This window comes from Pongo abelii, chromosome 6 (assembly GCF_028885655.2).
Source record: "Pongo abelii isolate AG06213 chromosome 6, NHGRI_mPonAbe1-v2.0_pri, whole genome shotgun sequence".
NCBI classification, from domain to species: Eukaryota; Metazoa; Chordata; class Mammalia; order Primates; family Hominidae; genus Pongo; species Pongo abelii.
The window spans coordinates 28,048,148-28,120,236 of NC_071991.2; the positions used below are offsets into that span (position 1 = coordinate 28,048,148).

Genomic DNA, 72,089 nt, shown 5'->3' on the forward strand with positions numbered 1-72,089 from the left:
GTAGAATTTAAGATTATAATCTGTGTGTGATATATATCTATATATGTACATATTTCTGCTAGAAGCAATGATTCAGTGTTTACTAAGTAAGCATGTGCAGAAACTTTATAGACCATAAACTATAGGGAATAATGAAAGTTGACTGTACATCTCAACACATGATGTCACATTAAGATTGTTACTTAAAAATTTCTTTTTCTGGCTATTAGGAAGTAAGTTTCTATGATAAAATGTATCTGAGTTATAACAAGGAGGGCCTAAAGCATTCAGATGTATTTGCATAAATTGTAGCTTACTCACTTCAACCCTACTTTAATCCAAATAGGTTTTTGGTTTCAAGTAAATGCATTTCACATTTTCCACATCTGCCATGATCATGTGCATGGCCAATGTCGGGAAGGAAAATTCACAGTCCTGGAATTCTTTATTTTCTGCAAGGATAATATTACAGCCATCCTTTGTCCATCTGCAGATTCTTTTTGTTGTTTTGTTTTAGAGGCTAATATGGTTATTCCCTCCCCCATCTTCTTCTTCTCTTTGTTTGTTTATTCGTTTGTTTGTTTGAGACAGAGTTTAGCTCTGTTACTCAGGCTGGAGTGCAGTGGTGCAATCTAGGCTCACTGCAACCTCAGCCTCCCAGGTTCAAGGAATCCTCCTGCCTCAGCCTCCGAATAGCTGGGATTACAGGTGTCCACCACCATGCCTGGCTAAATTTTGTATTTTTAGGAGAGACAGGGTTTTACTATGTTGGCCAGGCTGGTCTTGAACTCCTGACCTCAAGTGATCTGCCCACCTCAACTTCCCAAAGCACTGGGATTACAGGCATGCACGGCACCCAGGCCACCCCATCTTCTTTGTTGTTAAAACTTTCAAACATACAGAAAGGTTGAATGAATCATACATTAAATGCCTGTACACCCACTGCTTAGACTCAAGAACTGATAGCATTTTATCATATTTGCTTTACTTATATATGTGTATGAATATACATATAGTTGATCCTAAACCACCTGTAAGTTGTAAAGATTATATTTCACCCCCCAATTTTTCCCCTACATATGTCCTAGGAATAAAAACATTCCCCTTCAAATGACACTATCATGATCACACTTCTGACACTTAGGACAATTCTCTGATAAAATCTAATATCCAATCCATATTCAAATTTTTTCCTTAAATATTTTTGTAGTTTTTTTTTGAACCAGGATCGAATCAAGAGGGATGCTTTGACTTTTGTTATTTTTGTCTCTCTGGACTCCTTTAATTCAGAACAGACTCCAACTTTTTGCCCCCATGACATCAACTTTTTAAAGTTAAGAGTCTGTAATTACTTAGACATTACACATCAGAGTTTAATAATAATCTGAATTTGAGTCCTAGCTCTAGCTGACAAATATGGGGTCAAATAACCATTAAAAGCCTGAGTATATGTATCTGTACTAATATATATAAGTTTAAAAAGATAATACATATGAAATTGCTTTGTAAATTGGAAGAGCTACATAGTTTCCGTGATTTTTAATACAATTATTTTAAAAGTTGTTTTAAAAGCCATGGTGTTAAGATTCTATTATATGATAGTTAAAATAAACTAAATATATGTATGTATGTATTTATTTATTTTTGACACAGTTTCGCTCTGTCGCCCAGACTGTAAGTGCAGTGGCGCAATCTCGGCCCACTGCAACCTTCACCTCCCAGATTCAAGCAATTCTCCTGCCTCAGCCTCCTGAGTACCTGGGATTACAGGCATGTGCCACCATGTCTAATTTTGTGTTTTTAGTGAAGATGGGATTTCAGCATGGTAGCCAGGCTGGTCTCGAACTCCTGACCTCAAGTAATCTGCCTGCCTCAGCCTCCCAAAGTACTAGGATTACAGGCATGAGACACTGTGCCTGGCCAAAATAAATTAAATTTACATTGCAATTTTAAAAAATTGGGTCAATAAGCTGTTTTCAATTTTAAAAATTCAACAAACTCTGTATTAAATAAAACTCACTTTGAACTTCTCTTTCCTTTCCCACGTTTAGCCAGTATGAGCACAAAGAGAAGGTATGGTTGTGCATTTCAGACCAGCACTGGGATTAAAAATGATGAATGAGATTGCTGACCGTGGGACCTAGAGAGACAATTTTCCTGCTGGATGCTGTGTGATGAATCCCCAGCTTTGGCCTCTGCTGAGATCTTGTGGCTAGGCTCTGGCCCCAGATTAAGCTCCTATAGGACTTTTGCTTTCATCTAAGATGAAGTGACAGAGACGGGATTTTCCATCCTGCCAGAAACAATAAAAATACTCAGACAAAATGTATAAAACAATCTTTTTTTTGAGATGAGGTCTCCCTCTGCCACCCAGGTTGGAGTGTGGTGGTATGATCACAGCTCACTGCAGCCTCAACCTCCCAGCCTCAAGTGATCCCACCACCTCAGCCTCTCAAGGAGCTGGGACTACAGGTACACACCACCAGGCTAATTTTTGTATTATTATTATTTTTTGTAGAGACGGGGTTGTGCCATGTTGCCTAGGCTGGTCTTGAACTCTTGGACTGAAGCTATCCACCCACCTTGGCCTCCCAAAGTGTTGGGATTATAGGTGTGAGCCACTGCATCTGGCCTTAAAACAATTAAAAAAAAAAAAAAGACAAAGAACAGTGGTCCTTGAGAGACAAGAAAAAAAATGAGGTGAGTCCTAATATAGCCTCAACTTACTGTCTTGAGTTTCTAGGCTGTGGCACAAGGAGAAAGAACCCAAAAAGAGCCCAGCAGACTCCCTTAGTTGAAAAGATGGAGCTGAGAGTCCAGGGAGACCACGGTGAATGGAGTTCATAAGGTCGAGTACTGGAGAGGAGAGAGCTGCAAGGAGAGAGAACTCTGAAGATTTGCAGAGATGCCCCCTCAAGTGTCCAGCAAAATGCTGGTGATTGCATGAATGCAAGGGAACTAAAAGGATTAGAAAACAGTTCCCAGAGCTCACATAGCATCAAGAAAAACACCTGCTTCCACCAGCCAGACTGGAAAAACTTATAATTCATGGGACATTGGGTAGAATACTCAAGAATGTCTTGCCTCAGTATTTGGAGATAATTTGCTCTGGATTGGACAGGGCTTCAAATCTGCCTAACAAATTATAAAAGCAAGACCCCAAAAGATCAAAGTATTTCCAAATAATTTAACCATCCAAGAACTCAAAAATTCTTATGAAAATCCAAATAATATAGTTATCTCAAAAATATCACAGGAATTCAAACAATCCAACATCCAATAAGGTAAAATTTACATAGTCCACTGTCCAGTATAAGATTACCAGGTACCCAAAGAAATAGGACAACATAGTCTATGACGAAGAGAGCAGACAAGGACATCAAAATATATTTTATGAATGTATTCCATATATTCAAAAGGTTAAGCATAGTCATTGAATACATAAACAATTCTAAATCAGAGTTGTAGAGATAAAAACTATAATGTCTGAGATGAAAAATATATGATGTTAACAAAAATTAGACACAGTAGAAACAATGACTCATAAACTTGAAGATGCAACAATAGGAACTATCCAAAATGAAACACACAGACTCTGATTTCTCTACAAATTGTACAAACCTTTTGCCTTTTACTAAAATGAATCATAAAAAGAAAATTAAAGAAAAAAGTGAATGGCACATCAGTGAACTGTGAGACAATTTCAATCAGCCTAATGTACACATGATTTGAGTTCCTAATGGAGAGAGAGGGAGGGGATACAATTATAATAAATAATGACCAAATAAATTTCAAATTTGATGAAAATTATATTCCCACAGACCTAAGAAGTTCGATGAACCCTAAGCACAAGAAACATTAAAAACCCTACACCTTGGCTTCCCAAATTGCTGGGATTACAGGCGTGAGCCACCATGCCCAGCTGGTATTTGGGTTTCTTTCTAAGAAGCTAAAGGTTTCTACTCAGGATTCTGATCTTCTCATAGACCTTCAGGAAGCTCAGAGGTAGGAGCCTCAGGTCCCACGGTGCTTCCCTGATGAAGCAGCCCTGCCCTCCACTCTCATCACTGCACACACTCCATGGATGGTTGCATCTGGGCCTGTCACACAAGCTCCCACTAACTTATTGGGCCTTAAATGGAGCTTCGGACCCACACACAAAACCACGTCCCAGCTCCCTTCCCTGGACAACCCACAGGCACCTCACACACACTGAGTGAAAAGCCAGGCTCACCCTGCACCTTCTTCCCCACCCTCTCTGCTACTCCAGAAGGTCCTGTGTCTCAACAAAAGGCACCACAGTCATCCCCTCTCCCATGTTAAAAGCCCAGGAGTCATCCCCAATGTCTCTCCCTCACTCCACACACGTAGGGAGGTGCAAGTCCTATTGATTTCTTCACATTTCTCTCACCCGCCTCACCTGTTCCTACCTGAAACACTCCATTGTGCATATGAAGGCATCTGCACCTCCACTCACACTGTTTCACCCTTCCAGCAGCACCCCAACCTGCCTCTCCCCGTCCTCACTCCTGAAGCCTCAGCAGGGCCCTGCTCACTCCCGCCTGGATTGGTCTGATGGGCTCCACAACTATTCTCTTTCCCTCCCACCCATATCCTCTGCCCCTGCCAGCTAGTGCTATGCTAGGAGGCCAACTGGATCACATCAATCCCCATTCAGGTCTTTCATTGGCCCTCACAGCTCCTGAGCTAAAGTTTAACTCACAATCATCAATCACATCAATCAGCACACACAGTCCCTTTGGGTCTGGCTCTGGTTCCTGCCTAGATTCACCCTCACTCTCCCCCACCACTGCACTCATGTCTCTATTTATTTACCTCACTCTGTCACTCAGGCTGGGATTGCAGTGGTGCGATAACACCTTGCCGCAGCCTTCAACTCCTGCCAGCCTCAGCCTCCGGAGTGACTGGGACTATAGATGCACACTACCAAACCTGGCTCAATTTATTTTTTATTTTTCAGTAGAGACAGGACCTCACTATGTTAGCCCCGGATGGTCTTAAACTCCTGGCTTCAAGCAATCATACCTCAGCCTCCCAAAGTGTTGAGATGATAGGCATGAGCAACTGCACTCAGCTCCGTGGTTCTTTAATACAGATTTTAGTGCCTATTCTGTAGCAACTACTGCTGAAGAATCCAATACACATTCTTTCTCCCCCCATCTCTAAGTAAATGCATTTCCTAAATACATCAGTGCCATTTCTTACCACTTTACCTACATAAACATGTTCCTTCCTCAACTTCTCCTCCCAATTCTGTGCCTAATTAAAGTCCACTAAACCTACTCTATACAAAAATGCACTGAATTCACTTTACTCACAATCTTGGTTTCTTCTGGAGCCCACAGCTACTAATTTCAGGAAAACAAACAAATGAATGCCCAATTCTGTTCACACTTGGTTCGTTGTAGTTAAATACAGGCAACTCTGAGGCTTCCTAGGAAGTAAGTCTCCCAGCACATGTCACTAGGGCACGAGATCCACTGGGGTAAGGTGAGAAACCATGAGAACCTGTGTTAATGTTTACTTTTGTCTTTAAAGATAGAAAGTACACCTTCTGAATATAGTGTTAATAGCACATACAGACTATGTAAACATACAGGTGCATCAGGGATATGTGCTCCCAAGTTTTTTGAGTGCTAGGAGCTTGAGATAAATGGAATGGAACCCAGTGTTTCTCCTGCCTCTGCTCATTTCCTCCTATTCTCCAGCCAGCTCCCTCCATCTGAGCCACTCTGGCTACTTGACATCCCTGAAACCCAACAAGCTCACGCTCATCTTCACCCCACACAAACTCACACAGCGCATTCTCTGCCTTCATCCAGGGCTCTGCTCCAATGTACGTCCCTAGATAGACACCACCCATCCTGCCCCTCAGTCAGCTCTACCCACTTAAACGCTGCTTCACTGCTCTCCAGAACACTTCTACTTGCCTGATACTGTTATTTGTTTAGTGTCTGACACAAAAAGGACAAAAGCTCTGGGAGCATGGAGACCTTCTGTGTTGTTTTCAAGCATTTTCTGCAGTGCCGCAGAAAGTATGAACTAAATGGATGAAGGCAGATTTGGCTCCTCTTGGGCCCTCCTGGGTAGAGACCACTATATGGCCAGCCTCGTCTAGCTGCCTGGCATGTCTGCCTTCCCTATAGGCCGGCACAGTCCAAGATAACATTTCTCAATCACGAAAGTGTCCCGTATCTGTGCTGTAGTCAAAACTAGCCATTAACCACATATAGCAGCTGATTATTTGAAATGTTGCCAGTGTGACTAAGAAACTGAATTTTTCAATTTATTTAATTTTACTCCTAAATTCACATAGTCACATATAGCCAGTGGCCAATGGACTGGGCAGAGTCACTCCAGATTGCAGGGTTCTTGAGGGCTGTGTTCAACTTTGTTCCCTAGTTCCCAGCATAATACCCGGCATATGCCAGATTCTCATTAAGTTCCCAGTGGGTGCCCAGCCAAAGGTAGGTCTTAGAGACAACAGGGAATTTGTGTTTTAAATGTGAGCCTGTGATGTTTTTCTCTAGTTCACACAATCACCAGAAAGCCCATGTCTTGGCATAACCTGGAGGAATCTTTAAATGGTAAGGTTTGGCTATACCATTAAGATAGAGCACAGACAGGCAGATTGGCTGGAGACCTCTCAGGGTACTGTGACACTGGGGCAGGGGAAACAGAGGCCTCTGCTTTGATCCTGGAAACTAGACTTGTACTAACCAACCTTACAAGAGACTGATAGATTCAACTGTAACTGTCAAGCAAACAAAAATGTTCCTTATGGCCTTACATTGCATCCATTCATTCATCAAACACCCAAATGTTACAAGCACAGGTTCTGGAGTCATCCAGAGTTCAAATCCTGATCCTGTCACTCATGGTGTCACCTTGGGCAGGTTTTTAACCTGAGTCTATTTTTTAAGGTCTTTGTAAGGAAGTAGGAGAAGCACAGGGCTCAGGGACACTAAGACATAAGAGTAGGAGTGAGGCATGGGGCTGAAAACAAACAATGAAAATCCACGAAAAAAAGACTGAACCCCCAGCCCATGTGACTACTGAAACATATACAGCATTTTTACCCTAGGTTTGAAGAGGGATTGTTATTCTCTGAAAAAAGGTTGAATAACTCTAAAGACCCCTCACATAGTGCCATTTGAGGGTCCTTTAAGAAAAAATCCAGGAGGGTTAGCTTTCCAAACCTACCTCCACCCTCTCCTCTTGAACCTCAATCCTGCTGAGTCAGCACCTGCTGCAGAGCTGCAGCCACCGTGGCTCTGCTCAGCCTCTGCAGCCAGTGCCTCACCTCTGCACTGTCACCTGGGCCACAGACTACACAAATGACTTGCAGGGGGCTTGTAAGCAGGAATCTGGCCTCCTGCACCCAAAGATGCTGCACTTCCCTGAGGAGAGGGTGGAAGACATACCTTCTACTCCTCAGTGCTAAGAAGGAAATGTCAAGGGGGAAAAAAGGCAAGAAATCAAATCCTTACAAAAGGCCCAGCAAGTAAGGGAAGTAGTCTAGGAACTGATCATGAAAATGTCATTGAGCCAGACATTGAGGTTCAAAATAAAACAAATAAAACTACAGAGGTAAGTAAAGAAATAATGCAGCAGGCAAACGGAAATAAGTTTGCTGCTACTGAGACCCCAAGTGATGAGTTCCAGAAAGTTAAACTGGCCTTGTTCCAGCTGCCATTAAGGTAGATTGTTAGTTGGCCATTCTGTATATCACAAGAGCCATCATCTTTGTAAAATGCTGAGTCCAGTGCTGCCCACCCAAGTGTGTGTGAGGGCCTGTGACTCAGCTCGGCCTTAAGAGTGGCAGGGACCAGGAGAGGAAGCAGACTGCAATCTTGCCCTTGTTTAAAAACTGGGCTCTGATGAAGATACTAGTGAAATGTAGAAAGCTACTCAAGCAAGGGCTAAGAGGACTTCAGGATACTAGAGAAGAATCAAAACGGGAAGGAAGAGCGGGCTAAGAACAGGCCAGAGTGACAAAGCCTCAGGAGTCACCCAAGTGGCTTCAAGGGGAGGAAGACGCAGATGACATGCAGCAACTTAGTGTGGTGATGTCCTAGCTGGTTTTCATGGAAAAATGCCCGCTACAAGGGAGTGAGGCAGCTTGGTCTGAATTGGAGAAATGCTTTGGCCCAATGGAATGCTAAGCAACAGAGTTCTTACAGCAGTGGAGGATCTAGAAGTTAATAATGACCTGCCTGGAGACAGCCCAGATCCCAACCAGCATGCCAAATCATCAGAGCAACCCAATGGCTACAAATGTCACCTATAAATCATCAGCTACATTTGGAGGGCAAACCTAATGTTCTTTGCCAAATTGCCTCTGTGTCCACTCCCAGTATCCAAATCAGTTACTAAGCATTACAATAATTGTGTATGCTAACTTCTAACTCATTTTTAAAAAGAATCTGGAAAACTCTGATGATAATCCCTCTGGCCCAATGCATTAGGAATATTTTACAGTAATTTATCATTGGTCTTTTTAGTTGCTTTCCTACTTTTTATATATTATAAATCTGAACCATGTCCTAGTCCATTATGTGCCACTATAACAGAAAACCTGAAACTGAGTAATTTATAAAGATAAAAAATGTATTTGGCTCATGGCTCTGGAAGGTGGGAAGACTGAGGGGCCACTGTTGATGAGGGCCTTTTTGCTGCATCATCCCATGGCAGAAAGGGGAAGGGCAAGGCCAGCACTTTGGGAGGTTGGGACATGTGGATCACGTGACCTCAATAGTTCAAGGCCAGCTTAGGCAACGTAGCAAAATGTCATCTCTACAAAACAATATAAAAATTAGCTGGGTATGGTGGTGCATGTCTGTAGTCCCAGAAGCCTGGGGGGCTGAAGTGGAAGGAAGATTTGAGCCTGAGAAGTCAAGGCTGCAGTAAACTGTGTTTGTACCACTACATCCCAGCCCAGGCAACAAAGCAAGACCCTGTCTCAAAATAAATAAATAAATAAAAAAGGAGAAGAAGAAGGGGGAATGGCAAGGAGGAGAAGGGAGAGAGAGCCAAACATCCTTTTATCTGGATAAAGAACCAAAAATCCACAGTTAAGAACCAAATCTCCTGATAACAGCATTAATCCATTCTTAGGGCAAAACCCTCATGACCTAATGACCTGCTCCCACCTGTCAACACTGTTGCACTGCAGATTAAGTTTCCAACATATGAACTCTGAGGAATATATTTAAACCATAGCAAAGTATAACATAAGCACTGCCACATTTTTAGAAACTATAAAATAAAATTAAAAAACAAAAATAAAGTTAATTTCTAAATTTTGAAACTGCTCATTTGTATTGATCATTTTGGCTTTTCCTATGGTTTGGTTGAATAAAAAAGAAACTGTTAAAGATCTCTTATTCCAGAGTGAGGAATAACGCATCTCATCAGAGGAAAACACTGTTCATTATTTAAATACAGTCAGATATATTTTTTCTTTGAATCTTTTCATTTTAATTGTTTGAGAACAACAATCATGGACCCCAATATATAATAGGTCCTGGTTAAGGATGGAAACCCCTAGGGAAAGTTTCAGAAGATTACCCAATATCATATCATAGAATCACACATGTACAAATCCAGAGCGGATTTGTAGGGAGCAATGAAATCCAGCATTGTAATATAAGGAAAAATATTTAAAATGCTACATAAAATCTTGGTTCTGTCACCTAAAATAGAAATAAAATACTGGGCATTGTTTTCATATAGAAAAAGAAGAGGATTATTTTCCTTTTACATGTCTGTGTTTAAAATTACCTTCCCATCAGCAGATGCATACCTTTCCATTTTTTTTTTTTAAGAGATTGGGTCTCTTTCTGTTCTCAAAGCTGGAGTGCAATGGCATCATAACTCACTACAATCTCAAATTCCTGGGCTCAAGTAATCCTTGAGAAATCAAGTGAGCCTCAACCTCCCAAGCAGCTAAAATTATAGGTGCATGTCACAGTGTCAGGCTAATTTTTTTTTTAATTTTCCCGAAGAGGGAATATTCACTATGTTGACCAAGCTGATATTGAACTGCTAGGCTCAAGTGATCATCTTGCCTTGGCCTCCCAAAGTGCTCGAATTACAGGCATGAGCCACTGTGCCCAGCCACATTTTCCTTAAATTCTCTGGTTCTAGCTTTTTAGCTTTTGATTAATTACTGTATAAAGTCTGGACTGGGAAACAGTTCTGAATTTAAACCCTTGTTCTGTGACACTGGCCCTCACATACACTTGGGTCTCTTTTTCTAAGCCTGTTTTTCAATCTGAAAAATGGGAATAACACCTGCTACTCCACAAGTCTTTCAAGAATTAGGGATTGGCTTAAAGTATGTAGCACAGAGCAGGTATGCAATAAACAATGGACATCACTGTCCTATTAGTCTTTCCCAAATGTTATGAACCTTATCTTCTAGTAACTGATGAAGAAAAATCACTGGATGGCCATGGAGACTGACTTATTGCAGGGCTTGCTGAACGGGAGCAAAGACCATACAAGCCATACCTCCCAGCACCATCTTGGGATCTTCACATCACTGGGTGGTGGCAGCAAAATGTCCCTGCACTAGGACTGCATTTTCCTGGACAGTATGTTACTAAGGCATGTGGTGCCATTTCCTTTGCAACTGTCACATGAGTGCAACTTCAGGTCCCAGAGAACAAACATCAGGCTCATGTTCCCTTTCATAACTCTCATTCAACAGTGCATACCACAAGTCAGAACCAGGGCAACTAGGCAAGAGAAAGAAAAGAGAAAAGAAAAAGAAAAAAGAAAAAACAAAACAAAAGAAAAGAAGAAAAGAGAGCATCTACATAACAAAGGAAGAAATCAAATTTGCTTTGTACACAGATGACACAATCTTATGCCTAAACCTAAATACACTAAAAAACTGTTAGAAGTGATCATCATATTTCTGTAAAGTTGCAGGATACAAAATCCACATACAAAAAGCAGTGGCATTTATACTTACAAAGAGAGAACAATCTAAAAATAATCAAGAATGCAATCTTATTTATAATAACTGCAATCAATATAAAAATATCTAGGATTCCATTTAACCAAAGATGTGAAACATCTATACAAAGAAAACTATAAAACATGAAAGAAGTGGAAGAAGACACATGAAAATAGAAAGCTCTTCCATGCTTATGAATTGGAAGAATGAAGATGGTTAAAATGAAAACAGTAGCTCAGGCAATGGACAGAGTCAATGCAATACCTATCAGAATATCAATGACCTTCTTTGCAGAAATAGAAAATACAATCATAAAATTTCCATGGAACTACAAAAGATCTTGAATAGTCAAAGCAGTCCTGAGCCAAAAGAATGAAGCTGGAGATATCACACTACCTAGCTTCCAAATATGCTATAAAGCTACAATAACCAAATCATCATGGCATTGTTATGAAAACAAACACATAGATCAATAAAAAAGTGGACCTAGATATACACGCACACATTTACATCCAGCTCATCTTTCACAAAGGTACCAAAAACATAGTATGGTGAAAGGGCAGTCCTTCCTGTAGTGATGCTGGCAATCCGAATAATTTTACACAGAAGAATGAAACTAGATCCCTATCTCTCACCATACATGAAAATCAAATCAAATGGATTAAACACTTATTGAAGACTAGAAACTATGAAACTACTAGAATAAAACATTGAGGAAATACTTCAGAACACTGGTCTGGGCAAAGGTTTTTGATTTGCGACCTCAAAGCACAGTCAACCAAAGCAAAAATAAACAAATGGGATTCCATCAAGCTAAAAAGCTCTTTGTACGGCATAAGATACAATATAAGAGGAAAGAGAACCCACAGAATGGGACACAAAATTTGCAAACTACTCACCTGACAAGGGATACAAAGCCAGAATGCATAAGGAGCTCAAACCACTCAATACCGAACAAACCCAGATAATCTGATTTAAAAATAAGCAGATCTGAATAGATATTTCTGGAAAGAAGACATATAAATGGCCAACTGGCATATTAAATAATGTTCAGCATCACTAATCACAGTATTGTGAATCAAAACTATAATGATGTATCATCTTACCCGTTAAAACTGCCTTTATCAACAGATATTGAAAATAACAGATACTAGCCAGGATGTGGAAAAAGGGCTACCCTCGTACAGTGTGAGTGAAACTAAAATAGCCACTATGGAAAACAGGATGGAGGGGCCTCAATATATTTGTCTGTTCTCACACTGCTATAAAGAACTATCTGAGACTGGGTAATTTAGAAAGAAAAGAGGTTTAATTGACCCACAGTTCAACAAGCTGTACAGAAAGCACAGCTGGGAGGCTTCAGGTAACTTACAATTATGGTGGAAGGTGAGGGGGAAGCAAGCACATCTTACCATGGGGAGCAGGAAAGAAAAAGAGTGAAGGGGGAAGTGCCACACACCTTTAAACCATCACGTCTCATGAGAACTCATTCACTATCACAAGGACAGCAAGGGGAAAATCAGCCCCCATGACCGAATCACCCCTCATCAGGCTCCTCCCTCCAATTTGACGTAAGATTTGGGGCAGGGATGCAAATCCATACCATGTAATTTCACCCCAGCCCCTATCAAATCTCATGTCCTCCTCACATTGCAAAATACAATTATCCCTTCTCAATAGTCCCCAAGTTTTAACTCGTTTTAGCATTTACTCAAAAGTACGCAAAGTCTTATCTGAGACAAGGTTTATTCTCTTCTGCCTATGGGCGTGTAAAATCAAAAACAAGTTAGTTACTTCCAAGATGATGTAAATGAGGAGGAGGAGGAGGTACAGCCGGTGAAATGGCTTACACCTGTAAGTGAGGAGGACGCGGAGGAGGAGGAAACAGCCAGGTGAGATTGCTCACACCTGTAAATGAGGAGGAGGAGGAGGAGGAAACAGCCAGGTGAGGTAGCTCAGAGAAGGAGGAGGAGGAAACAGCCAGGCGAGATGGCTCACACCTCTAAATGAGGAGGAGGAGGAGGAGGAGGAGGAGGAGGAGGAGGAGGAGGAAACAGCCAGGCGAGGTAGCTCAGAGAAGGAGGAGGAGGAAACAGCCAGGAGAGGTGGCTTACGCCTGTAGAGGAGGAGGAGAAGGAGGAGGAGGAGTTGGAGTAGGAGGAGGAAATAGCCAGGTGAGGTGGCTCACACCTGTGGAGGAGGAGGAGGAGTTGGAGGAGGAGGAGGAAATAGCCAGGTGTGGTGGCTCAGGCCTGTAAATGAGGAGGAGGAGGAGGAAACAGCCAGGCGTGGTGGCTCACGCCTGTAAATGAGGAGGAGGAGGAGGAGGAAACAGCTAGGATTGGTGGCTCATGCCTATAATCCCAGCAATTTGGGAGGAGGAGGAGGAGGACCCGCCAGGAGTCAATTTGGGAGGCAGCAATGGCAGCAAGCAGGAAGGAGAGAGAAGGAAAAAGAAAGAGGAGGAGGAAGGAGGGAGGTGGAAGAAGAAACAGGAGGAGGAAAGGAAGAAGGAAGGAGGAGGAATAAAACAGCCCAGTTGGACAAAGCTCCAGCAACTCGGGAGGGTGAGACAGAAGAATTGCTTGAACCTGGGAGGCAGAGGTTGCAGTGAGCCGAGATCGTGCCACTGCACTCCAGCCTGGGTGACGGAGTGAGACTCTGTCTCAAAAAAAAAGAAAAGAAACAGCCAGGCGCGGTGGCTAACGCCTGTAATCACAGCAATTTGGGAGGCTGAGGCGGGAAGATTGCTGGAAACCCAGGAGTTTGAGGCCAGCCTGACCAACATACTGAGAACCCATGTCTACAAAAAAAAAAAAAAAATTTAAAAATTAGCCAGGAATAGTGGCACAAGCCAGTCTTCCCAGCTACTCAGAAGGCTGAGGCTGGAGAATCACTTGAGCCTAGGAGGTCGAGGCTGCAGTGAGCTATGGTCAAATCACTGCACTTAAGCCTGGGCAATAAAGTAAGACTCCATCTCAAAAAAATAGTAATAAAGTTTGAAATACAATAAGAATTACAGAAATGTGACACAAAGACACCAAGTGAGTACATGCTATAGGAAAAATGGCACCAATCCACTAGCTCAACATAGGGTTGCCACAATCCTCTAATATGATAAGAAATGGGCCAGGCATTGTGAGTCACACTTGTAATTCCAGCACTTTGGGAGGCTGAGATGTGAGGATTGCTTGAGGCCAGGAGTTTGAGACCAGCTTGGTCAACATATCGAGGCCTCATCTCAATTGTTTTAAATATTATTTATATTTTTAAATAAAACAAAAATAAGAAATGCAGTATCTGTGAAACACAATAAAGTGAAGTAAAAGAAAATGAAGCTGGGTACTGTGTCTCATGCCTGTAATCCCAGCACTCTGGGAGGCCAAGGGAGATGGATAGCCTGACGTCAGGAGTTCAAGACCAGCCTGGCCAACATGATGAAACCCCATCTCTACTAAAAATACAAACATTAGCAGGGCATGCTGGTGTATGCCTGTAGTCCCAGCTACTCTGGAGGATGAGGCAGAAGGATCTGTTGAGCCCTGGAGTTTGAGGAAGTGTTAAGAATTCTAGTCAATATACACAATTGACCTACTAAATATAATAAGGGTGAAAGGAAACGACTCTATGAAAAGTATGCAAGGAATATAAGGCATGTTTTTTATAAGAAAAGGTATGAGGTATGAAGGACATGTTTCCATTAATGAAAAAGAGATGGCCGGTCACGGTGGCTCATGCCTGTAATTCCAGCACTTTTGGAGGCCAAGGCGGGTGGTTCACAAGGTCAGAAGTTCAAGACCAGCCTGGCCAAGATGGTAAAACCCCATCTCTACTAAAAATACAAAGATCAGCAAGGCATGGTGGCGGGCACCTGTAATCCCAGCTACTTGGGAGGTTGAGGCAGAGAATTGCTTGAACCCAGGAAGCGGAGGTTGCAGTGGGCTGAGATCATGCCACTGCACTTCAGCCTGGGCAACAGAGTGAGACTCTATCTCAAAAAAAAAAAAAAAGAAAGAGAATCATTTTGTCACAAAGTAGAATGAATTGTTCCAGAATGAGAAAGTGGAAAATGTAGAAGGAAAGAAACCTGTAAAAATATAAAACGTTGCAGAGGCAGGCCCAGTGGCTCATGGCTGTAATCCCAGCACTTTGGGAGGCCGAGGTAGGCGGATTGTTTGAGTCCAGGAGTTCAAGACAACCCGGGCAACACAATGAGACCTTGTCTTTACAAAAAATTTAAAAATTAGCCAGGTGTGTTGGCACATGACTGTAATCCCAGCTACTCGGGAGGCTGAGATGGGAGGATTGCTTGAGCCTGGGAGGTGGAGGTTGCAGTGAACCAAAACTGCGCCACTGCACTCCAGCCTGGGTGACAGAGGGTGACTTTGTTGAAAAAATAAATAAAATTAGCTGGGTGTGGTGTCGCAATCCTGTAGTTTCAGCTACAAAATGCTTCATGACGAAATAGTTTCAATAACTTTGAGATTGTATCAATGGACTGAGTAAGAATTCCCAGTTCTCTAGTGGAGAAGCTGACATTCATGAAACTGGTAACACAAGATCAAGCAGAACAAGAATTAATTACATGGGACTGAATGAACTAATAAAGCATAATTGTGGTTCTTGTTTTGGAACACTGCTGGTTTTTACTATTTTGTTTTCTTTTATTTATTTATTTATTTTTTGAGACGGAATCTTGCTCTGTCGCTCAGGCTGGAGTGCAGTGGTGCAATCTCAGCTCACTGCATGCTCCGCCTCCTGGGTTCACGCCATTCTCCTGCCTCAGCCTCCCAAGTAGTTGGGACTATAGGCGCCTGCCACTACACCTGGCTAGTTTTTTGTATTTTTAGTGGAGAGAGGGTATTTTCTTAATATAAGGAACTCTGCCGCTGGGTGCAGTGGCTCATGCCTGTAATCCCAGCACTGTGGGAGGCCAATATGGGTGGATCACCTGAGGCCAGGAGTTCAAAACCAGCCTGGCCAACATGATGAAACCCTGTCTCTACTAAATATGCAAAAAATTAGCCAAGCATGGTGGCACACACCTGTAGTCCCAGCTATTCGGGAGGCTGAGGCAGGATAATTACTTCAATCAGGGAGGTGGAGGCTGCAGTGAGCTGAGGTCATGCCACTGCACTCCAGCCTGGGTGACAGAGCAAGACTCTGTCTCAAAATAAATAAATAAATAATAAAAAAACTATTTTTTATATATATATATATAAACACAGTGGATGAAAATTGGCAATTCTCTTTTCTCTTTATATATGAGTATATAATAAAACCCATGACTCTGTCAATTCCTTCTTCAGGCATAAATTTGAAAGTCTGAGGCCAGGCATGGTGGCTCATGCCTGTAACCTTAACACTTTGGGAGGCTGAGCTGGGAGGATTGCTTGAGGCCAGCAGTTCAAGGCCAGCCTAGGCAATATAGTGAGACCCTAACTACAAAACGTTTTCTTTTTCTTTCTTTCTTTTTTTTTTTTTTTTGTGATGGAGTTTCACTCTTGTTGCACAGGCTGGAAATGGCACGATCTCGGCTTACCACAACCTCTGCCTCCTGGGTTCAAGCAATTCTCCTTCCTCAGCCTCCCGAGTTGCTGGGATTACAGTCACCTGCCACCACACCTAGCTAATTTTTGTATTGATAGTAGAGACAGGGTTTCACCATGTTGGCCAGCCTGATCTTGAACTCCTGACCTAAGGTGATCTGCCTGCCTCGGCCTCTCAAAGTGCTGGGATTACAAGTGTAAGCCACCACGCCTGGCTTTTTAAAAATTTTTTGAGATGGAGTCTCACTCTGTTGCCCAGGCTAGAGTGCAGTGGTGCGATCTCGGCTCACTGCAACCCCCACCTCCTGGGTTCAAGTGATTCTCCTGCCTCAGCCTCCCGAGCAGCTGGGATTACAGTAGCTGGGATTACAGGTGCCAGCCACCATGCCCAGCTAATTTTTGTATTTTTAGTAGAGACAGAGTTTCACCATGTTGGCCAGGCTGACCTTGAACTCCTGACCTCAAGTGATCCCCCCACCTCGGCCTCCAAAAGCACTGGGATTGCAGGTGTGAGCCACCACACTTGGCCAATTCTCACTTTTAGTTCCTGCAAGAACTGGCCGGGTGCAGGGGCTCACACCTGTAATCCCAGCACTTTGGGAGGCTGAGGCGGACAGATCACCTGAGGTCGGGAGTTCAAGACCAGCCTCGCCAACATGGAGAAACCCTGTCTCTACTAAACATACAAAATTAGCTGGGTGTGGTGGCACATGCCTGTTATCCCAGCTACTTGGGAGGCTGAGGCAGGAGAATCGCTTGAACCGGGGAGGCGAAGTTTGCTGTGAGCCGAGATCGTGCCATTGCACTCCAGCCTGGGCAACAAGAGCAAAACTCCATTAAAAAAAAAAAAAAAGTTAAAAAGTTAAAGAACTAGTTGTTGGAAGAGCTTGGCACCTCCGCTCTGTCACTTCCTCCTTTGCCATGTGATCTGCACATAGCTCCCCTTCACCCTTCTGCTGTGAGTGGAAGTTTCCAAGGCTGCAGCAGAAGCAGATGCCGGGGCCATGCTTCTAGTACAGCCTGTAGAACCGTGAGCCAAAACAAATCTCTTTTTGACAAAAAAGAGACAAATGACAGAGCCTCAGCCTCAGCTGTTCCTTTTAACAAACTAAGAGGACAAGCTACTTTATCGGGTTGTTGTGAGAAGTAGATGAGATAATACATGTAGAGCCCCCAGATGAGGGTCTGTCTGGCACATGGTGTATCAGTCAGGACAGGCTAATTAAGCTGCAGTAACAAACAACTCCAAAACCTCAGTTGTTTGAATCGATAAAGATTTATTTCTCATTCATGCTACACATCCATCACAGGTTGGAAAGGTGGCTTTGATTTCCGTAAGTTGCTCAGGGATCCCGGCTGAGGGATGCTCAATTTCACATGTGCTTTCATGATTACCAAGGCAGGAAAAAGGGATGCAAAAAATCAAGCATTGGCCCTTAAAAATATTGCTGTTTGCTGGGCGCAGTGGCTCATGCCTGTAATCTCAGTACTTTGGGAGACTGAGGTGGGTGGATCACCTGAGGTCAGGAGTTCAAGACCAGCCTGGCCAATGTGGTGAAACCCCATCTCTGCTAAAAATACTGTTAGCAGGATGTGGTGGCACATGCCTGTAGTCCCAGCTACTTGAGAGGCTGAGGCAGGAGAATCACTTGAACCTGGGAGGTGGAGGTTTCAGTGAGCCGAGATCATGCCACTGCACTCCAGCCTGGGCAACCGAGTGAGATTCCACCTCAAAAGAATTTTTTTTTTTTTTTTTTTGCTGTTTAAGGCTGGGCGTGATGGCTCATGTTTGTAATCCCTGCACTTTGAGAGGCCAAGGGGGGCAGATCGCTTGAGCTTAGGAGTTTGAGACCAGCCTGGCCAACACGGCAAAACCTCGTCTCTACAAAAAATTAGCCCCCATGGTGGCATGCACCTGTAGTCCTAGCTATTTGGGAGGCTGAGTTGGGAGAATTGCTTGAGCCTGGGAGGCAGAGGTTGCAGTGAGCTGAGACTGTGCCACTGCACTCCAGCCTGGGTGACAGAGTGAGACCCTCTCTCTCAAAAAAATAAATAAATAAATAAAATTTGCCATTTATATTTCATTGACCAAAAACGTCACATGGTCACCCCTCACATGACAGGGTCAAAGACACCCAATTCCACTTCGTGTCTAAAAAGAGGGAGAAAGAAATATTTGGTGAACTTCTATGGTTAGTTATCATAATTTAAAAAGTGGGCAGAGGGGAACTCACTGAGGATGCGACATTTGAGTTGAGGCTTCAATGACAAAGAAGCAGAAATTATAGGAGCTACATGTGCGAAGTCTCTAAGGCAGGAATGGGCTTTTAAGGAACAGAAAGTAGTAGCTTGACTGTTTGGAGAACGGTGAATGAGAGTAAGAATTGAGCAGGGGCTGGGTCATACAAAGCTTTCTTGGCCATAGTAAGGAGTTTGAATTATATTTCAAGTGCACCAGGAGACCGGGCAGGGTGGCTCACACCTTTAATCCCAGCACTGTGGGAGGTGAGGTGGGAGGATCGTTTGAGCCAAAAAGTTTCAGACAGACCAGCCTGAGCAACATAGACCCTGAAATGTCACCCCAAAATTTAAAAATGAGCAGGGCATGGTGGTACATGCTTGTGGTCCCAGCTACTTGGGAGGCTGAGATGGGAGGATCACTTCAGCCTGGAAGGTCGAGGCTGCAGTGAGATGTGATGGTGCCACTGTACTCCAGCCAGGGCAACAGAGTGAGATCTGTCTCCAAGAAAAAAAAAAAAAAAGAGAGAAATTGGCTGCGTGTGGTGGCTCATGCCTGTAATCCTAGCACTTCGGGAAGCTGAAGTGGGTGGATCACTTGAGGTCAGGAGTTCGAGACCAGCCTGGCTAACATGGTGAAACATGGTCTCTACTAAAAATACAAAAATTAGCCTGGTGTGGCGTTGCGTGCCTGTAATCCCAGCTACTTGGGAGGCTGAGGCAGGAGAATCGCTTGAACCCAGGAGATGGAGGTTGCAGTAAGCCAAGATTGTGCCATTGCACTCCAGCCTGGGAGGCAAAGTGGGACTCCGTCTCAAAAAAAAGTGTGAACTGACACATTGGGCTGTTACTTCATGAAAAGATATTATCATTGTTTATAGTACTGGTACAGGTTTTTACCCTATAAACACAAGAATTGTAATAACTTCTAGTGCACATAATTCTCATAAAAATGTAAACTCTATTTTTAAAAAGTTAGCCAGGTGTGGTGGCATGCACCTGTGTCCAGCCACTCAGGAGACTGTGGCAGGAGGGTTGCTTGAATCCAGGAGTTGGAGGCTGTGGTGTGCTATAATTGCACCACTGCACTCCAGCCTGGGTGCCAGAGCACATCCCTGTCTCTAAAACATGTGAACAAAACAAAACAAAACAAAAACTCTGTGTGTGTGAGATTGCACACACCAAATAATTGAGGCCATTCTTTTAGGAGTGATGATACATTATGACAAGGTATCAACAAGAATGAAATTATATGCTTACAATTGTACTTCTCTGAGGACTTGAAATACTTCACACACTTTAGCTTCTGGGTCCATATATATCAAATGTTATTTCTTTTTTCTCTTTTTCTTTTCATTTTGTTTGTTTATTTGTTTGTTTGTTTTTGAGACAAAGTCTTGCTCTGTCGCCCAGGCAGGAGTGTAGTGTCACAATCTTGGTTCACTGAAACCTCTGCCTCTGGGGTTCAAGCAATTTCCCTGCCCCAGCCTCCCGAGTAGCTGGGATTACAGGTGTGTGCCACCACACCAGGCTAATTTTTTGTATTTTAGTAGAGACGGGATTTCACCATGTTGGCCAGGCTGATCTCGAACTCCTGACCTCAGGTGACCTGCCCGCCTTAGCCTCCCAAAATGCTGGTATTGCAGGCATGAGCCACTGCACCCAGCCTTCTAATGTTATTTCTTCTCTACTACCCACATTTTTTTTTTTTTAGACAGGGTCTTGCTCTGTCCCCCGGCTGCAGTACAGTGGTGTGATGACAGCTCACTGCAGCCTCAACCTCTCATGCTCAAGCGATGCTCCCACATCAGCCTCCTGAGTAGCTGGGACTACAGGTATGTGCCACCATGCCTGGCTAATCTTTGTAATTTTTTTAGAGATGGGGTTTTGCTATGTTACCTAGGCTGGTTTCAAACTCCTGAGCTCAAGCAATCCGCCCACCTCAGCCTCCCAAAGTGCTGAGATTACAGGCATGAGCCACTATGCCTAGCCAAAAAAAAAAAAAAAGAAAAAAGATAATTAAAAAAAAAAAAAAAGGAAAGTACTCTGCTTACCATGATCATGGGAACTGGGACATCTAAGTCCAAGATCCTAATGTTATAAAGACTGGAAACACATTACAAAAGTTAGCCAGGTGCGGTGGTGCATGCCTGGAGTCCCAGCTACTTGGGAGACTGAGGTGGAAAGATCTTTTGAGGGCTGGGTGTGGTGGCTCACACCACGTGGTGGCAGATCATGAGGTCAGGAGTTCGAGACCAGCCTGACTAATATGGCAAAACCCCATCTCTACTAAAAATACAGAAATTAGCCAGCCATGGTGATAGGTGCCTGTAATCCCAGCTACTCGGGAGGCTGAGGCAGGAAAATTGCTTGACCCAGAGGTGGAGGTTGCAGTGAGCTAAGATCATGCTATTGCACTCCAGCCTGGGTGACAGAGCAAGACTCCATCTCAAAAAAAAAAAAAATCGTTTGAGACCAGATTGAGCAACATAGTGAGACCCCATTTCTAAAATAAATGTTTTTAAAAATTTGCCTGGGCGGGGTGCTATGGCTCAAGCCTGTAATCCCAGTACTTTGGGAGGCCAAGGTGAGCAGATCACATGAGGTTGGGAGTTCAAGACCAGGTCGCCCAACATGGTGAAACCCCATCTCTACTAAAACTACAAAATTAGCTGGTCATGGTGGCACATGCCTGTAATCCCAGCTACTTGGGAGGCTGAGGGAGAAGAATTGCTTGAACCCGGGAAGCAGAGGTTGCAGTTAGCCGAGATCACACCACTGCACTCCAGCCTGGGTGACAGAGTGAGACTCCATCTCAAAAAAGAAAAACAAAAAGCTTTTTTTTTTTAAAGATATAGGGTCTCACTACATTGCCCAGGCTGGTCTCAAACTCCTGACCTCAAACCATCCTCCCATGCTGACCTCCCAAAGTGCTGATTACAAGCATGAGCCACCCAGACACCTATCTGGCCAGAGCGGCATGTGCTGCACAGATCTGGGCCCTGAGATCGTGAGGAGGGGAGAATTTAGACGTCCTGAGGTCAGCTCTGCCGAGGCAGGAAGGTCCCTTGGTTTTCAAGGTTCAGATAGAGGACAGGATGTGACATCAGGCCAAGGATGCCACCCCTGTTTCCCTCCTGACTTGGATGTGGTCAGCAGAGAAATGGCACCAAGGGAGGTCTGGGCCGCTTTTGCCTGGTCTACATCCCCTTTTTCTGACTTTGCGGCATTCAGTACAGGAGGAAGAGAGGAGAGGGCTGGGTGCCAGCGTGCGTCCCACTCACAGTGTCCTAAGCAAAGCTCCCCCCCGCCATTCCCCCAACCAGCCTTCCTCCCTGTGACAGGCAGTGGGTCATCTGCCTCTTAGTCATGGGTCTGAATCCTCTTAGCTCGGGCTGGGATGAGGTCCTGGGCTCTTCCCTGTCTCAGGAGATATTGGGCCCCATCCACTCCAAGGAGGAAGTCCTGGCCCCGCTGGCCCAGGTGCACAAACCGCCCTGGGAGTTCACCTGTCATCAGCAAGTTATCTGTCCTTTCCACCAAGAGTCCCAGCTATGTGTCAGGGCTTACACTAGGCCTGGGGACACAGCTGTGCAGCATGCTTGTCTGGATTCCTTTGGGAGCCTAGGAGCTGAGCCTGGCTCTTCTCTCTGCAGTTGGGCCCCACCCTGGACATGTCGGTTCCCTCCAGCTTCAACGACATCAACCAGGACTGGCAGTTGTGGCATTTTTTCAGCTAGGTGTGGTACGAACAGGAGGTGACCCTGCTGGAGCGATGGACCCAGGACCTGCGCACAAGAGTGGTGCTGATGATTGGCAGTGCCCACTCCTATGCCATCGTGGTCAGTGCAGCCAGGAGCAGGCAGGGTGGGTTGAGTGGGCATTGCTGCTGAACTGCATGGGATCCCCAGCTGCCACCCACAGCCTGCCTGCTGGGGTGGGATGGTGGGGGTACCTGCCCTGCCCTGCCCTAGGGGCTGTGCCCTGTGTAGGGGAATAGGTGGCCTGATCTACCCCATTGGGATGTCATTCTTCCTGTCTGGCTGGCAGGCCCCTGAGCCCCCATGCTGCAGGTTATGTGAGGGAGTGCCCAATAGCAGGGCCCCACCTCTTGCCCTGACCTGCTGCCCCCTCGCCATATCTCCTGTGTCTGCAGTGGGTGAATGGGATCAACGCGCTAGAGCATGAGGGGCCAACATCAGCAGCCTGGTCTATCTAGGCTGGGCCCCTGCCCTTCTGCCTCTGCATCACTATCACCATCAACAACATCCTCACTCCCTCCAGCCTGCCACCAGGGACCATCCGCTATGTGACCAACACCTCCAAGTGGGTACCATCCTCTTTCCACCACATGCACCCACCTTCCCGCCCCACCCCGTGGTCCTCCTGCTAGGGACAGGGTGGCCTTCGCAGGGTGGAGGCCCTGGATCTGAGGAGGCCTGTGAGCTGAAGTCAAGGGACTCAGGGCAAGGGCCCATTGAACCACAGTCCTCCCACCCTAGGTATACCAAGGGTTACTTTGTCCAGAACACAGACTTTGACTTCTTCAACTACACGGGACTGCAGCGGTCTGTGCTTCTGTACACGACACCCACCACCTACATCGATGACATCACCGTCACCAATGGCGTGGAGCAGGACAGTGGTGAGGGCTTCTGGTAGGATCCTCCCTCGGCGGGGCCCAGGGTGGCTCTGTTTGTTCCCTGTTTGGAGAGTTCTCCCAGGAAAAAGGTGCTCCCAGCATCTCTAAACCCTCACAGGTTCCTATCCATCTATGAAGCTAAAATCCAGCCTGTCTGAGTGGGCACAGGCTCTCGAAATCAGCCCTGTTTGACCTCACTTGGAGAAGAGGGTTCTGGCCTAAAGTCACACAGCTCATGGTGCAATCCTGTCCCTTCCCCTGGTGCTGCTGTCACCCCAGCTCCCCTTGCTACACATCGTGCTCAAGGAACAGGCAGCTTCAGGGGGCTGGGCATGGTGGCTCACACCTGTTCTCTTAGCTCTTTGCAAGGAGGCTCTGGTAGGAGGATCACTTGAGGCCAGGAGTTCAAGACCAGCCTGGGCAACATAGCAAGACCATCACCACAAAAATCTTAAAAATTAGCCAGGCATGGTGATGTGTGCTGGTAGTCCCAGCTGCTGAGGCAGGAGAATCACTTGAGTCTGGGAGGTCAAGGGTGCAGTGAGCTATGACCACTCCACTGCACTCCAGTCTGGGCAACAGAGAGAGACCCCTTTTTTTGAGACAGAGTCTCGCTGTCACCCAGGCTGGAGGGCAGTGGTGCAATCTCGGCTCACTGCAACCTCTGCCTCTCGTATTCAAGAGATTCTTCTGCCTCAACCTCCCGAGTAGCTGGGATTACAGTCACTCACCACCATGCCTGGTTAATTTTTTTATTTGTTTATTAGAGATGGGGTTTCACCATGCTGGCCTGGCTGGTCTTGAACTCATGACCTCAGGTGATCCACCTGCCTCAGCCTCCCAAAGTGTAAAGATTACAGGCATGAGCCACCACGCCCGGCTGGGACACCCTGTCTTTTAGAAAACAAACAAAAAAAAAATTTAAGTTTTTTTACTTTTTAAAAATGTATCTTTTTCTTTTTCTGAGATGAGGCCTTGCACTGTCGCCCAGGCTGGAGTGCAGTGGCGAGATTATTGACAGCTGTTGTGGGGCCGCAGTTCTAAGTTTAAAAAAATTTAGGCTGGGTGTGGTGGCTAATGCCTGTCACCCCAGCACTTTGGGAGGCCAAGGTGGGCGGATCGCTTGAGCTGAAAGTTCAAGATCCACCTGGGCAACATAGTAAGACCCTGTCTCAAAATAAAATAAAATAAAATAAAATAAAATAAAATAAATAAGTAAATAAGAATTTAAACAGGAATCACACAGCAAAGATGATGCAGCATAGAGCAATTTATTGCAATGGAAAAAGTGTTTCAACAGTTAAGTGCAGAATAGCCTGGGCACAGTGGCTCCTGCCTGTAATCCCAGCACCTTCAGAGGCCGAGGCAGGTGGATCACTTGAGCTCAGGAGTTCAGACCAGCCTGGCCAACATTAGCTGGGTGTGGTGGTATGTGCCTGTAATACCAGCTACTCAGGAGGTTGAGATAGGAGAATTGCTTGAACCCGGAGGTAGAGGTTTCAGTGAGCTGAGATTGCAACACTGCACTCCAGCCTGGGTGACAGAGCGAGACACCTTCTCAAAAAAAAATAGTGAAGTGCAAAATACATGGTTCACCCTGAGAGAGAGAATTCAGGGCAGGCTGCTTGTAAGGATGAGACAGCGCTGATTATTACTGGGGAAACTCCATTTCTAGGAGTCTTCCATGATGAATTCTTAAGGATCTGGGAAGAGGTGTTACTCTAAGCACATTCTGGGTCATCCTCTTGGTGCACATGTGCAGCAGCTGTACCTGCTTGTTCACACGTCGCATGTCTCAGCGCCGTGGTTGGCCCATCCGAAGGACACAGTCACTTCCTCGACTACCTACCCTGCCTCAAGATCATAGCTCACTGCAGCCCGGAATTCCTGTCTCAAGCACTCCTCCTACTTCAACCTCCCAAGTAGCTGGGGCTGCTGGGGCTGCAGGCATGCACCACCACACCTGACTAATTTTTTGTATTTTTAGGGAAGAAGTGGTTTTCCTATGTTACCCAGGCTGGTCTTGAACTCCTGGGCTCAAGTGATCCTTCCACCTCAGCCTCCCCAGGTGTTAGGATTACAGGTGTTACCACTGTGCCTGGCCAAAAGAATTTTTTTTTCAATTAAAAAAAAAAAGTCACTGGATGTGCTGGTTCACACCTGTAATCCTAGCAATTTGGGAGGCTGAGGCAGGAGGATAATCTGAGGTCAGGTGTTGGAGACCAGCCTGGCCAACATGGCAAAACTCCATCTCTACTAAAAATACAAAATTAGCCAGGCATGGTGGTGCACGCCTATAATCCCAGGTACTTGGAAGGCTGATGCAGGAGAATCACCTGGACCCCGGAGGTGGAGGTTGCAGTGGGCTGAGATCACACCACTGCACTCCAGCCTGGGGGACAGAGCGAGACTTTGTCTCAAAAAAAAAAAAAATTAAAAATTTAAATTGAAAAAAAGCAACAGAAACAAATGGCTGCCTGGGAGTGGTGGCTGCGGGGCACTCCTGTTTGTGTGGCCCAGGTCGTGTCCCTCCCTCAGCTCTGGTCTCTTGCCTCCTGTAGGGCCAGTGAATGACCAGATCTCCATCAAGTGCAGTAACCAGTTTGAATTGGAAGTGCGTCTTTTGGATGCAGAAAACAAAGTCGTGATCAATGGAGCCAGGACCCAGGGCCAGCTGAAGATGCTGGTTGCCAGCCTCTTGTGGCCGTACTTGATGCACGAATGCTCCACCTATCTGTACTCATTGGAGGTAATGGTGGCTGGGACTTGCTTAAGGGAGGTCTTTTGCCCCCATCTGGTGGCCCGGGCTTCAGCAGGAGCTCAGGACAGGTGAACAGGTAGGCATGGTCCTCTGAGCTTTCTGATGTTTCCCACCCTTTGTGGGAAGCCCAGGTTTTTTTTGAGATGGTCTCACTCTCTTACCCAGGCTGCAGTGCAATGGCCTGATTACAGCTCACTGCAGCCTTGAGCTCCCAGGCTGCAGCAATCCTCTCACCTTGGCCTCCTGAGTAGCTGGGACTACAGGCACATGCCACTATGCCTGGCTAATTAAAAAAATTTTTTTTGTAGGCCGGGCATGGTGGCTTACACCTGTAATCCCAGCAGTTTGGGAGGCTGAGGCGGGTGGATCACTTGAGGCCAGGAGTTTGAGACCAGGCTGGCCAACATGGTGAAACTCCATCTCTACTAAAAATACTAAAATTTGCTGGGCATAGTGGTACATACGTGTAATCCCAGCTACTCAGGAGGCTGAGGCAGGAGAATTGCTTGAACTTGGGAGGCAGAGGCTGCAGTGAGTTGAGATCATGCCACTGCATCCAGCCTCAGCAACACTGAGACCGTCTCAAAAAAAAAAAGTTTTTCTTTTTATAGAGATGGGGGGTCTCACTCTGTTGCCAGGCTGGTCTTGAACTCCTGAACTCAAGTGATCCTCCTGCCTTAGCCTCCCAAAGCATGGAAACTACAGCCACGAGCCACCTCATCTGGTCAAGGGGAAGGCCCAGTTTTGTAGGGCAGGTCCCAGGGTCAGCCATGGAAGGGCAGAGCCTCTGATTGCTGCATCTCTGCTTGCAGCCCTGAGGCAGCTGCTGGGGTACACCAGGGGCCTTTCTGCTGGAGGGCGGACCGGATGAGGCTCAGGTTGTCGGGGTGCTCACACCTGGCGCTTTGGCTGTCGTAGGTGCGGCTGACTACACAGTCACTGGGGCCTGTGTCTGACTTCTACACACTCCCTGTGGGGATCCGCACTGTGGCTGTCACCGAGAGCCAGTTCCTCATCAATGGGAAACCTTTCTATTTCCACAACATCAACAAGCACAGGGATACGGAGGTGCGTTGGGGCTCCTGGGTCCTTGTAGGGGCTGCTGGTCACCTTCCACTTTTGACTTCCCTGTGTTCCGCAGTTGAGGGCAGCTCAGGGCAATGAGGTAAATGGCTCCAAACTGCCCCACAGTGGAGCCGGTGCTTGGGCTGGAGAGGGGGCTCATGGGGTGGCTCTCCAGGGTTCTGGCTCTCGGAGGAAGTGCAGCTTCGACAGGGAAAGGGTCATTTGGCTCTGCTGACTCCTAGATCTGAGGGAAGGGCTTCGACTGGCCGCTGCTGGTGAAGGACTTCAACCTGCTTCACTGGCTTGGTGCCAACGCCTTCCACACCAGCCACTACCCCCACGCGGAGGAAGTGCTGCAGATGTGTGACTGCTATGGGATTGTGGTCATTGATGAGTGTCCCACCATGGGCTTGGTGCTGCTGTGAGTCCCCACCACACACCCGCTCTGACTGCCCAGCCCACGGGTGACCCTCTGTCCCTTCCCTCCTGGCCCGCAGGCAGCTCTTCAACACGTGCCTATGCATCAACACATGCGGGTGATGGAGGAACTGGTGCGCAGGGACAAGAACCACCCCACCGTGGTGATGTGGTGTGTGGTCAATGAGCCTGCGTCCTACCTGGAATCTGCTGGCTACTACTTCAGGTGAGTGCCCCCTGCCTGCCCTGGGCTGGATCGTGAAGGAGACCCCGGCAGGTGGCAGGCTGGAGTGGGTGTGTGCTGTTCAAGATCAGCCTCCTGTCCCAGCCCAATGGGAGGGCCGTCCATACCCGGATAGTTCAGGGGACCAAATATCTACCCACCCAAATTGTGGTTTTCTTTTTCTTTCTTTCTTTTTTTCTGAGACAGAGTCTCGCTGTCACCCAGGCTGGAGTGTGGTGGCGTGATCTCGGCTCACTACAACCTCCGCCTCCCGGGTTCAGGTGATTCTCCTGCCTCAGCCTTCTGAGTAGCTGGGATTAGAGGTATGCATGAGCCACTGCACCTAGCCTGTTTTTTGTTTTTGTTTTTGTTTTGAACAGGGTCTCACTCCAGTTCCCCAGGCTGGAGTGCAGTGGCAGGATCTCGGCTCACTGCAGCCTTGACTTCCCAGACTCAGGTGATCCTTTTGCCTCAGCCTCCCAAGTAGCTGAGATTATAGATGTGTGTCACCACACCCAGCTCTTTGTTGCCTTTTTTTTTTTTTTTGAGATGGAGTCTCACTCTGTCACCCAGGCTGGAGTGCAGTGGCATGATCTGGGCTCACTGCAACCTCCGCCTCCCAGGTTTAAGTGATTCTCCAGCCTCAGCCTCCCGAGTAGCTGGGATTACAGGCGAGTGCCACCACGCCCAGCTAACTTTAGCATTTTTTAGTAGAGACGGTGTTTCACCAGTTGGCAAGGCTGGTCTTGGACTCCTGACCTCAGTGATCCACCTGCCTCGGCCTCTCAAAGTGCTGGGATTACAGGCATGAGCCACTGTGCCCGGCTAGTTTTTGTATTTTTGGTAGAGATGGGGTTTCACCACGTTGGCCAGACTGACCTCTAACTCCTGGCCTTAAGTGATCCACCTGCCTCAGCCTCCCAAAGTGCTGGGATTACAGGTGTGTGTCACCGTGCCCAGGCCCCGTTTATTCCTTACAATCATGCATTTCTAACTCAGCGTTCAGAGGTGGATTTTTCACTTGCAGCAGAGGTAGTAGAGGTTGTAGAAATGCTCCTTGAGGCAGACGCCACACCCCAATTTCATGGAGTGCTTTGGGGTGAGCCAAGTCTGCAGTAGGCAGAAGGCTCTGAGAAGTTGTCCCAGCCTGTGCAAAGGACAATTCAGAGCTCTGGGGCACAGGGGTGTGCTCAGCAGGACTGGGTGGACAGGACCTTTGTTGCGAAGGTGGAGAGCACAGGCTTCCAGGAGCAGGTGCCTGACAGACAGGCTTCTTTGGGAGTTGGCCAGAGGAGATGCCTGTTTGCTGGAGCAGGAATTGGAGGGAGCTGTCCAGGCTGGAGAGGTTCAGCCAGGCTGTCACAAGGCTTTGAAGCTTCCCATCTGAGAGTCCGCACTCCCCGTTTGCTTGATGCATTAATAAATATCCCATCCATATCTGCACCTATCCACTCCTGTGTTCAAGAGCTGTTTCAGGGAGTCAACCTCATTTTTGGCAGTGTCCAGCCCACTGACCTCAGTTCTGTGTACCTGGAAGGGTGGCTGCTCCTCTGGGGGCATAGGATTCGGAGGCAGAGAAAGAGTGATGTTAGAGAGCTCGGTCTAGGACTAGAGAATCATGTGCCCTTACGTAAAATACATCTCAAGTTAGGGAAGAAAGCAGCGGCTTTATGCTTTCTGCTTTTTTTTTGTTGTTTGTTTGTTTTGTTTTCTTTTGTTTGTTTTGAGACAGGGTCTTGCTCTGTGGAACAGGCTGGAGTGCAGTGGCATGATCCCGGCTCACTGCAACCTCCACCTCCTGGGTTCAAGCAATTCTTGTGCCTCAGCCTCCTGAGTAGTGGGCATTACAGGTGTGTGCCACCATGCCTGGCTAATTTTTGTATTTGTGGTAGAGACGGGGTTTTGCCATGTTGGCCAGGGTGATCTTGAACTCCCGACCTCAAGTGATCTACCCGCCTCGGCCTCCCAAAATGTAGGGATTACCAGTGTGAGCCATTGTGCCTGGCCCTGTGTTGTGTTCTGGTGGGGGAAGATGGGACAGAAAGGATGCGAGAGTGTCTGAGCCCTTCCTGGACGGATGGAACCTGTGTCTTCTGCCTTTTGTGGACAGGATGGTGATTGCTCACATCAAAGCCTTGGACCCCTCCCAGCCTGTGACCTTTGTGACCAACTCCAACTATGCAGCAGACAAGGGGGTGAGCCTGGGGGTCCCTACCCCTTTTTTCCCCACCTTTGCCTGGGCTTGTCCTGAAGCATGCTCATGAGAATAGCTGGAAAGAATCATGCGCTGCCAGTCTGGGTTTTTTTATTTTGTTTTCTTACTTTAAAAGATGGAGACAGGGTCTCGCCATGTTGCCCATGCTGGTCTCCAACTCCTGGGTTCAAGCGATCCTCCTGCCTCGGCCTCCCAAAGGTCTGGGGTTACAGGCGTGGGCCACCACACCTGGCCACAGCCAGTCTGTTTTCAAAGATGGTCTTTGGGTTAATGAGAATTCTCTCCCTGCTTACTCGCCAGGCAGTGTGGCTTTCTCAATCCAGGGAGGCTGGGCATGGGGAGATGGGATTTGTTTGCTCAGTTTGGACTCACATTTTTTGCACTTTGATTTAATAGGCTCATAAAATATCAAAAGTTTAAGGGAGCTTAGAGTTCATGTGGCCCACACCTGGCTGATCAGAATCTCTAGGGGAAGTTTTTTTGAAATGGCAGATCTCTACATTCTGAGATCCTGATTCAGTAACTCCAGAGTTGGAGCCTGCGTTTTTCTTTTTCTTTTGTAGAGGCGAAGTCTTACTCTGTTGCCCTGGCTGGAGTGCAGTGTTGCTATCACAGTTCACCTCAGCCTTGAATTCCTGGGCCCAAGCGATCCTCCTGCCTCAGCCTTCCAAGTAGCTGGGACTGCAGGTGTGCACTGCTGTGTTGGGCTAATTTTAAATTTTTTTTTTTTTCTTTTTTTTTTTTTCTTTTATTATTATTATTATTATTATTATTATTATACTTTAGGTTTTATGGTACATGTGCACAATGTGCAGGCAAGTTACATATGTATACACGTGCCATGCTCGTGCGCTGCACCCACCAACTTGTCATCTAGCATTAGGTATATCTCCCAATGCTACCCCTCCCCCCTCCCCCCACCCCACAACAGTCCCCGAAGTGTGATGTTCCCCTTCCTGTGTCCATGTGTTCTCATTGTTCAATTCCCACCTATGAGTGAGAATATGCGGTGTTTGGTTTTTTGTTCTTGCGATAGTTTACTGAGAATGATGATTTCCAATTTCATCCATGTCCCTACAAAGGACGTGAACTCATCATTTTTTATGGCTGCATAGTATTCCATGGTGTATATGTGCCACATTTTCTTAATCCAGTCTATCATTGTTGGACATTTGGGTTGGTTCCAAGTCTTTGCTATTGTGAATAATGCGGCAATAAACATACGTGTGCATGTGTCTTTATAGCAGCATGATTTATAGTCCTTTGGGTATATACCCAGTAATGGGATGGCTGGGTCGAATGGAATTTCTAGTTCTAGATCCCTGAGGAATCGCCACACTGACTTCCACAAGGGTTGAACTAGTTTACAGTCCCACCAACTGTGTAAAAGTGTTCCTATTTCTCCACATCCTCTCCAGCACCTGTTGTTTCCTGACTTTTTAATGATTGCCATTCTAACTGGTGTGAGATGGTATCTCATTGTGGTTTTGATTTGCATTTCTCTGATGGCCAGTGATGGTGAGCATTTTTTCATGTGTTTTCTGGCTGCATAAATGTCTTCCTTTGAGAAGTGTCTGTTCATGTCCTTCACCCACTTTTTGATGGGGTTGTTTGTTTTTTTCTTGTAAATTTGTTGGAGTTCATTGTAGATTCTGGATATTAGCCCTTTGTCAGATGAGTAGGTTGCGAAAATGTTCTCCCATTTTGTAGGTTGCCTGTTCACTCTGATGGTAGTTTCCTTTGCTGTGCAGAAGCTCTTTAGTTTAATTAGATCCCATTTGTCAATTTTGGCTTTTGTTGCCATTGCTTTTGGTGTTTTAGACATGAAGTCCTTGCCCATGCCTATGTCCTGAATGGTAATGCCTAGGTTTTCTTCTAGGGTTTTTATGGTTTTAGGTCTAACATTTAAGTCTTTAATCCATCTTGAATTGATTTTTGTATAAGGTGTAAGGAAGGGATCCAGTTTCAGCTTTCTACATATGGCTAGCCAGTTTTCCCAGCACCATTTATTAAATAGGGAATCCTTTCCCCATTTCTTGTTTTTGTCAGGTTTGTCAAAGATCAGATACTTGTAGTTATGTGGCATTATTTCTGACAGCTCTGTTCTGTTCCATTGATCTATATCTCTGTTTTGGTACCAGTACCATGCTGTTTTGGTTACTGTAGCCTTGTAGTATAGTTTGAAGTCAGGTAGTGTGATGCCTCCAGCTTTGTTCTTTTGGCTTAGGATTGACTTGGCGATGCGGGCTCTTTTTTGGTTCCATATGAACTTTAAAGTAGTTTTTTCCAATTCTGTGAAGAAAGTCATTGGTAGCTTGATGGGGATGGCATTGAATCTGTAAATTACCTTGGGAAGGATGGCCATTTTCATGATATTGATTCTTCCTACCCATGAGCATGGAATGTTCTTCCATTTGTTTGTATCCTCTTTTATTTCCTTGAGCAGGGGTTTGTAGTTCTCCTTGAAGAGGTCTTTCACATCCCTTGTAAGTTGGATTCCTAGGTATTTTATTCTCTTTGAAGCAATTGTGAATGGGAGTTCACTCATGATTTGGCTCTCTGTTTGTCTGTTATTGATGTATAAGAATGCTTGTGATTTTTGCACATTGATTTTGTATCCTGAGACTTTGCTGAAGTTGCTTATCAGCTTAAGGAGATTTTGGGCTGAGACAATGGGGTTTTCTAGATATACTATCATGTCATCTGCAAACAGGGACAATTTGACTTCCTCTTTTCCTAATTGAATACCCTTGATTTCCTTCTCCTGCCTAATTGCCCTGGCCAGAACTTCCAACACTATGTTGAATAGAAGTGGCGAGAGAGGGCATCCCTGTCTTGTGCCAGTTTTCAAAGGGAATGCTTCCAGTTTTTGCCTATTCAGTATGATATTGGCTGTGGGTTTGTCATAAATAGCTCTTATTATTTTGAGATACGTCCCATCAATACCTAATTTATTGAGAGTTTTTAGCATGAAGGGTTGTTGAATTTTGTCAAAGGCCTTTTCTGCATCTATTGAGATAATCATGTGGTTTTTGTCTTTGGTTCTGTTTATATGCTGGATTACATTTATTGATTTGCGTATATTGAACCAGCCTTGCATCCCAGGGATGAAGCCCACTTGATCGTGGTGGATAAGCTTTTTGATGTGCTGCTGGATTCTGTTTGCCAGTATTTTATTGAGGATTTTTGCATCAATGTTCATCAAGGATATTGGTCTAAAATTCTCTTTTTTTGTTGTGTCTCTGCCAGGCTTTGGTATCAGGATGATGCTGGCCTCATAAAATGAGTTAGGGAGGATTCCCTCTTTTTCTATTGATTGGAATAGTTTCAGAAGGAATGGTACCAGCTCCTCTTTGTACCTCTGGTAGAATTCGGCTGTGAACCCATCTGGTCCTGGACTTTTTTTGGTTGGTAAGCTATTGATTATTGCCACAATTTCAGCTCCTGTTATTGGTCTATTCAGAGATTCAACTTCTTCCTGGTTTAGTCTTGGGAGGGTGTATGTGTTGAGGAATTTATCCATTTCTTCTAGATTTTCCAGTTTATTTGCATAGAGGTGTTTGTAATATTCTCTGATGGTAGTTTGTATTTCTGTGGGATTGGTGGTGATATCCCCTTTATCATTTTTTATTGCATCTATTTGATTCTTCTCTCTTTTTTTCTTTATTAATCTTGCTAGCGGTCTATCAATTTTGTTGATCCTTTCAAAAAACCAGCTCCTGGATTCATTTATTTTTTGAAGGGTTTTTTGTGTCTCTATTTCCTTCAGTTCTGCTCTGATTTTAGTTATTTCTTGCCTTCTGCTAGCTTTTGAATGTGTTTGCTCTTGCTTTTCTAGTTCTTTTAACTGTGATGTTAGGGTGTCAATTTTGAATCTTTCCTGCTTTCTCTTGTGGGCATTTAGTGCTATAAATTTCCCTCTACACACTGCTTTGAATGCATCCCAGAGATTCTGGTATGTTGTGTCTTGGTTCTCGTTGGTTTCAAAGAACATCTTTATTTCTGCCTTCATTTCGTTATGTACCCAGTAGTCATTCAGGAGCAGGTTGTTCAGTTTCCATGTAGTTGAGCAGTTTTGAGTGAGATTCTTAATCCTGAGTTCTAGCTTGATTGCACTGTGATCTGAGAGACAGTTTGTTACAATTTCTGTTCTTTTACATTTATTGAGGAGAGCTTTACTTCCAAGGATATGGTCAATTTTGGAATAGGTGTGGTGTGGTGCTGAAAAAAATGTATATTCTGTTGATTTGGGGTGGAGAGTTCTGTAGATGTCTATTAGGTCCGCTTGGTGCAGAGCTGAGTTCAATTCCTGGGTATCCTTGTTGACTTTCTGTCTCGTTGATCTGTCTAATGTTGACAGTGGGGTGTTAAAGTCTCCCATTATTAATGTGTGGGAGTCTAAGTCTCTTTGTAGGTCACTCAGGACTTGCTTTATGAATCTGGGTGCTCCTGTATTGGGTGCATATATATTTAGGATAGTTAGCTCTTCTTGTTGAATTAATCCCTTTACCATTATGTAATGGCCTTCTTTGTCTCTTTTGATCTTTGTTGGTTTAAAGTCTGTTTTATCAGAGACTAGGATTGCAACCCCTGCCTTTTTTTGTTTTCCATTTGCTTGGTAGATCTTCCTCCATCCTTTTATTTTGAGCCTATGTGTGTCTCTGCACGTGAGATGGGTTTCCTGAATACAGCACACTGATGGGTCTTGAGTCTTTATCCAATTTGCCAGTCTCTGTCTTTTAATTGGAGCATTTAGTCCATTTACATTTAAAGTTAATATTGTTATGTGTGAATCTGATCCTGTCATTATGATGTTAGCTGGTTATTTTGCTCGTTAGTTGATGCAGTCTCTTCCTAGTCTCGATGGTCTTTACATTTCGGTATGATTTTGCAGTGGCTGGTACCGGTTGTGCCTTTCCATGTTTAGCGCTTCCTTCAGGAGCTCTTTTAGGGCAGGCCTGGTGGTGACAAAATCTCTCAGCATTTGCTTGTCTGTAAAGTATTTTATTTCTCCTTCACTTATGAAGCTTAGTTTGGCAGGATATGAAATTCTGGGTTGAAAATTCTTTTCTTTAAGAATGTTGAATATTGGCCCCCACTCTCTTCTGGCTTGTAGGGTTTCTGCCGAGAGATCCGCTGTTAGTCTGATGGGCTTCCCTTTGATGGTAACCCGACCTTTCTCTCTGGCTGCCCTTAACATTTTTTCCTTCATTTCAACTTTGGTGAATCTGACAATTATGTGTCTTGGAGTTGCTCTTCTCGAGGAGTATCTTTGTGGCGTTCTCTGTATTTCCTGAATCTGAATGTTGGCCTGCCTTGCTAGATTGGGGAAGTTCTCCTGGATAATATCCTGCAGAGTGTTTTCCAACTTGTTTCCATTCTCCCCGTCACTTTCAGGTACACCAATCAGACGTAGATTTGGTCTTTTCACATAGTCCCACATTTCTTGGAGGCTTTGCTCGTTTCTTTTTATTCTTTTTTCTCTAAACTTCCCTTCTCGCTTCATTTCATTCATTTCATCTTCCAGGGCTGACACCCTTTCTTCCATTTGATCGCATCGGCTCCTGAGGCTTCTGCATTCTTCACGTAGTTCTCGAGCCTTGGTTTTCAGCTCCATCAGCTCCTTTAAGCACTTCTCTGTATTGGTTATTCTAGTTATACATTCTTCTAAATGTTTTTCAAAGTTTTCAACTTCTTTGCCTTTGGTTTGAATATCCTCCCGTAGCTCGGAGTAATTTGATCTTCTGAAGCCTTCTTCTCTCAGCTCGTCAAAGTCATTCTCCATCCAGCTTTGTTCCGTTGCTGGTGAGGAACTGCGTTCCTTTGGAGGAGGAGAGGTACTCTGCTTTTTAGAGTTGCCAGTTTTTCTGCTCTGTTTTTTCCCCATCTTTGTGGTTTTATCTACTTTTGGTCTTTGATGATGGTGATGTACAGATGGGTTTTTGGTGTGGATGTCCTTTCTGTTAGTTTTCCTTCTAACAGACAGAATCCTCAGCTGCAGGTCTGTTGGAGTACCTGGCAGGCCGTGTGAGGTGTCAGTCTGCCCCTGCTGGGGGGTGCCTCCCAGTTAGGCTGCTCGGGGGTCAGGGGTCAGGAACCCACTTGAGGAGGCAGTCAGCCCGTTCTCAGATCTCCAGCTGCGTGCTGGGAGAACCACTGCTCTCCTCACAGCTGTCAGACAGGGACATTTAAGTCTGCAGAGGTTACTGCTGTCTTTTTGTTTGTCTGTGCCCTGCCCCCAGAGGTGGAGCCTACAGAGGCAGGCAGGCCTCCTTGAGCTGTGGTGGGCTCCACCCAGTTCAAGCTTCCCGGCTGCTTTGTTTATGTAAGCGAGCCTGGGCAATGGCAGGCGCCCCTCCCCCAGCCTCGCTGCCGACTTGCTGTTTGATCTCAGACTGCTGTGCTAGCAATCAGCGAGACTCTGTGGGCGTAGGACCCTCTGAGCCAGGTGCGGGCTATACTCTCCTGGGGCACCGTTTCCTAAGCCCGTCGGAAAAGCACAGTATTCGGGTGGGAGTGGCCCGATTTTCCAGGTGCCATCTGTCACCCCTGGAAAGGGAACTCCCTGACCCCTTGCGCTTCCCGAGTGAGGCAATGCCTCGCCCCTGCTTCGGCTGGCGCACGGTGCGCTCACCCACTGACCTGCGCCCACTGTCTGGCACTCCCTAGTGAGATGAACATGGTACCTCAGATGGAAATGCAGAAATCACCTGTCTTCTGCGTCGCTCGCGCTGGGAGCTGTAGACCGGAGCTGTTCCTATTCGGCCATCTTGGCTCCTCCCCCTAATTTTAAATTTTTTTGTAGAGATGGGATCTCACTATGTTGTCCACGCTGGTCTCAAACTCTTGAGCTCAAGTGATCCTTCTGCCTTGGCCTCCCAAAGTGGTGGGATTACAGGCACAAGCTGCCATGCCTGGCTGACATTAGCATTCTTTTTTTTTTTTTTTTTTTTTGAGATGGAATCTTGCTCTGTTGCCCAGGCTGGAGTGCAGTGGTGCTATCTTGGCTTACTGCAACCTCCTCCTCCCGAGTTCAAGCAATTCTCCTGCCTCAGCCTCCAGTGTAGCTGGGATTACAGGTGCACACTACCATGCCTGGCTAATTTTTGTATTTTTTAGTAGAGACAGGATTTCGCCATGTTGGCCAGGCTCATCTCAAACTCCTGATCTCAGGTGATCCACCCACCTTGGCCTCCCAAAGTGCTGGGATTACAGGCATGAGCCACCGCACTCAGCCAGCATTCTTACTAGAAGGAAGTACGTTCAGGACGCATTAGAAACTAGCCAGTTGGACACAGAAGCCTCTGCTGCTCAGCCCTGAGCACCACTTTGCTGAAGCTGATGGTGGTCCTACTTGGTCATCTCTGCCCTGTTCCTAGGTGGGACTCTTTCAGGCCCTCTGCAGCCCACAACGCTGCCTCATGAAAGCTTCCTCAAGATTCTCTGTGATGGCTGGGCATAGTGGCTTATACCTGTAATCCTAACATTTTGGGAGGCCAAGGCGGGCAGATCATTTGAGGTCAGGAGTTAAGAGACCAGCCCAGCCAACTGGTGAAACCTCGTTTCTACCAAAAATACAAAAAATTAGCTGGATGTGGTGGTGCACACCTGTAATCCCAGCTACTTGGGAGGCTGAGGCATAAGAAGCACTTGATTGTGGGAGGCAGAGGTTGCAGTGAGCCGAGATCATGCCACTACATTCTAGCCTGGGTGACAGAGCGAGACTCTGTATCCAAAACAAAACAAAAAAAAAGATTTTCTTGAATTGATTTTTGTATAAGGTGTAAGGAAGGGATCAAGTTTCAGCTTTCTACATATGGCTAGCCAGTTTTCCCAGCACCATTTATTAAATAGGGAATCCTTTCCCCATTGCTTGATTTTCTCAGGTTTGTCAAAGATCAGATAGTTGTAGATATGTGGCGTTATTTCTGAGGGATCAGTTCTGTTCCATTGATCTATATCTCTGTTTTGGATAGATTAAAGACTTAAACGTTAGACCTAAAACCATAAAAACCCTAGAAGAAAACCTAGGCATTACCATTCAGGACATAGGCATGGACAAGGACTTCATGTCTAAAACACCAAAAGCAATGGCAACAAAAGCCAAAATTGACAAATGGGATCTAATTAAACTCAAGAGCTTCTGCACAGCAAAAGAAACTACCATCAGAGTGAACAGGCAACCTACAAAATGGGAGAAAATTTTCGCAATCTACTCATCTGACAAAGGGCTAATATCCAGAATCTACAATGAACTCCAACAAATTTACAAGAAAAAAACAAACAACCCCATCAAAAAGTGGGTGAAGGACATGAACAGGCACTTCTCAAAAGAAGACATTTATGCAGCCAAAAAACACATGAAAAAATGCTCACCATCACTGGCCATCAGAGAAATGCAAATCAAAACCACAATGAGATACCATCTCACACCAGTTAGAATGGCAATCATTAAAAAGTCAGGAAACAACAGGTGCTGGAGAGGATGTGGAGAAATAGGAACACTTTTACACAGTTGGTGGGACTGTAAACTAGTTCAGCCATTGTGGAAGTCAGTGTGGCGATTCCTCAGGGATCTACAACTAGAAATACCATTTGACCCAGCCATCCCATTACTGGGTATATACCCAAAGGACTATAAATCATGCTGCTATAAAGACACATGCACACATATGTTAATTGTGGCACTATTCACAATAGCAAAGACTTGGAACCAACCCAAATGTCCAACAATGATAGACTGGATTAAGAAAATGTGGCACATTTACACCATGGAATACTATGCAGCCATAAAAAATGATGAGTTCATGTCCTTTGTAGGGACATGGATGAAATTGGAAATCATCATTCTCAGTAAACTATCGCAAGAACAAAAAACCAAACACCGCATATTCTCACTTATAGGTGGGAATTGAACAATGAGAACACATGGACACAGGAAGGGGAACATCACACTCTGGGGACTGTTGTGGGGTGGGGGGAGGGGGGAGGGATAGCACTGGGAGATATACCTAATGCTAGATGACGAGTTAGTGGGTACAGCGCACCAGCATGGCACATGTATACATATGTAACTAACCTGCTCATTGTGCACATGTACCCTAAAACTTAAAGTATAATAATAATAATTTTAAAAAAAAGAAAAAAAAAAGATTTTCTGTGAGAATGACTGCATCGGCCCCTCAGGTGGGAGCGCTTCTCCAGGGCAAGGTGAGGAGAAGCCCAGTGATGGGACTGCTGCCTGGAGAGGAGTCAGTTCCAGTGGTGGGGGCCCTGGGCTTTGGCTGCGGACTGTGTGATGGCAGCTGCTCTGCCTCTCACAGCCCTTTTCAGCTGCGCACATCGGTGCAGAGTCATAGCCCTGCCTGTTTTGGGCCACTTTGTGACCATGTTTCCTGCCTGAGGGGCAGGGTAATTTCAGGATCTAAACTGGTGAACTTGGATGTTCTCAGCTCTGAGAGGCAGCTCTTCCCCTTCTAGTTTTGTTTGTTTGTTTGTTTTGTAGAAATGGGGTCGTGCAATGTCGCCCAGGCTGGTCTCAGACTCCTGTGCTGAAGCGATCCTCTTCCCATCTTGGCCTCCCAATGTGCTGGGATTACAGGCATGAGCCACTGTGCCCTGTTAGTTGTCTTACTACTTATTTTTAGAGCTGAGGTCTTGCTGTGTTGCACAGGCTGGTCTTGAACTCCTGGCCTCAAGCCATCCTCCTGCCTCAGCCTCCCAGAATGCCTGGATTACATCTCCTTCTTACCTTCTCTGCCAGAAGAGCCCCTGAAGTGTGTGAGTTCTGAGTCATGTGGTCTTCTGGATGCTGAACGGGCTCTGCCGCTCTGGTCCTAGGCTCCGTATGTGGACATGGTTTGTGTGAACAGCTACTACTCTTGGTATCATGACTACGGGCACCTGGAGTTGATTCAGCTGCAGCTGGCTACCCAGTTTGAGAACTGGTATAAGATGTTTCAGAAGCCCATTATTCAGAGTGAGTATGGGGCAGAAATGATTGCAGGGTTTCATCAGGTAAGTGGTATTGAAATTGCTTTCATAGCATGAGTTTGTTGTCAAACCATATTTTCATCTGGACACAAAGTTACATTCTCCAGAGATCCAGAGTGTTATAAATGCAGATTTTCTAATAAATTCAGACTCAAGAAGGGTTCTTATTGCAGAGTTTGGTTTCATGCACAGAAAAGGTAGAGTTTCTTATTTTCCAGGTATCTAGGGAATGATAATGAATATCAAGAAGGATCTTAATGAATGTGCTTGTTTATTTTATTTATTTATTTATTTATTTATTTATTTATTTATTTATTTATTTTTGAGACAGAGTCTTGCTCTGATGCCCAAGCTGGAGGGCAGTGGCATAGTCTTAGCTCACTGCAACCTCTGTCTCTCGGGTTCAAGCGATTCTCATGCCTCAGCCTCCTGAGTAGCTGGGAGTGCTCCACTACACCTGGCTAATTTTTGTATTTTTAGTAGAGACGGGGTTTCACCATGTTGGACAGGTTAGTCTCAAACTCCTGACCTCAGGTGATCCACCCACCTTGGCCTCCCAAAGTGCTGGGATTACAGGTGTGAGCCACTGCGCCCAGCCTTCAAGTTTATTTTTGATTTCATGGGAAGAATCAACTTAAGTACTACTTAAGAGAAATGGAACTCTGGTTCCACTTCTCCCATTATTTTGCTGTGCGGATTTGGAAAAGTTAATAAACTTCTCTGGGTACTGGGTTTCTTAAAGCAGGCAAAGCACATTTACCATCCTTCATTCACAGCATCATTATTAGGAACAAATAAAATATTATGTGTACAACAACAACAACAAATATTTCAGTCTCCGATAGTGAATGGAGAAGGCCATAGTTGTGTTTGTGGTGGTTTTTATGTATTTGTGGTCGGGATGTAGCCTTGGGCTGAACATATTTTTAGGCTCTTGCATTTGTAGGGAAAGCAGTATAGACATAGGAAGATTTGGGCTCAGACTAGGTGCGGTGCCTCGTGCCTGTGATCCCAGCACTTTGGGAGGCCTAGGTGAGAGGATTGCTTGAGGCCAGGTGTTTGAGATCAACCTGGGCAACACAACAAGACCCCATCTCTACATACACACACACAAAAACAAAATAAGCCAGATATGGTGTGCACACCTGTTGTCTTAGCTACTTAAAAAAGCTGAGGCAGGAGAATTGCTTGAGCTCAGGAGCTGGAGGCTGCAGTGAGCTATAATTGCACAATTGCACTCCAGCTTGGGTGAGAGAGCAAGACCCTGACTTGCTTTCTCAATATAGGGAGACCCCATCTCTACAAAAAATAATTTTTTAAAATGAGCTGGACACGGCAAGGCATGCCTGTGGTCCCAGTTACTCAGGAGGCTGAGGTAGGAGGATCGCTTGAGCCCAGGAGGTCGAGGCTGCAGTGAGCTCTGATCATGCCACTGCACTCCAGCCTGGGTGACAGAGGGAGACCCTGTCTGAAAAGAAAAAATAAAAAGATCTGGGGTTGGTGTTCTGGGTAAATAAAAATTTGCCAGTGAGTAGGGGGGCAGTTGGATATCACTGAAGGGGAACACTTTAGGGAAGACTTTGATCACCACTTCAATGTCACCTAGAATTATCCTCCACCTCTACCGGGTCATTAGAATAGTGACCCGGTTTGGGAAGGCTAGGGATGCCCTCTCCCTGTGCCCCAGTTTGGGTAGTTTCTTCATACACACGCACAAAGCAGTATTCAAAGATTCAGGCAGAGACTCACTCCTTCTGTTGCTCAGGCTGGAGTGCAGTGGCACGATTTCAGGTCACTGCAACCTCCACTCCCAGCAGGGTTCAAGTGATTCTCCTGCCTCAGCATGCTGAGTAGCAGGAATTACAGGTGCGCACCGCCATGCCCAGCTAATTTTCAGTAGAGACGGTTTCGCCATGTTCAGGCTGGTCTATGAGTCACTGGATCTCTCTCTCTGGCTTGGCTTCCTTATCTCCAGGAAACATCCATGCCAGCTCCAGCCTCTTGCCTTAGAACCACACTCTGTCCCTTTGACTGTGCAAGGCCACCTGGCTTTGCTGTGCTCCCTGTCCATTGGGATTAGCCATGGCACCTCTCTGCAGGTGGTGAGTTGGGGTACTCCTACAGCTCACATCATTTGCTGGTCTTCTTGCAGGGATCAATGTCCTGTGTTGTCTATCGTTCAGTCTCTGAAAACACTTGGTTCTTCCATTTATCTGGTGTTCTAGGCATTTAAGGCTGGAGTGGAACTCTGATCCTTGTTTTACTTTCATGGCTAGAAATGGAAATCTTTCACCTTTTTTTTTTGACGAGGGGACAGAGTCTTGCTCTGTTGCCCAGGCTGGAGTGCAGTGGCATGATCTTGGCTCACTGCAACCTCTGCCTCCCAGGTTCAAGCGATTCACCTACCTCAGCCTCCCGAGTAGCTGGGACTACAGGCGCATGCCATCATGCCTGGCTAATTTTTTGTATTTTTAGTAGAGACGGGGTTTCACCGTGTTAGCCATGATGCTCTCGATCTCCTGACCTCATGATCTGCCCGCCTCATCCTCCCAATGTGCTGGGATTACAGGTGTCAGCCGCCACCGCGCCTGGCCCTTGTTTTTAACACGTGATTCAAGATTGCCTTTTCCACATAGATTTCTCCAACTATTCCAGTTTTTATTCTCTCTCTCTCTATTTGGGGGGACAGTGTCTGTCACCCAGGCTGAAGTACAGTGGCACTGTCTCAGCTCACTATAACCTCTGCCTTCTGGGTTCAAGCAATTCTCCTGCCTCAGCCTCCCAAGTAGCTGCCAACCACCCAGCTAAGTTTTGTATTTTTAGTAGAGACGGGGTTTTACCATGTTGGCCAGACTGGTCTTGAGTTCCTGACCTTGTGATCTGCCCGTCTTGGTCTCCCAAAGTGCTGGGATTACAGGCATGAGCCACTGTACACAGCCTCCAAAGTGCTGGGATTACAGATGTGAGCCACTGTACTCAGCCTCCAAAGTGCTGGGATTACAGGTGTGAGCCACTGCACCTGGCCTCTCCTTATTTTTAATACATGATTCAGGATTGCCTTTTCCATATAGATTTCTCCAACTGTTCCAGTTTCTATTCTCTCACTCTCTTTTTTGGGGGAAACAGGGTCTCACTCTGTCACCCAGGCTGAAGTACAGTGGTACAATCTCAGCCTCCCGAGTAGCTGAGACTACAAGCACATGCCACCATTCCCAGCTAATTTTTGTATTTTTAGTAGAGACGAGGTTTCGCTATGTTAGCCAGGCTGGTCTCGAACTCCTGGCCTCAAGATCTGCCTTCCTCGGCCTCCCAAAATGTGGGATTACAGGTGTGAGCCACTGCACCCGGCCCCAGTTCTTACTATTGGTCTCCTGATAGATGGGGTGATGTGCGGCATCCCCTTGGCCATGAGCTAGGAAACCAATTAAAACAAATCTCACTAATTCTATATGCACCAACTCACAGCAGATTCACAAGCAACCTGTGAGGTAGGTGAGGTCATTTTTGTTTCCATGAATCAAAGGTAACATAGCTGATGCCTAAGACAGGATTTGGACCCATATCCTCTAACTCTTTATATCACATGTTAAAATAAGTTCTATATAGAGTCAAAAGTTAGAAGGAAGAAATAAGCACCAGGCACAGTGGCTCATGCCTGTAATCCCAGCACTTTTGGAGGGTGAGGCAGGAGAATTGCTTGAGGCCAGGAATTTGAGATCAACCTGAGCAACACAGCAAGACCCCAAACCTATTAAAAAAAAAACCCACAAAATTAGCCAGGCATAGTGGTGAACATAGTGTACATAGTGGTGTAGTCCCAGCTACCTGGGGGGCTGAGGCAGGAGAATTGCTTGAGCTCAGGAGTTGGAGGCTGCAGTGAGCTATGATTGCACCATTGCACTCTAGCCTGAGTGACAGACTGAGACCCTGACTCTGGAAAAAAAAAAAAAAAGCCAAGAAATAAGAACATCAGACCAGGCTTGGTGACTCATGCCTGTAATCCCACCACTTTGGGAGGCCAAGGCAGGTGGATCACTTGAGGCCAGGAGTTTGAGACCAGCCTGGCCAACATGGCGAAATTCCATCTCTACTAAAAATACAAAAAATTAGCCGACCATGGTGTGACATGCCTGTAATCCCAGCTACTTGGGAGGCTGAGGCAGGAGAATTGCTTGAACCTGGGAGGGGGAGGTTGCAGTGAGCTGAGGTTGCACCACTGCACTCCAGCCTGGGCAACACAGCGAGACTCTATCTTAAAAAAAAAAATCAAAATCTACAAGGAAATACAACTGACTATTTAGCTTGTCTACAGATGTGAACAAAAGCAGTGGGTAAAAGACCTAAAATATTTTGTTGTAGGACTGTACTATGACCAAACCAGATTTCTAGATTTAGTCATTTAATTTTTTACCCACTTTACCCCAGTAATAACAAGAGTGTGATGAATGTCTTTTTGTATAAAACTTTCCTTCCTTCACCAATCTTGAATTATTTCTTTAAGTTTTCAGAACCAGAATTTAGAGATAATGTTTCTGTATACTTTTACTATTCTTTATAGATAATTCTGAAAAGATGGAACTAATTCATATTCCAGCCAACAGTATATGAGGCTGCACATTGTATTATATATTTACCATGATTTGGATCATCATTTTTGTATCTTTGCTAATTTCATAGTCAGAAAAGGACCTCCTACTTTATTGTATTTTTTTTCCCGTTTCTGCTGTGGCTATATATTGTTTTAAAAGTTTCTTAGAAATTTCTTTGTGTTTTGGTTTCATGAGAGGATCTCAGTGTTTATTTAAATTATTCATTTGCTCTGTAGAAGATAATTAAATATTAAATACATTAATCACTCATTATACTTGTAGTAAAATGTTAATAATTATTTTAACTGCAAATTTTTTTCATGTAAAATATGGAGGTTGCCTTCCTGAAGCCCTAATATTTAAGGAAGCAGATTGGAAGAAATCAAGGCTGTGCTTGCATGAAATAAACATCTCTGCTGTCAATTATATCCACCTAACCTCCCGGATTTTACCTTGTATGTAACTGGCTTCCTCCTCACTCCATCTCCACCTTCCACTTTTGAGCCACAACTCCTCCTCTAAGTGGGATTTGAAATATGAACAAATGGTAATTGTCTTTTATCTCATCTCTATCTCTCTCTCCTCCCCTCCCAGACTCTGCTTATGCATTAAGTACCATAACATTCACAGGATGGGCCTGTGAACCATCTGCCATTACACAGAGAGAGCAGTGGAGAAGAAATCATGTGTAGATTAGAGGCTGTCTCCTTCTGTCACTTAAAGAAGCACATCCCAGATTTGTACTGTAATATAAATGAGAGAGGTAAGCTAAATGTCTGGGCCATTTAAGTTGTATGAAATTAGTACTGTGTGGTTGGACAGTTCTCCAGAAGGGACTGGGAGGAACATCTTGCCATGAATATCTCAGTGGAATTTTTTAAAATATAGGATGGATAGCAAGAGAAGATAACAGTAGTTAATTCAAAACAGAAAGCTAAAGACAGTGAAATAAAATATTTGTTCAAAATCTGTTACACATGACCATATCTCTGCCATGTGAAAAATTCATTTGTTCATTCATTCGTTCACTCATCCACTTATTCACTCAACACACGTGCATGGCACGCCCAGTGCAAGGCGGTGACTGTGTGAGTGTGATACACAGTCATGGGTCTTATAAACACAGACTAATGGAGGTGTAGACAAGCAAATAAATAACCAAGTGCTATGATCAGAATGAGGTTCTTAAAAGGGCCTGACCTTTGCAGCTGGCACATCTCAATTAGAATTTTAGCCTAGGAAACTCACTGACCGTATGACTTTGGACTTAAACTTTCTGAGGCTTAAATCTATCATTTATAATATATGGATGAAAACATCTCTGGCCAGGTGTGGTGGCTCACACCTGTAATCTCAGTACTTTGGGTTGCTCCCTAGTTTGGGTTGCTTCTTTCTCCTCAGTTTGGAGGCTGATGCAGGAGGATCCCTTGCAGTTGGGAGTTCAAGACCAGCCTGGGTGACATAGGTAGACCCCATCTCTACAAAAATTTTAAAAAAAATTAACCAGGCATGGTGGTACATGCCCGTAGTCCCAGCTACTCAGGAGGCCAAGGCAGGAGGACTGCTTGAACCCAAGAGTTTGAGGTTGCATTGAGCTATGATCATGCTACTGCACTCCAGCCTGGGTGACAGAGTAAGACCCTGTCTCAAAAAAATAAAATCTCTATAAGGAGTTTGTGTGAGGATCGAATACACAAAATAGCAACCTTAGAGCCTATATTCAACAGGCATTTAATAGATGATTAAAAACAAGGCACATCCAAAGTACAAGGTAATTCCAAAAAAATAAAAACTAAAAACACTTACAAAAGAGTCATCACAATAAAGGGGATATTTGAATTGGGTTTTGGGGGAAATGTAGGAGTTCTCCAGGTAAACAAAGCAAAGAGACAATTCTAGGCAGGCAGATGAACATGCGCAAAGCCTGAGAAGAATGAAACTGCCAACAATTTGGGTTAATACTTTAAGAAAGGTCTGTGGTAAAGGTGGAAGGTCACCAAGGAACTTTGATTGATTTGCTGTCATGAGGCTTCACATGGGGTCAAAGTCGGTGAAATGACCCTCTAAGTTGAGTATGCCTAGAAACTTGATATTGTCAATGCACTCTGAGGGGGAATTGATCTTCAGAAAGACTCACACTAACCCAACTCTCAGTAGACTGATGTGTAACCAGAAAGCCTGTGTTACCTTCCGTTGAGATCCCTATAAATATAGGGTACTTACAGAACCGAGTGCAGTGGCTCACGCCTGTAATCCCAGCACTTTGGGAGGCCAAGACGGGTGGATCACGAGGTCAGGAGACCGAGACTATCCTGGCAAACATGGTGAAACCTCGTCTCTGCTAAAAATACAAAAAATTAGCCAGGCGTGGTGGCACTCACCTGTAGTCCCAGCTACATGGGAGGCTGAAGCAGGATAATCACTTGAACCTGGGAGGCAGAGGTTGCAGTGAGCCGAGATCACACCACTGCACTCCAGCCTGGGTGACAGAGTGAGACTCTGTCTCAAAGAAAAAACAAAAACAAACAAACAAAAAAATATATATATGGTACTTACAGTAGCACATCAGCACTTTTTCCCCTGTACATAGGTACATGGAAGATGGCTTCTCAGTTAAGACAGATTGAGGTGCATTGCCTAATAAAAAGAGACAGAGGGCTGTAGTGCTCTCTCTCTCTCTCTCTTCTGCTGAGGGATATCACCATAAAAAAGATGCCTCTCCGAATCTTTGCCACACTGACCAATAACTGCCCCTTGTAATTAAAAAAAGAATTGTTTTTCTTGAGATTGTTAACTCATTCACTTAGATCATGGTTAATCTTGCTCCTGTCTGGGAGGCAGTCAGTACCCCAGCAATGACAGTGTCTTTTTGCTCTGATCCTTTAGGTAACTTGCCTCTCACTGTATCTATACTTCCTAGAACTGTGCCTCTCCACAGTCTGCACACAGCAAATATCTCTTACAGAATGAATGAAAGGCTCACGACTGTAATCCTGGCATTTTGGGAGGCTGAGGTGGGAGGATCATTTGAGCCCAGGAGTTTGAGACCAGCCTGGGCAATGTAGTGAGACCCTGTCTTTACAAAAAATTTTTTTTTATTTTTTGAGATGGAGTCTTGCTCTGTCACCCAGGCTGGAGTGCAGTGGCATGATCTCGGCTCACTTCAACCTCTGCCTCCTGGGTTCAAACAATTCCCCTGAATGAACCAGGCATGGTGGCTCATGCCTGTAGTCCCAGCTACTGAGGAGGCTGAGGTGAGAGGATTGCTTGAGCCCAGGAGTTAGAGGCTGCGGTGAGCCATGATCACGCCACTGTGTTCCAGCCCAGGCAACAGAGCAAGACCCTGTCTCATTAAAAAAAAAAAAAAAAAAGACATGGAATGAATGAGAGATTTCACTGAAGAAGATATACAGAGGACAAATAAGCACATGAAAAGATATTCAACATCATTAGCCATTAGGGAGATGTAAATTAGAACGACAATGAAATATCATCCCACACCTCTCAGAATAGCTAAAATTAAAAAAAAAGTAATAAATGCTATTGATAATGTGAGGAAACCAGATCATTTATACACTGCTGGTGAGAATGTAAGTTGGAAAAATGGTTTGGCAATTTGCTAAAACAAGCCAATAGAAAAGAAGGTTGGAGGTAAGTAGATGTGGGTATTAAAAAAGCAACCGGAAAGATGCTTGTGGTGATGGAAACGTTTTATATCTTGGTTGTATCAATATCAATATTCTGATTTTGTTAATGTACGGTATTTTTGCAAGCAATTTCTATCGGAATAACCGGGTAAAAGTTGTGTGGAATCTGATTTATTCTCTATAACTGCATACAAATCTACAATTATCTCAAAAATTAAAGAATACATAAATTATTGGGTTTGCAATATTCTTATTTCATACCCAGCTTTCAGAAGGCTGTCCTTCAGCCAACTGAGGTGACTTCACTTCTGCCCCCTTTTCTCAGTGTTCCTGCTGCAGCCTTGTCGAGTTAGAATCTAGACAGTGTGCAAGGCTTGTGGGAGACTTGGGGGAGAATGTTAGGGTTTAAAGAGTCTTGTATTTTAAGCCAAGGAATAATAATCAGAGACCTCAGTGAGGTCTTCCTCTTCTCCACTGAGACAACTATCGTTTCTTCTGCCTTAGGTAATTTGAGCCTCTATGATAGTTAATTCCCAAATCTCAGAGGTTAAACACACACTGGCTGGTCTCTCACTCAGAGCCTCGGGTTGGTGTTTGCTGGTTGACCTTTCATGTGTGGTGATTCAGGAATTGAAGCTACTTGCATCTACTTCTCTGCCACCCTTGAGAGCAGAGGTTCTCTATTTGTGGTCCTGAGTCCAGGTGCATCAGGACCACCTGGGAATCTGGGAGAAATGCAAAGAGAGACAGAGAGAAAGAGAAATGAGAGAGATAAAGAGAAATGGAGGTGTTGGCCTCCAGGACAGGAAAACCCCCAATATGGGATCTTACAGACACTCATCTACTAGTGCTTCTCTGCCATGGGCCCACCCATCCACGTGAGGACTCAAGGAGACCTCAAGCCCTTCCTCCTGCTCTTGGTGCACAATGCCTGGTGCACTTCTCAAGTCCTTGCTAACAGTGGTCTCAAACATTTCCCCCACAGCAAACTCACCACAACTGGCACATCCCAAGGAGATTTCACAGGTAGGACCACCGTGTCTGCCACCGGAATCCTTTCTCCATCAAGAAATGACTCCAAGTTCTTAAGAAATGGGACATCTCTTAAGGTAATGGTAAAAATTCCTTTCCAGCCTTTAACTTCATGAAGCTTTTTGACTTCCTTGGTTTAGTGTGTGAAAATCTGGTCCTCCAAATCTGTGCATCCTCCCAAAAATAGTAATTCCCATCGCGGTGTTTTCCACAGTGTCGTCCCTTTGACATGGGTGCTATTTTGAGCCTCATGAATTCCTTTAGTAACATAGCATTCAACAGTTAGGTGGTACCTGTGGCACCCACCACCAGGTCTGGCACAAAATAAGCCCTGGAGAGTTAATTTCTTGGCTGACAAAATGAAATAAGGTGTGATATTCTCTTGGCTCTGCAATTACTGCAATGCAATTCTGATGCTGGGCACTTGCGGTTAACATCAGACTCCACAGGTTTAAGGGCACAGTTCCCAGCAAGACCACCCTCATTTCAGAGGCCATTTCAGGGATCACGAAGCCACATGCACTTCTGACCAACTGGCCCCCAATCTGGGAGGGAAAGGGGTTTCATGACCCTTCTCAGGATCAATAAGTTGCTAAAATGACTCAGAATTCAGGTAAGTTCTATACTTGCAATTACAGTTTTATTATAAAGAGTACAAATCAGGACCAACCAAACAAAGAGACACATAGGGCAAGGCCTCAGGGGAGGGTCCCAAATGCACAGCTTCCAGGCCCTGTCCCCATAGAATCTGGCACACCTCTGTGTTCACCAACCAGGACGCTCCCTCAAGCCTCAGTGTCCAGAATTTTTATTGGGATTTCATCATAGATGTTATTCAGTGAATCATTGGCCATGTGACTGAACTCAATCTCCAGCCTCCCACCCTACCCCACCCCACAGGCTGGGCTGATATCCCCTGGCTCAAAGCTCCAACCCTGTAATCACATGGTTGGAATTTCTGGCATGGCCAGCTCCCATCCCAAGTCACCTCATTAACATAAACTCAGGCGGGGGCAGAGTGTGTGAACAACACACTCCTATCACTCAGGAAATTCCAAGGATTTAGAAGCTCCCTTTCAGAAACCAGGGAAATTCTTCATTCTAGAATAAATTTTTTATTTTATTCTATTTTATTTATTTATTTATTTATTTTTGAGACAGAGTCCTGCTCTGTCCTCCAGGCTATAGTGCAGTGGTGTGATCGCAGCTCACTGCAAGCTCTGCCTCCCAGGTTCACACCATTCTTCTGCCTCAGCCTCCCAAGTAGCTGGGACTACAGGTGCCTGCCACCACGCCTAGCTAATTTTTTTGTATTTTTAGTAGAGATGGGATTTCATCATGTTAGCCAGGATGTTCTTGATCTCCTGACCTCATGATCCTCCCACCTCTGCCTCCCAAAGTGCTGGGATTACAGGCCTGAGCCACCACGCCTGGCACATTCTAGAACAAATTTTTAATTATACAACAGCTCAGATCTTGCATGATTATTTTATTTTACTGAGTTGGGGTCTTGCTGTGTTGCCCAGGCTGGAGTACAGTGGTGTGATTATGGCTTACTGCAGCCTCAACATCCCAGGCTTAAGCCATCCTCCCCTCTCAGCCTCCTGCATAGCTGGGACTACAGATGCAAGCCACCATGCCTGGACTGGCTAATTTTTTTTTTTTTTTTGGTAGAGATGGGGTCTCACTATGTTGCTCAGGCTGGTCTCTAACTCCTGGGCTCAAACGATCCTCCTGCCTTGCCCTCCCAAAATGCTGAGATTATAGGTGTGAGCCACTGCACCTAGCTTTGGGTTAATAAGTGGTTCAACTGAACACAACAGCTGAGTTCCAAAATTTTGATGGTCAATCCCTAAATATAATCCAAATTAATCCCATGAGACCTTGTTCCAATGTGGCATCACCTTCAAAGAAATATACCCGTTAAATAAAAACCACCAATTGATATCTGGTGAATGAATGTTTATTGCTGTCAATTAAGATAACACATTAGGCCGGGTGCAGTGGCTTACACCTGTAATCCCAGCACTTTGGGAGGCCGAGCCAGGTGGATCACCTGTGGTCAGGAGTTCGGGACCAGCCTGGCCAACATGGTGAAACCCCATCTCTACTAAAAATACCAAAAATTAGCCGGGTGTAATAGTGGGCGCCTGTAATCCCAGCTACTCAGGAGACTGAGACAGGAGAATCACTTGAAACTGGGAGGTGGAGGTTGCAGTGAGCCAAGATCACGCCATTGCATGCCAGCCTGGGCAACAAGAGCAAAACTCCATCACAAGAAAAAAAAAAAAGAGATTATACATTAGTGCTTCTTGCAGATCTTTCTCTATCCTTTGACATTTTGAATTCCTCATCTTGACAGCTGCCCAGATTCCTCACTTCACCCCTTCCTCCCACATCCACCAAGAATTCTGCCCTAACCAAGGCCCCAGGCATGCCCAGTGTTTCGTTCCCTCTCCCAGGAAGCTGAGCTACCAAAGACTGTGCCTCCAACTCACAGATGAAAAGAAGAGACCAGGCGACGCATGGTGGCTCACACCTGTAATCCCAGATCTTTAGGAAGCCAAGGTTGGAGGATGCCTTGAGGCCAGGAGTTCGAGACCAGGCTGGGCAACATTAGGGAGACCTTGTCTCTACAAAAAAAAAATTGTTTTTTAATTAGCCAGGCCTGTGGTTCCAGCTGTTCAGGAGGCTGAGGCGGGAGGATCTCTTGAGCCCTGGAGGTCGAGGCTGTAGTGAGCTATGATTGTGCCACTGCACTCCAGCATAGGTGACAGAGCAAGACCCTGTCAAAAAAAAAAAAAAAAAAAGAGAAAGAAAGAGAAAAAAAGAGACTTCCTAAGCTGGATTTTATTTTGTTTTTTCTTTTTTTTTTGAGACAGAGTCTAGCTCTGTTGTCCAGGCTGGAGTGTGGTGGTGCAATCTCAGCTCACTGCAACTTCTACCTTCCAGATTCAAGCAACTCTCCTGTCTCAGCCTCCCAAGCAGCTGGGATTATAGGCATGTGCTGCCATGCTTGGCTGATTTTGTATTTTTAGTAGAGACAGGGTTTCACCATGTTAGCCAGGCTGGTCTCAAACTCCTGACCTCAGGTGATCCACCTGCCTCAGCCTCCCCAAATGCTGGAATTATAGACATGAGCCACCGCACCTGACCTAACCTGGGTTTTAGAAGACATTTGTTCCTGTTTCTTCTGACACCCTCCCACCTGGTTGTAACGGTAATCCATGCTTGCACAGTGATGTGAAAATCAAAATGAGCAGACAGATTATCTCATTTAATGTGAGCTTTACATGCCCCTGAATGGTCCATAAAGCATATGCCTCTCTCTCCCGCCACGACATAAGGAAAGCATTGTAGCTTAACCACAGGGACTTGCCTAAGTCCCACAGCAGAGAGATGTCAGAGCCGGACTCTCGCCTGGATCTTCTGGCCCTGAGACCAGGACATTTCCAGAAGACCAGGTTGAGAAGTCATGTGTAAAACTCTGCTCTGGAAGGATCCTCAATTCTTCAAGCCACGGTGCAACCACATTTATTCTTCTCTGTGGACATTCTGGGTATTTTTTTAGTATAAATCTGAAAGTTTCAACCGGGGGGTGCTCCTGATGAGCACTCAACTAATGAGAACAAGACACCCACTACTCCCTCACCCACCCATTCCCTGAGCCCTCTGCATCCTGGGGGTAATTAGTGTGAATTCCAGTTTCTAGCCAATTCTGTTTTCCAAATTTCTTTCTTTTTTTTGGCGGAGCGGGGGAACGGAGTTTTAATTCTTGTTGCCCAGGCTGGAGTGCAGTGGCGCTATCTCGGCTAACGGCAACCTCCGCCTCCCAGGTTCAAGCAGTTCTCCTGTCTCAGCCTCCCAAGTAGCTGGGATTACAGGTGTATGCCACCACACCTGGCTAATTTTTGAGTTTTTAGTAGAGACGGTGTTTCACCATGTTGGCCAGGCTGGTTTCCAACTCCTGACTCAGGTGATCCACCCGCCTCAGCCTCCCAAAGTACTGGGATTACAGGCATGAGCCACCACACCTGGCCTTCTCATGTACCTTCTTAAAAAGTTCTTTAGTTGACTGGGCGCGGTGGCTCATGCCTGTAATCTCAGCACTTTGGGAGGCCGAGGCAGGTGGATTATGAGGTCAGGAGATCCAGACATCTTGGCTAACACGGTGAAACCCCGTCTCTACTAAAAAAAAATACAAAAAAAATTAGCCGGGTGTGGTAGCGGGCACCTGTAGTCCCAGCTACTCCGGAGGCTGAGGCAGGAGAATGGCGTGAACCCGGGAAGCAGAGCTCGCAGTGAGCCCAGATTGCGCCACTGTACTCCATCCTGGGAGACAGAGCGAGACTCCGTCCCCCTGCCGCACCCCCCCCAAAAAAAAGTTCTTTAGTGGCCGGGTGCAGTGGCTCATGATTGTAATCCCAGCACTTCGGGAGGCTGAAGCAGGTGGATCACCTGAGTCAGGATTTCAAGACCAGCCTGGCCAACATGGTGAAACCCCATCTCTACTAAAAATACAAAAATTAGCCAGGCATGGTGGCAGGCGCCTGTAATCAGCTACTTGGGAGGCTGAGGCAGGAGAATTGCTTGAACCTGGGAGGGGGAGGTTGCAGTGAGCCGAGATTGCATGACTGCACTCCAGCCTGGGCGACAGAGCAAGACTCCGTCTCAAAAAAAAGCAAAAAAAAACAGGCACACACACATGAACACATGACAACATGACATGCATAAGAAACAAGCCCGGCCGGGTGCAGTGGCTCAGTTGTGTAATCCCAGCACTTTAGGAGGCTGAGGCGGGCAGATCACCTGAGGTCAGGAGTTCAAGACCAGCCTGGCTAACACAGTGAAACCCTGTCTCTGCTAAAAATATAAAAATTAGCCGGATGTGGTGGCACACACCTGTAGTCTCAGCTACTCAGGACGCTGAGGGAGGAGAATTGCTTGAAACCAGGTGAGGTAGGTTGCAGTGAGCTAAGATCGCAGCACTGCACTACACTCCAGCCTGGGTGACAGAGCAAGACTCCGTCTCGAAAAAAAGAAAAAAGAAAAAAGAAAAGAAACATGTTGTTAGTATTCCTTGAGCCATAAATTGGATGTGTGGCCAGGCACGGTTGCTCATGCCCGTAGTCCTAGCACTTTCGGAGGCTGAGGAGCATGGATCATTTTAGGCCAAAAGTTTGAGACCAGCTTGGGCAACATGGCAAAACACCTTCTCTACTAAAAATACAAAAAGTTAGCCAGGCATTGTGGTGCATGCCTGTGGTCCCAACTCCTCAGGAGGCTGAAGTGGGAGAATCACTTGAGCTAGGGAGGCAGAGGTTACAATGAGCTGAGATTGCATCATTGCACTCCAGCCTGGGTGACAGAGTGAGGCCCTAACTCAAAATAAAAAAAAGTATGTGTGTGTCCGTGTGAATAATATGTGTGTGTAAAAATTTGTGTGTGTGTGTGTGTGTGTATTATATTTGTGGGGAATGAGGTTGGTAAAATACATAGGCATAGGAGCCAGATCATGAATGGCATAAACTGTGTAATAAAGACATTATGTTAATTGGCCGGGTGTGGTGACTCTGGTAGGGCGCAGTGGCTCACACCTGTAATCCCAGCTCTTTGGAAGGCCGAGGCAGGCGGATCACTTGAGGTCAGGAGTTCAAGACCAGCCTGGCCAACATGGTGAAACCCCATCTCTACTAAAAATACAAAAATTAGCTGGGTGTGGTGGCAGGAGCCTGTAATCCCAGCTACTCAGGAGGCTGAGGCAGGAGAATTGCTTAAACCTGGGAGGCAGAGGTTACAGTGAGTCAAGATTATGCCACTGCACTGTAGCCTGGGTGACAGTGAGACTCCTTCTCAAAAAAAAAAAAAGATTTAATAGACACTGAAATTTGAATTTCATTTTTATTTATTATTACTTTTGAGACAGGCTCTCACTCTGTCACCCAGGCTGGAGTGCAGTGTCATGGTTGTAGCTCACTGCAGCCTCAAACTCCTGTGCTCAGGCAATCTTTCTCCCTCAGCCTCCTGAGCAGCTAGGTCTGTAGGCGTGCACCACCACACCTGGCTAATTTAAAAAATACTTTTGTAGAGATGGGATCTTGCTATGTTGCCCAGATTGGTGTTGAACTCCTGGCTTCAAGTAATCCTCCTGCCTCAGCTTCCCAAAGTGCTAGGATTACAGGCGTGAGCCACTGCAGCCAGCCTGAAATTTGAATTTCATTAATTTTTACATGCCAACAAATATTGTTTTTCTAATGATTTTTTTTCCAGCTGTTTAAAATGTAAAAATCAGCTGAGCATGGTGGCTCACACCTGTAGTCCCAGCTACTCGAGAGGTCAAGATGGAAGGATCGCTTGAGTCCAGGAGTTTGAGGCTGCAGTGAGCTATGATGGCAACACTGCACTCCAGCTTGGGTGACAGAATGAGATTCTGTCTCAAAAAAAAAAGTAAAATGTAAAAATCATTCTTACTTGTGAGCCATACAAAACCAGGTGGCAGGGTGGATTTGACCTACAAGCCATAGCTTGCTGACCCCTGACTTAAAAGATTTTTTTTTTTCCAGGACAACTTTAAATAGCATTATTCTGCCAACTGCATTGGTTGGAAATCAGTTGAGCAGTGGGTTGGTCAGCTGCTTTGAGTCTGTTTTTAACCACAATCTATTCTAAATATAGACTACTTATATTATTTGTGTAGCCTTGTATATGACCTATTAGTCTCTGATGGGAGGCTGGTCTAGGCAACCTTGAGGATCCCTTTCACCCTAATTCTAGTCCAAAGATTTTCTAAAAAATAAAGACCACGCATGGGGGCTCATGCCTGTAATCCCAGCACTTTGGGAGACCTAGGTGGGAGGATTGCTTGAGTCCAGGAGTTCATGACCAGTCTGGGCAACATAGAAGACCCCCATCTCTACAAAAAAAATTTTTTTAAATTAGCCAGGCATAGTGGTGCATGCCTGTAGTCCCTGCTACTTGGGAGGCAGATGCAGGAGGAATCTCTTGAGCCCGGAAGTTGGAGGCTGCAGTGAGCCACGATCACACCACTGTACTCCAGCCTGGGTGACAGTGAGAACTTGTCTCACAAAAAAAATAATAATAAATAAATAAATAAATAAACAAATAAAAAAAATTGGTTTTGACTCCCTGTCCCCTGCAGCTTCTGTGGCTTGTGCCTCCCAGAGTTTCTTCCTTAACTTCACCATTTTCCTTCTCCTTCCCAGGCTCAAGTCAGGACGTAAAGGTGGTGGTCCTGCAGGCTCTGTCCTTAGTGCTCTTCTCTTCTCCCTGTTGTCCCTGACCTTTACTTTTACAATTTTTTATTTTCTTGAGACGGTCTCACTCTGTCACCCATGCTGGAGTGCAGTGGCATGATCTCGGCTCACTGCAATCTCTGCCTCCCAGGTTCAAGCAATTCTCCTACTTCAGCCTCCTGGATAGCTGGGACTACAGAAACATGCCACCCTGCTTGGCTAATTTTTGTATTTTTATTAGAGATGGGGTTTTGCCATGTTGACCAGGCTGGTCTTGAACTCCTGGCCTTAAGTGATCCTCCTGCCTCAGCCTCCTACAGTGCTGGTATTACAGGCATGAGCCACCATGCCCGGCCTTTCCCTGGACTTTATTCAGACCATGTCATCAACTATCCCCTCTACATTGGCAACGTTGTATATGTTTAGCCCTTATATTTAGCTCTGACCTTTCTTCTGAGGCTTAAAGCATTTTCCAGTACCTGGAAGTTAAAATCTAAGCTCCTTAGCCTGGCCCTAGGACCCTCTTAGTCTGAACTCCTGATGCACTGCCAGGCCCCTGGGCCAAGCCACAGGGTAGCTTCCAGCAGGTCATCTGCTTCCTCCTCCTTGTCTTTGCTCATGCTCCTCCCTCTGCCATCACAAGCGTCTCTCCTTGTCTTCACCTCTATCCCTCTCCTCCCAGCACATGCCAAATCGATGCCCTGCCCTTTGACAACCCACTTAGAGGGCCACTTACCTGTCAGATTCGGCTCAAATACCTGTGCCTCCTTGAAGCCTTCTTTCTTTTCTTTTCTTCTAGTTAGAGTCAGGGTCTTGCTCTGTCACCCAGGCTGGAGTGCAATGTTGCGATCTTGGCTCTCTGCAGCCTCCACCTCCCAGGTTCAAGTGATTCTTCTGCCTCAGCCCCCCGAGTAGCTGGGATTATAGGCGTGTACCACCACGCCCAGCTAATTTTTTCTATTAATATTTTTAGTAGAGACTCAGTCTCTCTATGTTGCCCAGGCTGGTCTCACTCTCCTGGCCTCAAGAAATCCTCCTGCTTTAGCCTCCCAAAGTGCTGGAATTACAGTCGTGAGCCACCATGCCCAGTCTGAAGTCCTGTTTCATAGATAAAGCTAAACATTTTTCCTGTGTCCCCACAGAGCCTTATGCACACCTCCACTTTAATGCTTCCTTTCTTGCTACAATTAGGTCAAAAATAATTGAATATTGTTTCAACAATACATATATATATTTGATGATATATATAAAATATATATTATATATGTATTTTTTTTTTTTTGAGATGGAGTCTTGCTCTGTCACCCAGGCTGGAGTGCAGTGGTGCGATCTCGGCTCACTGCAGCCTCTGCCTCCCAGGTCCCAGCGATTCTCCTGCCTGAGGCACCTGGGTAGCTGGGATTATGGACGCACGCAACCACGCCTGGCTAATTTATATTAATTTTTATTTTTAGTAGAGACGGGGTTTCACCGTGTTGGCCAGGCTGGTCTGGAACTCCTGACCTCAGGTGATCTGCCTGCCTCAGCCTCCCAAAATGTTGGGATTACAAGCGTGAGCTACCGTGCCCAGCCTCAACATAAAATATATTTAAAAGCTGGTACCAGCTGGGTGCGGTGGCTCACACCTGTAGTCCCAGCACTTTGGGAGGCCGAGGCGGATTACCTGAGGTCAGGAGTTCGAGACCAGCCTGTCCAACATGGTGAAACCCCGTCTCTACTAAAAATAAAAAATAAAAAAAATTAGCTGGGTGTGGTGGCAGGAGCCTGTAATCCCAGCTACTCAGGAGGCTGAGGCACAAGAATCACTTGAACCCAGGAGGTGGAGGTTGCAGTAAGCCAAGATCATATCACTGTCCTCCAGACTGGGCAACAGAGTAAGACTACATCTAAAAAAAAAAAAAGAAATAGAAAAGAAATTGGTGTCATGTGGGAAGTAAAAAAGAAAAAAGAAAAGGAAAAAGGAATGAACTCATGAGTACACTGTTATGTGGCCTGCACTGACTTTGACACAAATTAGATTGGCTTATTAGACGAGGTAGGATCTTTTCATAATTTTATTGGATGTCTTTAAATATATTTATCTTTTATTTTCTATAGGGGGAAAATTCTTCCAAGGATGGTCTCCCGCTCAGAGCTGAGGAAGCTTTTCCCCTCAGCAGGTGCTGTGTGTTTTGATGTTGACAGCACGGTCATCAGAGAAGAAGGAACCGATGAGCTAGCCCAAATGTGTGGCATTGAGGATGCGGTGTCAGAAATGTAGGGATAGCTTTTATTCACTTTATGAAATGATAAAGAATTTCTAAAGAGTGACTGTTTTGGATGAAGTGCTAGACCCTGGCTATGGAACATGAGCACTAGGCTTTTTCTTTCATTCCTTAGAGCTGAATTTGATATATTCATTCATTTATATAAATATTTATGGCAAACAGATATGGATAAGACATGTTCTTAGCTTGATCAGGGGAATGACAACTGTCACTAACCAAAGAAGATGGCTTGGAGGGCGGGGCCCAAGTATCCAGAGGCTTTGTGTCATGGTCGAAAGTGTGGCCTTAATGGTTCCCTGGAAAGGTTCAGAGCCTCTTGGTGGATCCTGGGTTGGAGCCCCTCCCTTCCTCCTGCCCTCCTGCCCTGCAGCTGGGCACCTCCCTCCACAGCCCCAGTCCCCCAGTCATACACCATGTCATTTTCTTTTCTTTCTTTTCTTTTTTCTTTTTGAGATGGAGTCTTGCTCTGTTGCCCAGGCTGGAGTGTAGTGGCATGATCTCGGCTCGCTGCAACCTCCACCTCATGGGTTCAAGTGATTCTCCTGCCTCTACCTCCTGGGTAGCTGGGACTACAGGCGTGCACCATCACGCACAGCTAATTTTTGTATTTTCAGTAGAGATGGGGTTTCACCATGTTGGCCAGGATGGTCTTAATCTCCTGATCTCCTGACCTCATGATCTGCCTGCCTCTGCATCCCAAAGTGCTGGGATTACAGGCATAAGCCACAAAACCCGGCCTTTTTTCTTTTCTTTTTTTTCTTTTTTCGAGACTGAGTCTCAATCTGTAGCCCAGGCTGGAGTACAGCAGCGCAATCTCGGCTAACTGCAACTTCTGCCTCCCGGATTCAAACAATTCTCCTGTCTCAGCTTCCTGAGTAGCTGGGATTACAGGCATGCACCACCATGCCTGGCTAATTTTTGTATTTTCAGTAGAGATGGGGTTTCACCATGATGGCCAGGCTGGTCCCAAACTCCTGACCTCATGATCTGCCTGCCTTGGCCTTCCGAAGTGCTGAGATTATAGGCATGAGCCACTATGCCTGGCCACCATTTCATTTTCAACTGCCTTTCATGGAAGAACTTTTAGCCTTTGGTCTCTTTCTTGATTTTGACAGCTCATGGCTTTCAAGAAAACTACCTATGGATAGGCTGTGTGGCTTCTTTTGTTTTGAGACTGAGTCTCACTCTGTCATCCAGGCTGGGGTGCAGTGGCGCAATCTCAGCTCACTGCAACCTCTACCTCCCGGGTTCCAGCAATTCTCCTGCCTCAGCCTCCCAAGTACATGGGATTACAGGCACGCACCACCATGCCTGGCTAATTTTTGCCTTCTTTTTTAGTAGAGATGGGGTTTCGCCATGTTGGCCAGGCTTGTCTCAAACTCCTGGCTTTAGGTGATCTGCCCACCTCAGTTTCCCAAAGTTTTGGGATTATGGGCATGAGTCACTGCACCTGGCCTGTTAACGTTATTTTCACGCAAACCTTCAAAAGTTTATTCCAAGGCCTTGCTCTCATAGCAGCAAAGCCTGTCTTTTGCATAGTGGGGCTCTTGGTAGCATCTTCCTTTTGGTGGATGTTGTGTAGACCCGAAGCAGTAAGGCATGTTAGCCTCAAGGACATTGGAACTGGCTGGCCTGACTCTTGGGTCTTCTCCCAGGACACAGCGAGCCATGGGTGGGGCAGTGCCTTTCAAAAGTGCTCTTACGGAGCGCCTACCCCTAATCCAGCCCTCCAGGGAGCAGGTGCAGAGACTCATAGCAGAGCACCCCGGACACCTGACTCACTGCATAAGGTAAGAGGAGTCGTGCTTCCAGGTGTATTTCAGCACCAGTGTTGGGGGACACATCCTCCTGAGAGTATCTAACTATTGCTTTAGAGTGCCCTCTGGGTGGCTTATTTATTTTCATTTTTATTCTTTAATTTTATTGTTATTTTTTAAAATTTTATTTATTTATTTATTATTGTTTTTGAGGCAAAGTCTTGCTCTGTCGCCAAGGCTGGAGTGCAATGGTATGATCTCAGCTCACTGCAACTTCCACCTCCCGGGTTCAAGCGATTTTTTTGCCTCAGCCTCCTGAGTAGTTGGGATTTCAGGTGCCCACCACCATGCCAGGCTAGTTTATGTATTTTTAGTAGAGACGGCATTTCGCCATGTTGGTCAGGCTGATTTCAAACTTCTGACGTCAGGTGATCCACCCACCTCAGCCTCCCAAAGTGCTGGGATCACAGGCGTGAGCCACTGTGCCTGGCAAAATTTTATTTATTTATTTTTTTGAGATGAAGTCTTGCTCCATTGCCCTGGCTGGAGTGCAATGGTGTGATCTCAACTCACTTCAACTTCTGCCTTCTAGGTTCATGCAATTCTGCCTCAGCCTCCAGATTACCTGGGATTACAGGCATCTGCCACCACAGCCAGCTAATTTTTGTATTTTTAGTAGAGACGGGTTTTGCCGTGTTGGCCAGGCTGGTCTCCAACTCTTAACCTCAAATGATCCACTTGCCTCGGCCTCCCAAAGTGCTGGGATTACAGGTGTGAGCCACCGCACCTGGCCTATTTTTTTTTTTTAAGAGTCAGAGTCTCATTCTGTTGCCCAGGTTGGAGTACAGTGGTATAATCACGGCTCATGGCAGTCTCAAACCCCTGGGGTCAAATGGCCCTTCCATCGTAGCCTCCTTAGTAGTGGGGACTACAGGTGCATGCCACCATATCCAGCTAATTTATATAAAAAAATTTTTTTGAGAGACAAGTTCTCACTTTGTCACCCAGGCTGGAGTGCAGTGCCACGATCACAGCTCACTGCAGCATCAACCTTCTGGGCTCAAGAGATCCTCCTGCCTCAGCTTCCTAAGTAGCTGGGACTACAGACGTAGGCCACCATGCCTAATTTTTAAAAAAATTTTTTATAGACACAGGGTCTCACTATGTTGCCCAGGCTGGTCTTGAACTTGTGGGCTCAAGTGATCAGTTTTCCCACCTCAGCCTCCCAAAGTGTGGGAATTATAGGTTTGAGCCACTATACCCAGCCTTTAAAATTTTTTTTTGTACAGATGGGGTCTTGCTATGCTGCCCAGGCTGTTCTCAAGTGATTTTCTACCTCAGCCTCCCAAAGTGCTGAAATTAAAGGTGTGGCCTGTGTGGTTCTTTTGGCACTTACACATTGTCTTGTCTGGCCAGTTGTCTGGTCCTGTCTGTTTCTGCCTTTCCTCTTTCTCCAGGGAAAACCTAAGCTTTCCTTGTTTGTCCTCACCTTGTGTTTTTCTAGGCCCATGGGCAGAGTAGAATTCTGGAATGGTTTCCTAAAGCAGCCAAGCCCTACCCATTGATTTCTAAGTGCATTTAGAAAAACACATATAAGGCTGTACATGGAGGCTCACGCATATAATTCCAGTACTTTGGGAGACCGAGGCAGGTGGATCACAAGGTCAGGAGTTTGAGACCAGCCTGACCAACATGGTGAAACCCTGTCTCTACTAAAAATACAAAAAGTAGGCTGGACATGGTGGCTCATGCCTGTAATCCCAGCACTTTGGGATGCCGAGGTGGGCGGATCACCTGAGGTCAGGAGTTCGAGACCAGCCTGGCCAACATAGTGAAACCCCAACTCGGCTAAAAAAAAATACAAAAATTAGCTGGGTGTGGTGATGCACACCTTTAGTCTCAGCTACTTGGGAGGCTGAGGGAGGAGAATCACTTGAAGCTGGGAGGCGGAGGCTGCAGTGAGCCAAGATGATGCAACTGCACTTCCAGCCTGGGTGACAGAGTGAGACTCTGTCTTAAAAAAAAAAAAGATGGAGACTTCAGAAGGGAGACTTTTGTAAACGGATTACTGAACTACAGCTGCCCCTGGAGAAGCCTCCTGTCCTCTCTCTGGTCCATAGCGGTGCCACAGCTGTTATCTCATCTCAGATCTCCAGATATATCAAGGAGTGACTGATAGTGATATTCTTTTTATTTTACTTTTTATTTTATTTTACTTTTTTGAGACAGGGTCTCACTCTGTTGCTCTGGATGGTGTGCAGTGGCTCAATCTCGGCTCACTGCAACCTCTGCCACCCAGGTTCAAGCGATTCTCCTGCCTCAGCCTCCCACGTAGCTGGGAGTACAGGTGCCCACCACAACACCTGGCTAATTTTTGTATTTTTTTTATTAGAGTCAGGGTTTCACCATGTTCGTCAGGTTGATCTCAAAGTCCTGACCTCAGGTGATCCACGCACCTCGGCCTCCCAAAGTGCTGGGATTACAGGCGTGAGCCACTGCGCCCAGCCAAGGGGGCTGATATTCTTAAAACCAAATATTTTAAAAATGTAAATATGTTAATAGAACATTCTTGAATGGTCTAGAGATAGAGATCATTGAAAAAAGAAGTCAGGAATGAGTGTGGTAATTATAGTAAGAATAGAAATAATTGATCAAAAATAATCTGGAATTTCCTCTTGGGTGACATTATCTATTAACATTTTACATTTAATGTATTAAGGCCAGGCATGGTGGCTCACGCCTGTAATCCTGGAACTTTGGGAGGCCAAGGCTGAGGTCAGAAGTTCAAGATCAGCCTGGCCAAAGTGGTGAAACCCTGTCTCTACTGAAAATACAAAACTTAGCTGGTGTGGTGGCATGCACCTGTAATCCTAGCTACTCGGGAGGCTGAGATATGAGAATGGCTTGAACCTGGGAGGCGGATGTTGCTGTGAGCCGAGATCACGCCATTGCACTCCAGCCTGGGCAACAGAGTGAGACTCTGTCTCAAAAATAAATAAATGAATAAATAAATAAATTTGATATATTAATATTTTATGGTGTTCTGCCATCTCAACAAGGTTTTACAATTACTGGAAGCTTAAAGGATACAACAAATTCACCCCTAGGTATTTATAACCTTAAAGAGCCATCTCTACAATTGATATTTGTAATTTAAAAGCAAAGTTTGGGTGGGTGTGGTGGCTCACACCTGTAATCTCAGCACTTTGGGAGGCTGAGGCAGGAGGATCATATGAGTCTAGGAGTTCCAGACCAACCTGAGCAACATATCAAGACCCCATTTCTATATTCATAATCATAATCATAAAAGGAAATAAAAGCAAAGCAAAGCTTATTTATTCCCAGCAACAGGTATGGAACTCCAGGTTGCGTGACTTTACCGAGGGCCATTTTTTGCCTTCTCAGTGACATTTAAGTGAATATATCATCTATGCAGAAAGCTGGAACTGGTAAGATACATCTGTGAATCTTTAACCCTGTTTTTATTGCTCTTTTAAGGTGAATATGTAGGTTTTGCTGAGACGCAGCCAACAGCCAAATCTGATGGAAAAGGAAAGGTGATTAAACATTTAAAGGAAAATTTTCATTTTAAGAAAATAATCATGATTGGAGATGGAGTCACAAACATGGAAGCCTGTCCTCCTGCTGTGTGTATTAAGGATGCTAATATTTTTTCAGGGTATATTTTTGTTTATTTATTTATTTTTTCTTAATATTTTTTTGAGATAGATTTTTGCTCTTGTTGTCCAGGCTGGAGTGCAATGGTGCCGTCTCGGCTCACTGCAGCCTCCACCTCCTGGGTTTTCAAGTGATTCTCGTGCATCAGCTTCCCAAGTAGTTGGAATTATAGGTGCCCACCACCACGCCTGGCTGAGTTTTGTATTTTTAGTATAGATAGGGTTTCACCATGTTCACCAGGTTGGTCTTGAACTCCTGACCTCAGGTGATCTGCCTGCCTTGACCTCCCAAAGTGCTGGGATTACAGGCATGAGCCACTGCGCCTGGCCATACTTTTGTTTTAAACAGCTGATTTATCCTATAATCCCAGCACTTTGGGAGGCTGAGGCAAGAAGATCGCTTGAGCACAGGAATTTGAGACCAGCCTGGGCAACACAGTGAGACCCCATCTCTACAAAATAAATAAATAAAATAAGAACAGCTGATTTAGAACTACATAAGATTTAAAACAGGAGTAAACAAAAAAACCTCTTATTACAAGATAAAAATGAAATAAAAAGAAATTCAATCTTGTTATGTCAATTGACTTTGTGCAAACCCAAGAAAATTATGAATAAGGAACTAAAAACATTTTAAAACTTTTAACAATGCCTTATCCCTGTAGGGTGGGCACCACCTTTTAGCCTAGGTGCGTGCTCAATGAGTTGGTTTCATTTCCCTAAATAATACCATCAACAACTCTTATAACCAAGATTTTAATGTCATTTTATGCTTTATATACTAGTTCCTCATACATTACCTCATTTAATTCTCATAACAGCCCTGTGAAGTCAAATATTATGTTTTGTTTTTTTGTTTGTTTTTTAGGCAGAGTCTCACTCTGTCACCCAGGCTGGAGTGCAGTGGTACGATCATAGGTTATCACAGCCCTGAACTTCTGGGCTCAATTGATCCTCCCATCTCAGCCTCCTGGGTAGCTGGGATTACAGGTGTGTGCCACTGCATCCCAACCACCACAACACTTTATTCCTCTGAATTAACGTCATTTTCTGAGACTAGCAGAGGTTTTATTTCTTTTCTGAGACAGGGTCTTGCTCTGTCACCCAGGCCAGAGTGCAGTGGTACAATCTCAATTCACTGCAGCCTCGACCTCCCAGACTCAAGCAATCTTCCCATCTCAGCCTACTGAGTAGCTGCGACTGCAGGCTCATGCCACTACACCCATCTAATTTTGTTCATTTTTTTTTTTTTTTTTTTTTTTTGTAGAGATCAGGTCTCACTATGTTGCTCAGGCTAATCTTGAACTCCTGGCTCAAGTGATCCTCCTGCCTTGGCCTACCAGAGAGCTGGGATTATACGTGTGAGTCAACATGCCCGGCCAGGGATTTTATTTCTAAGCATTTAAAAATCAACGCAGGAAGCAAATGCTATATAGCAAGTGTCATAAATATCAAAGGTGTCCATTTAACATAGGGCTTAGCCTTTATCATGTCATTCTAATATAAGAAAAACTACACCAAAAATATAGTGTGGCCAGGCACGGTGGCTCACACCTGTAATCCTAGCACTTTGGGAGGCTGAGGCAAGTGGATCCCCTGAGGCCAGGAGTTTGAGACCCACCTAGGCAACATGGTGAAACCCCGTCTCTACAAAAAATACAAAAAAAAAAAAAAAGCTGGGTGTGGTGATGGGTGCCTATCATTGCAGCTACTCAGGAGGCTGAGGCATGAGAATCACTTGAACCTAGGAGGTGGAGGTTGCAGTGAGCCCAGATCATGCCACTGCACTTCAGCCTGGATGACAAAGCAAGACTCCGTCTCTCTCTCTCTCTCTCTCTATATATATATATATATAGTGCTGAAGTTTTTACCACCTAGATTCCTGAGATCTAAAAATAGGGGTTGTCGAAAAAAAAAAAAAAGAGAGAGATAATCTTTGTAAATGATGAATGAAAAAGGATTAAAGGAACCTTTTTGGCTGGGTGGGAAGGTGACTCATGCCTGTAATCCCAGCACTTTGGGAGGCAGAGACAGTTGGATCACCTAAGGTCAGGAGTTTGAGACCAGCCTGGCCAACGTGGTGAAACCCCATCTCTACTAAAAATACAAAAATTAGCTGGGCATGGTGGCAGGTGCCTATAATCCCAGCTACTCAGGAGGCTGAGGCAGAAGAATCACTTGAACCCAGGAGGTGGGAGGTTGCAGTGAGCTGAGATCGCACCACTGCATTCCGGCCTGGGCATGATAGAGCGAGACTCCATCTCAAAAACAAAAACAAAAACAAAAAAGGTTCCAGCCACGCCGGTATCCAACTCTCGACCTCAGGTGATCTGCCCGCCTGGCCTCCCAAAGTGCTGGGATTACAGGTGTGAACCACAGCACCGAGCCTTTGGATCTTTTTTTTTTTTTTTTGACAGAGTTTCACTCTGTGGCCCAGGCTTGAATGCAATGGTGCTATCTCGGCTCACTGCAACCTCTGCCTCCTAGGTTCAAGCGAGTCTCCTGCGTTAGCTTCCCAAGTAGCTGGGATTACAGGCACTCGCCATTCCCAACTAATTTTTTTTTGTATTTTTAGTAGAGACAGGGTTTTGGCATGTTGGCCAGACTGGTCTCAAACTCCTGACCTCAGGTGATCCATCCACCTTGGCGTCCCAAATTGCTCAGATTACAGGCATGAGCCACTGCACATGGCTGCCTTTGAATTGTTAGCTTAGATAATTTATTGTTAGCATAGATACTTTATAACCAATGTTGGGATTGGCTAAGCAGTGAACATTGGGCTAGTTTAATGAGGAATACATACAAGTAAAATGAAGAGTTTTTTCAGGGAGCTCCCAATCTCATTTTTAAGAAATGACAAAATCAGACGGGAGCGGTGGCTCACGCCTGTGATCCCAGCACTTTGGGAGGCTGAGGCAGGAGGGTTGTTTAAGCACAGAGGGTCAAGACCAGCTGAGCAACATGGCAAAACTCCATCTCTACAAAAATTAGCCAGGGATTGTGGTGTGCACCTGTCATCTCAGCTACTCAGGAGGCTGAGGCAGGAGGATCACTTGAGCCCAGAAGTTCAAGGCTGCAGTGAGCCATGACTGTGCCACTGCACTCCAGCCTGGGTGACAGGGTGAGACCCTGTCTCAAAAAAACAAAAAAGAAAAGACAAAATTGGTTAGGTGCAGTGGCACATACCTGTAAATCCCAGCACTTTGGAAGGCTGAGGCAGGAGGAGTTTGAGAGCAGCCTGGCAACATAGCAAGACCCTAAAAAAATTTAAAAAGTAGCCCAGCGTGTGGGACACACCTGGAGTCTCAGCTACTCGGGAGGCTGAGGCGTGAGAACCACTTGAACCCAGGAGGCAAAGGTTGCATTGAGCTGAGATTGTGCCACTGTACTCCAGCCTGGGCGACAGAGCGTGACCATCTTAAAAAAAAAAAAAAGTGAAGATAAAAGGCAAGTAACAGAATTTTGTACTTTCAAATGAGTATATGCAATATTGTGTCTATATCCTGGCAGAAAAGAAGGAAGTACCATTTTCAGAAATGGTTAAAAAGAGGGTATCGGTTAGTACAACTAGTGAAATAATAAGTGTAAATAATTTTTATTTGTTTGTTGTTTTTTTCTTGAGACAGGGTCTTGCTCTGTCACCCGGGCTGGAGGGCAGTGGTGCAATCACAGCTCACTGCAACCTCAAACTCCCAGTCTCAAGTGATCCTTCTGCCTCAGCCTCCTGAGTAGCTAGGACTGCAGGCATGAGCCACTACCCCCAGATAATTTTTAATTTTTTTTATAGAAATGGGGTCTCACTATATTGCCCATGCTTGTCTCAAACTCTGGCCTAAAGCCATCCTCCCTTCTCAGCCTCCCAAAGTGCTGGGATTAGAGGAATGAGCTACTGTGTATGGCCTATAAACAGTTTTAACTATGAAAAAGTAGAGTGTTTCCATCAATCAATCAATCAATGAAAAAAAAAGTAGCATGTAGGTTGGGGGCAGTGGCTCACACCTGTAATCCCAGCACTTTGGGAGGCTGAGACAGGCAGATCACCTAAGCTCAGGATTTCAAAGCAGTCTGGGCAACATGGTGAAACTCCATCTCTACAAAAAACTATAAGAATTAGCTGGGCATAGTGGCATACGCCTGTAGTCCTAGCTACCTGGGAGGCTGAGGTGGGAGGACGGCTTGAATCCAGGAGGTGGAGGTGGAGGTTACAGTGAGCTGAGATCGCACCACTGCACTCCAGCCTGGGTGACAGAGCCAGACCCTGTCTCAAAAAAAAAAAAAAAAAAAAAAAAAAAAAAAAAAACTTAGAGTACTACCAACAGTTCTCCCTCATCCCAGAAGAGAAAATCCCCCATCATTTCTTGTGCACACACTGTGACTCTTGGCCTCCCAGGCAGGGCGGTGCCTGGTCTGGACCAGATCCCAGGTCCAAGGGGATTTCCTCTACACCGCAGACTTCTCTTTGATCTTCCCTTCTTTGAAATTACAGGGCCTGAATGTGATTTCCATCCAGTATTTATTTATTTATTTATTTATTTATTTATTTTTGAGATAAGGTGTCACTCTGTCGCCCAGGCTGGAGTGCAGTGGTGCAATCTCCACTCACTGCAACCTCCGTCTCCTGGGTTCAAGTGATTCTCATGCCTCAGCCTCCCAAGTAGCTGGGACCGGAGGCACCTGCCACCAAGCCTGGCTAATTTTTTTTTTCTTTTTTCAGACGGAGTCTTGCTCTGTTGCCCAGGCTGGAGTGCATTGATGCAATTTCAGCTCAGCAATTCTCCTGCCTCAGCCTCCCAAGTAGCTGGGACTACAGGTGCATACCACCACGCCCGGCTAATTCTTTTTTTTGTATTTTTAGTAGAGACAGGGTTTCACCGTGTTAGCCAGGATGGTCTTGATCTCCTGACCTCATGATCTGCCCACCTTGGCCTCCCAAAGTGCTGGGATTACAGGTGTGAGCCACTGTGCCCAGCCTAAGTTTTGTATTTTTAGTAGAGATGGGGTTTCACCATGTTGCCCAGGCTGGTCTCAAGCTCCTGAGCTCAGGTGATCCGCCCACCTCAGCCTCCCAAAGTACTGGGATTACAGGCATGAGCCACCACGCCTGGCCTGCCATCTCGTTTATTTATTATTTATTTATTTTATTTTTTGAGACAGAGTCTCACTCTGTCACCCAGGCCAGAGTAGAGTGGCATGATCCTGGCTCACTGCAACCTCCGCCTCCTGGGTTCAAGTGATTCTCCTGCCTTAGCCTCTCAAGTAGCTGGGATTACAGGTGTCTGCTACCACGCCTGGCTATTTTTTGTATTTTTAGTAGAGACAGGGTTTCACCATGTTGGTCAGGCTGGTCTCAAACTCCTGACCTCAGATGATCCTCCACCTCAGCCTCCCAAAGTACTGGGAATACAGGTGTGGGCCACCACGCCTAGCTCCTGCCATCTAGTTGAGAACTCAAACATTAACCTACTGATGTGATTTTTATTTTTGTAGGCACTTGCCTTGGTTAGAAGAGGGCAGGACCACATCTTATCATTCTCCCAAAGCCCTGACATTGTCCAGCTGAAAGGGTCCTGAGCAGTGGTGCATGTACTGATGCAGGAGAGTGCAGTGAGGGATAGAAGGCCAGGAGGCGAAGACGGGAGGAGGCGAGGAGGAAGGCGCTGTGCACTCAGCAAAGGCACCCTGGGGGAGGCCAGGCCTACCTCTCTTTGCAGGAACAGTTTATGATTGAAACACTGCCCTCTATTGATGCTGCAATCTTTGTTTTTTGGTTTTCTAAAAATCATTTCTTCACTGGGCATGGTGGCTTACGCCTGTAATCCCAGCACTTTGGGAGGCCAATCGTGCCATTGCACTCCAGCCCAGGCAACAAGAGTGAGCGAAACTCTGTCTCAAAATAAATTAAAAAAAAAAAAGTCAGCTAACTCATGTCTTTTTATTTTTATTTTTGAGACAGGGTCTTGTTCTGTTGACCAGTTTAGAGTGTGGTGGTACAATCATAGCTTTCTGCAGCCTTGACCTCCTGGGCTCAAGGGATTCTCCCATCTCAGCCTCCAGAGTAGCTGGGACCACAGGCATGCACCACCATGCTGGGCTAATTTTTATATATTTTTTTTGTAGAGATGGGGTCTCTTCATGTTTCCCAGGCTGGTCTCCAATTCCTGGTCTCAAACAATCCTCCTGCTTGGCCTCCCAAAGTGCTGGGATTACAGGCATGAGCCACCACACCCAGCCTCTTTTTATAATGGTACTGAAACACTCTTTACAAAGTACTGCTGAGAGCACAATACGATTTTCCTTTAGGTTCAGTTTTTCTATCCCAGAACTTGCTGAATCTAATTCCCAGCCTTGTGCATTCCTGGACTCTGTTTCCACCATGCCCTCCAAGTGTGGGAGGCAGAAACAGCTTTTCAGATACTGGTGCTTAATTAACTCCCAAAAAGCATGAAGAAAAAGGTCTTTGGGCCAGGAGCAGTGGCTCACACCTGTAATCCGAGCACTTTGGGAGGCCGAGGCAGGCAGATCACTTGAGGTGAAAAGTTCGAGACCAACCTGGCCAACATGGCAAAACCTAGTCTCTACTAAAAATACAAGAATTAGCTGGGCATGATAATGGGTGTCTGTAATCCCAGCTACTCAGGAGGCTGAGGCAGGAGAATCACTGGAACCCAGGAGGCAGAGGTTGCAGTGAGCAGAGATCACACCACTGCACTCCAGCCTGGGCGACAGAGCAAGACTCAGTCTCAAAAAAAAAAAAAAAAAGGTTGTTTGCATGTTTCTGATCACAGAGGCCCTGACTCAAGACGGGTCTGCTGGCCTTTTGCTATTCTCAGAAACCTGCTTGGTGTTTGGGAGGAGGGTTGAGAAGGGGGCAAGAGCTGACCTTCCTTGCCCTGCAGCTGCACGCGGGGTGGCTGTTCTGTGTTCAGTGAGGCATTAGACTCCAGACCTGTGAGCCTTCACATGTTTTCCTCCCCTGGTTGGCCCACATGCCCTTAGCTTTCAGAGCATCCAGCTCTGCCAACCTTGCAGGAAGATCTGGGGGTAGGGGGCTCGGGGGAGAACATTTATTGGGGCCATTCATTCTGCAGCCACACAGGACTGGTGGAGCAGGAGCCAGTGCCCAGTTGGCCTTGATGAAAAGCTTAATAAAGATATGTAGCCCAGCTCTGGTTGGGCACAGTGGCTCTCATGCCTGTCATCCCAGCAGTTTGGGAGGCTGAGGTGGGTGGATCGATTGAGCCCAGGAATACAAGACCACCCTGGGCAACATGAGGAGATGCCCCTCTTTTATTTTATTTTATTTATTATTTATTTATTTATTTTTTTTTTTGAGACGGAGTTTCACTCTTGTTGCCCAGGCTGTGCAATGGCGTGATCTTGGCTCACTGCAACCTCCACCTCTTGGATTCAAGCGATTTTCCTGCCACAGCCTCCTGAGTAGCTGGGATTAGCGGCATGTGGCACCACAATCAGCTAATTTTTGTAATTTTAGTAGAAATGGGGTTTCACCATGTTGGCCAGGCTGGTCTGGAACTCCTGACCTTAGGTGATCCACCCGCCTCGACCTCCCAAAGTGCTGGGATTGTACCCAGCGAGTTAAGAAGACGCCACAATTTGAGACGAATTAAGAGTCCTTTATTAAGCCGGCGGCCAAAGAGACAGCTAATGCTCAAAATTCTGTCGGCCACGAGGAAGGGGCTTGATTAACTTTTATACCTAGGTTTAGGAAGGGGAGGGGGACTCAAATGTAATAATTTTACAGAAGTAAAAACATGCAAGAATCAAAAGAATCAAAATG

General features: G+C 45.6%; 2 pseudogenes; both read left to right on the plus strand.

Annotated features, from left to right (window-relative positions):
- Positions 1–22,122: 22,122 nt before the first annotated feature.
- On the plus strand, positions 22,123–42,302 carry LOC100452584 (beta-glucuronidase-like; annotated as a pseudogene).
- A 16,390-nt stretch (positions 42,303–58,692) lies between these two features.
- Positions 58,693–72,089, plus strand: part of LOC129060706 (phosphoserine phosphatase-like) — a 22,308-nt pseudogene continuing 8,911 nt past the window's right edge.